The 60,948-nt window shown below is 42.1% G+C and overlaps 1 pseudogene; it reads left to right on the top strand.

Annotated features, from left to right (window-relative positions):
• Nucleotides 1-2,850: 2,850 nt before the first annotated feature.
• LOC106634480 (high mobility group protein B3-like) lies at nucleotides 2,851-4,265 on the top strand (annotated as a pseudogene).
• The last annotated feature ends 56,683 nt before the right edge of the window (nucleotides 4,266-60,948 follow it).

Raw genomic sequence — 60,948 nt, 5'->3', positions numbered from 1 at the left:
CTGAGGTCAGAATTCAAGACCAGCCTGGCCAACATGGTGAAACCTTGTCTCCACTAAAAATACAAAAATTAGCTGGGTATGGTAGCAGGTGCCTATAATCCCAGCTACTCCAGAGGCTGAGACAGGAGAATCGCTTGAACCTGGGAGGCAGAGGTTTCAGTGAGCCCAGATTGTGCCACGGCACTCTAGCTTGGGCAACAAAGCGAGACTCTGTCTCAAAAACAAAAACAAAAAAACAAACAAAAAAAAGTCCCAACTAGAGTTTTGAATTTTTTCAACTAGCATTTATGACCCTCTAACACAAAACTTTATGTAAATTTTTGCTTTTAGACATGTCATTTTCATTAATACCACTGTGATATAGACCTATTAACAGCAAAATGTGATGATGACAGTATTTAGAAAATAACTGTGGTGAGACAGCATTTCGTGGTTGACTTCATGATACTCCTTTCGTGTTGCATGGTTTGTCTCTGCCCACTCACGACCTCTCCAGAAAGCAGAACTTAGGAATCACAAGTATTAGAAAGGACAAGACATTTCTCATGATTTGCATTCTTTCCATTTTGTTCCATGCTGTCTTTCCTTCATTTATGATCTAATTCTTTAGACATTTCTCTCTGAATGGAACTGATTACACCTATAAATAAAGCATTGATAAAATGGCCTGAAGTTTTAAAAATATGATTTGACTTTTAAAATAAAACTGCTACCCTGCCAAGTGTCTCCTAGGTCCAATTATCATTTTGTTCTGTTTTGTTGCTTGACTTTTTTTTGCACCAGTAACCAAGGATATTCTTACGGCCTGCATCTAAGTTGCATAGGCTCAGAAAATATTCAAGATGAGGAGATGATATTGGCATGCATGAGAATGTTGAGTTCTGGTTACTATTGTTTTAACATTGGCTCACTGTGAGTCATCATACTGAGCAATTTCACAGAAAAGAAAAAGGTTTCTGAATAAATTTTCTGGGGGACACACAGGAGGTTACCTAGGAATTTAAGAGGAGACTAAAAATAGGAAAGAGGCAAAAGAGAACTCAGAGAAAAGTTTTATAAAATAAGGGCTGCGTGATCACATTTCTCTGAAACAAGGCTTAGAATGATGGGTGCTGGAAAAATCAAGTCTGTTCCAAAAATTAATATATCACAACATATAAAATATTGATAAAAATCCTTACTGGATAATGAAATTATTGCCAAGGAGCTAAAGATTAGAAGGGAAGATTTAACAGGATTTAGGAACTATACAAAGAATGGCAGAATTGTACCACATTAACAGAATGAAGAACCAAAAAGTTATGATTTTCTTTAATGATGCAGAAAAAGTATTTGACATATTCTATACCTTTTCATGATTAAAAAGATACTCAACAAACTAGGAATATAAGGAAACTACCTCAACATCATAAAGACAATATATGAAAAGCCCACAGCTAATGTCATACTCAGTGGTGAAAAACTGAAGCCTTTTTCCCCTAAGATCAGGAACAGGATAAGGATGACTACTCTTGCTACTTCTCTTCAGTAGTACTGGATGTCCTAGCCAGAGCAATTAGGCAAGAAAAATAAACTAAAAGCACCCAAATTAAAAAGGGAGAATTAAAATTATCTCTATTCACAGATGGCATCATGTTACACATAGAAAACCCTAAAGATAATACCAAAACTTATAACTTTTAGAACTAATAAACAAATTCAGCAGTTGCAGAAGGCAAAATCAACATACAAAAATCAGTTGCATTCCTATACACTAAATGAACAATCTGAAAAGGAAATTAAGTAAACAATTCCATTTACAATAGCATCAGAAAGAATAAAATACTTAGGAATAAATCTAAATAAAAAGGTGAAAAGTTTATACACTGGAAACTACAAAACATTAATGAAAGCAATCAAAGAAGACTTTCAAATAAATGAAATGACACCTCATGTCCGTGGATTGGAAGACTTAATATTGTTAAGATGTCTGTACTACCCAAAGAAATCTATATATTTGGTGGAATTTCCACCAAAATCCAAATGGCAATTTTTGCAGAAACAGAAAAAAAAAATTCTAAAATGAAATCTCAAGAAACCTCAAATAGCCAAAACAATTTTTAAAATGAAGAACAAAGTTGTTGTGTTCACATTTCCTGATTTCAAAACATATTACAAAGCTACAGTAATCAAAACAGTGTAGTAATGGCATAATGACAGACATATAAACCAAAATAATAATAATAATAATAATAATACTAGAATAAAGAGCCCAGAAATAAGCACTTGCCTATATGGTTAAATGATCTTCTGCAAGGATGCCAAGACCACTCAACAAGGAAAGGTCAATCTCTTAAACAAATGGTGCTGGGACAACTGGATGTCTACACACAAAACAAGTAAGTTGGACCCTTATCTTATATCTTATACAAAATTAACTCAAAATGGAGGAAAGACCTAAACATAAGATCCAAAGCTAATAAAACTCCTAGAAGAGAACATAGAGGAAAATCTTCATGGCATCAGACTTGGCAATGATTTCTTGGATATGATGCTAACATCACAGACAACAAAAGCAAAAATAGATAAATAGTATTTTATCCAAACTCAAACAAAAACTTTTATGCACCCAATAATACAATCAACAGAACAAAAACGTAACATACAGAATGAGAGAAAATATTTGCAAGTCATATATCTGATAATGGGTTAATACCCAGAATACATAAAGAACTCCTACAATTCAACAACAACAACAAAATTAAATAACCTGGTTAAAAATAGGCAAAGGAGAGGCTTTCGTGGAGGCAGCTAGCCTGAGGCTGGGGAGCACTGAGCTGCGCGTTGTGCCCTGCACTGCTCAGACTAGTGAGCAATATGGTCAGGATGGCTAAAGGTGACCCCAAGAAACCAAAGGACAAGATGTCTGTATATGCCTTTTTTGTGCAGACGTGCAGAGAAGAACATAAGAAGAAAAACCCAGAGGTCCCTGTCAATTTTGCAACATATTCCAAGAAGTGCTCTGAGAGGTGGAAGACAATGTCCGTGCAAGAGAAATCTAAATTTGATGAAATGGCAGAGGCGGATAAAGTGCGCTGATTGGGAAATGAAGGATTGTGGACCAGCTAAGGGAGGCAAGAAGAAGAAGAATCCTAATGCCTTCCAAAGGCCACAGTCTGGATTCTTCCTGTTCTGTTCAGAATTCCGCCCCAAGATCAAATCCACAAACCCTGGCATCTCTATTGGAGACATGGCAAAAAAGCTAGGTGAGATGTGGAATAACTTAAATGACAGTGAAAAGCAGGCTAGCTACATCACTAAGGCGGCAAAGCTGAAGGAGAAGTAGGAGAAGGATGTTGCTGACTATAAGTTGAAAGGAAAGTTTGATGGAGCAAAGGGTCCTGCTAAAGTTGCCCAGAAAAAGGTGAAAAAGGAAGATGAAGAAGACAAGGAGGAAGAGGAGGAGGAGGAAGAGGAGGAGGAGGAAGAATAAAGAAACTGTTTATCTGTCTCCTTGTGAATACCTTAGAGTACGGGAGCATCGTAATTGACACATCTCTTATTTGAGAAGTACCTGTTGCCCTCGTTAGGTTTAATTACAAAATTTGATCACAATCATATTGTAGTTTCTCAAAGTGCTCTAGAAATTGTCAGTGGTTTATGTCAAGTGGCCATGGGTGTCTGGAGCACCCTGAAACTGTATCAAAGTTGTACATATTTCCAAACATTTTTTAAATGAAAAGGCACTCTCGTGATCTCACTCTGTGCACTTTGCTGTTGGGGTGACAAGGCATTTAAAGATGTTTCTGGCATTTTTTTTTATTTATAAGGTGGGGTTAACAATATGGTTATTGGCTAGAAAACCTGAGTTATCAACTGTATGTATCTACAGTTTGTGAAAAGAACAAAACAACCAAGACAAACTCTCGATGCTCCTTGCTCGGCATTGAGGCTGTGGGGAAGATGCCTTCTGGAGGGGCTGTAGCTCAGGGTGTGCACTGCGAGGCTGGACCTGTTGAGTCTGCAGTGGACATCCATTTAGCTTCAGGTTGTCTTGTTTCTGTATATAGTGACATAGCATTCTGCTGCCATCTTAGCTGTGGACAAGGGGGGTCAACTGGTATGAGAAGTTTTACTTTGTTTTTGTTCTTAGTTGAGTGCATTAGTTTTTAAACTGTTTTTAAACAAACTGTAGAACTCTTCATTGTCAGCAAAGTGAAGAGCTACTGCATCAATGAAAGTTCAAGAACCTTCTGTACTTAAACACGATTTGTAACATTCTGGGTTTTTTTAGCATGTTTAGAATGCTGACATGTTTTTGAAGTTAAATAAACAATATTACATTAAAAAAAAAAGCAAAGGACTTGAACACACATTTCTGCAAAGATGATATACAAATGGCCAGAAAGCATACAAAAAGATGTTCAACATCGCTAATCATCAGAAAGATGTTCACCAAAACCACAATGAGATGTCACTTCACACCCATTAGGATGGCCACTACCAAAAAAAATGGAGGAGGAGAATAACAAGTATTGGGGAGGATATGGGGAAATTAAAAACTGTGTACACTGTCAGTGGGAATGTCAAAAGATACAGCTGCTATGAAAAATAGTATGGAGGTTCCTCAAAAAAGTTAAAAATACAATGAAATATCACTTCACACATGTTAGTATAGTCACTACCAAACAAACGAACAAAGGAAAATAACAAATGCTGAGGAAGAATCCTTGGGCACTATTGGTGAGGTTATAAAATGGTGCAACTGCTATAAAAAAAAAAAACTACAGTAGTTCCTCAAAAAACTTAAAAATACAACCACCATATGACACAGCAATTCCACTTCTGGGTATATATCCAAAAGACTGAATTAAAAGCAGGATTTTAAGAGAGAGTTGCACACTCATGTTTATTGCACCATTATTCACAATAGCCAAGAGATGGAAGTATCCCAAATGTTCATCAAAAGATGAATGACTAAAGAAAATATGGCATATACATATAATGAAATATTATCCAGCCTTAAAAAGAAGGAAATCCTGGCACATGCTACAACATGGGTGAACCTTGAAGATATTATGCTAAGTAAAATAATCCAGTCACCAAACGACAAATATTATATGACTCTACTTCTATGAGGTGCCTAGAGTAGTCAGATTCACAGAGACAGAACATAGTACGGGGGTTCCCAGCGGGAGAGAGGTTGTTGTTGTTTAATAGGTGCAGAGTTTCAGGTTTGCAAGACGACAAAGTTCTGGAGAGCTGTCTCACAACAACGTGAATGTAATTAACAGTATGAAACTGTACGCTTAAAAATGACTAAGATGGTAAATTTTTTGTCATGTACTTTTTACCAAAATATTTTTTTTTAATTTTCGAATTTTGTTTTTATAAAAGATGAGTGGCAGTGGGAAGAAACCCAGAGCAAGTGAAAGTTCATTTGTGGCAGCAGGAAGGGGCCCAGAGGAACTAAGATTTTGAAGCAGTAAGAAAAAAGGAAAACTTGTGTCCAGCAATGAAGAAGCACCATGATGAAACAAAGTCCCAGGAAGACTGGACCTCCTGCTGGGGACTAGCAATGCTCGAAGTGTGCTGGATGGAGGAACTGCTAGAAATGGCATGGGGATGTTTTTGTCCAAAAGCCCAGTTTTCAATTTGAATAAATCAGTGAGACCATACACAAAAGCTGAGCCTTGGCTTCCCTCCATCCCTTCTCCCAGTTTGGAAGAAAAACAACCTGAGTGTGCACTAAAGTGCTATTTCAGATCCCAAAGCAATGGAAGAGGTCCTCTGATTGGTACCAATCCATGACAAAATTTGAGTCATTCATTCATTCAACAAACCTTTCATCCGTGCCAGGCACTGCCCTCAGTGCTGGTGTAGGGGTTGGTTGGAAGACTCTCTTCCCCCATGGGACTTGCATCTTAGAGGCACCCATCAGGTGGGCTCCATTCTGTCACACATTTCTGCTGTGCAGGTACACACTGGTTGAGTATCTCTCTCTCCTTGCTTTTCTGTACCTTTAAAGAACTGGAAAAGGCCAGGCACGGTGGCTCACGCCTGTAATCCCAGCACTTTGGGAGGCCGAGGTGGGCTGATCACAAGGTCAGGAGATTGAGACCAGCCTGGCCAACACAGTAAAATACAAAAATTAGCCAGGAGGCTAATTAGCTACTCAGGAGGCTGAGGCGGGAGAATCGCTTGAACCCAGGAGGTGGAGGTTGCAGTGAGCCGAGATCGTGCCACTGCACTCCAGCCTGGTGACATAGTGAGACCAAATTGAACCACATTGAACTGGAAAACTTCTTAAGACCTTGGGCTCATCCTTTAATGAGCATTCACTCTTGGCTATAAAAAGCCAGTGTTTGTACAGCTGTGGGCAAAGAAGTCCAAGTCTCAAATGACTGGGGATGCTGTGGACTTCTAAGCAGAGGCTTAGCCCATGAGAGAGAGGAGAAGGGCTGGAACTTCAGGCATCACTTAGGACTTGGTCAGCCAAGTATGAGTTGTAATCAAGAAACAGAGATCACACGAGCGCAAACAGAAGAGCCTGTCAGTAAAGAAAGACATGAAAGAAACAGCAAAAGAAAAAAAATCTTTCAGATTATTTGCAGCATCACCGTATCTCCTGTGGACCTGGTGAGCAGCTAGCTGGACCTGGGCAGATCACCATGGCAGGAAGCCTTGCCGTTGAGGAGAGCCAAAGAGTTTGTAGTGCTCTTGAGACTTTTAAAGTTAGACTTACAAAGCCTTCTCCATTTCTAGTCTACTAGTCATCAAATCACCTCAATGAAATGCAGGAAGAAAATATTAGAACTTCTATATATATTTTTAAAATCTCATCTTTTTGAGTTTTTACCTTTGGTATATTTTATAACATATATAATCTACTAATACAATAGAAAGGGTGCACAACTTATAAATATATAAATACATAAAATATATATGCACCTAGTTGCCAACCTAGTGAAAATGATGGACATTACGTACTTTCAAAAATTTTACTTATTTAGTTTTACTAGTTAGAGATACTAAATTTCACATTATAGCAATAAAGACTTGAAACAAATCCATATTTCAGAGCCATGGATTTAAGTATGCATATGTTGGGACTTTGTGATCAAAACATTTTAGTGATAAGGGTGAACAATCAGAAAAGTTTGGCAATCACAGCTCTAGGCAACTTATTCTTTCTCTAATCAGCTTTTGTACCTGTAAGACCAAGAGCAGCCAGCATTTTGAAATACCCATTGCCTTTTGTACCAGACCAGCAGGATGGAAAGAAGGTAGAGGTAAAATGGAGAGGGGGCAGGCAGGCAGGGGCATAGTTAGTGGGTGGAATTGGTTCTGAAGCAGCAGAAGCCGTGGACAAAGGCCCAGGAAGAACAGGAAAGGAAGTGTGATAATTTGCAAAGTGTTTCGTAGTAATTTTAGGGTTTGCTGCCAAATAGCAAATTTTATCAGACTTATCTGGTTTCCCTTGGCATCCACATCCTATGCTGTTCCATTCAGAAGATAAAGGGGTCCTACATGTGGAAAGGTTTTATCCTTAGGGAGAGAGAGATTATATCCTTACTTGCTTTATTAATTACCTGAATCTATCTTAAAAGGAAGCAGTAATTTCTCTAATAGCTGGGGTGTGGCTGCATCTTCAGGTGGATGTTAAGCTCTCCTAGGATGGTATGCTCACACACAGGCACTCACATGTGAACATGCATACAAACATGCACCTGCATGCATGCATATGTGCACATACATATGTGCAGGCACACACAGGTACACATGCACACATGCTCATATATGTGTACACAAACTTAAGTCCATGGCTCTGAAATATGGATTTGTTTCAAATCTCTATTGCTATAATGTAAAACGTAATATATTTAACTAGTAAAACTAAATAAGTCAAATGTTGAAAGTATGTAATGCTGGCCGGGGATGGTGGCTCACGCCTGTAATCCCAGCACTTTGGGAGGCTGAGGCAGGCAGATCACTTGAGGTCAGGAGTTCGAGACCAGCCTGGCCAACATGGTGAAACCCCATCTCTACTAAAAATACAAAAATTAACTGGGTGTAGTGGCACACACCTGTATTCCCAGCTACTCAGGAGGCTGAGGCAGGAGAATCACTGGAACCCGGGAGGTGGAGGTTGCATTGAGCCAAGATTGCACCACTGCACCCCAGCCTGGGCAACAGAATGGGACTCCATCTCAAAAAACAAAAAAAAATTGTAATGTCCATCATTTTCACTATGTTGAAAACTAGGTGTATTATTTTGCATCTTAATGGATCCAGGAAAAGTGTTTCTTAATAAAAGAGAAAGGCAAACATATTCACCAGCCTGATTAAGAACAAGGATAGTACTTATAATCTATATTAATGTTGAAAATTCTACCTCCTTTGCAATGGCTTCTTTGAGATCCATTGTATGGATATACCACTACTTGTTTTATCAAACCCACTGATAAACATTGAGATGGTTTCCAGGTTCTCACTGCAGCGAAAAACACCTTTATGTTAGTTTTCTGTAGGTTAAATGTCCAGAATGTGAAGCTGTGTGGTCAAAAGTCAAGTACATTTCAAAATGTGATCTCTACTGCCAGATTTCCCTCAAAAAATATTGAATCCAACAATGTTAAAAAAAAAAAAAAGCCCCTTTCTCCATATCCTTGCCCTCACTGGGGATTCTCAATTTTTTTTTTATCGTGTCAGTCAAGTCAACAACAATTAAAATGACATCATGTTTAAATTTACAGTACATTTGCATCAGTTATTTCCTAGATTGAATGTTTATAGTATCATGCTTACTGCTCATTTGCAGTAACTGCATTATTGCCAGTTTCCACATTTCCCCCTTAGTTTGCACTCTTCAGAGTCTCATTCACTGAAAAGAGGTTTTTACTGTTGAAGACATTAACTCTTTGCCTACAACAACATCAACCAAAAAATACTTTTCCCAGGTTCATTTTGTTCTCTTTTAAGTTTTACTTATAGTGCTTTTGCCATACAAAAGTTTTACATTTCAAGAAATTGTATCAAATTGTAGCCATGTTAACAAAATTTTTGCTTTTTATTGTCTTTTTTGTCAAACTTAAAAGCATCTCTTTATACAAGATTATTAAAATAGTCATCAGTATTTTGTTCTGGTATATTCACAGTTTCGTTTTTAAACATTCACGTATTTTATTCCTCTGAAATTTATTTTGAAGGAGTAGAGTAATCCATATCTTCTCAAATGGTCAGAAACATCACCTCTGTCCTATGTTCCTGTGCATTCCCCAGCCTTCCCGTCGTTTCTATGACCTGCCTGCCTCAGCACTGGCACCATATTCTTTCACTTTTATTTGTCCATGACATACTGTACTATCTCATACGGCAAATCTTCCCCAACCACTCTTTCTTCTTCAAAATTTGTGTAGCATTTCTATCATATGTACTCATCCAGCTGAAGCTTAAAATTATATCGTGATACAAAATAAATGTTTTTGAAACTTTAGAACTTCCACACTTTCATAATAAAGTTCCCCAAAAATATTATTTATGACAGGGATCAGCAAACTTTTTCTGTAAAGGCCCAGACAGTGAATATTTTAGTCTTTCTTTGAAGGCCGTTATGATTTGTGCCACAACTACCCAACTCAGCCGTTGAAGTGCAAAGGCAGCCATAAATAGCATGTAAGTTAATGAGCATGTCTATATCAAAAAAACTTTATCTACAAAAATAGGGAGAGGTTCAATGGCATATTACTCAGCCACAAAAAGAAAATAAAGTACTGATACATAATATTATGTTGGTGCAAAACCTGCAATTACTTTTTCACCAAGCTAGTACGGTGTGAATGGACCTCAAAAACATTACGTGGAGTGAAAGAGGCCAGATACAAAAGGCCACATGTTGTATAGTTCCATTTATATAAAATATATAGAATTGGTAAATACATACAGATAGAAAGCAGGTTAGTGATTGCCACTGGCTAGAGAGAGGGGAGAATAAGGAGTAATTACTTACTAGGTATTATACAAAATAGTTTTCTGGGAGAGGTGATGGTTACATATCATTGTGAATGTACTACTGACTTGTATACTTTAAAATGGTTAATTTTATGTTATATAAAATTCATTTCAATTAAAATAAAAAAGCAGAGGGCTGAATGTGGCCCATGGGCCTTACTTTGTCAACGTTGATTTATAGGATAAACAAAATAATAGAATTTAAAAAAGGAAAAGTTTCATAAAGAAGGAACTTGCATTTGCAACATAATCTTGATAATCATTTTTTTTTCTAATTTTTGTCCCATGGAAAATGAAGCCTACCCAAAAAGGAGTTGACAGGAAGTTCCAGGGGAGAGTAGAGGTAGACACAGTTAAATACAAGCACCAGGGTGGATTTGTTAGGATAGGATAGGATAGGCTGAGTAACAAATAATCCCCCATGCTTTGGTGGCTCAGCACAACAGAAAGTTAGTTCTTGTTCATCTAAGAGTCGTGTAGAGGTATTCAAGTTGGTAGGGCAGTTCTCCACCATGTGGTCATTCAGGAACCCAAATCCTTCCATTTGATAACTACACCATTCTCTAGGACTAGGCTATTTCTTCACAAACTTTAATGTGCATCTTTTTTAAATGAAGATAATGACTCAGTAGGTCTGGGTGGGACCTGAGAGGGCGCATCTCTAACACACTCCTGGGTGATGTGGATGCCTCTGGTCTGGGGACCATACCTGAAGTAACAAGATGACAAAGACATTATTGCCAGCTGCATTCTAACAGCAGCAAAGATAGCAGGAGGACATACCGGCTCTTCTATAAGGCTCATCCTTGAAATGCATGCTGCATTTACCTTTACATTCTGTTGGCCAATCTGCATGATGCCACCTAATAACAAAGCAGGCTGAGCAACATACCCGACAACAGTTCTTTAGCGTGGAAAGAGAAAACTAACTATGGTAAACAGTTAGCAGTCTCTACTCTACACATTGTAAATACATTAAAAGATAATAGGCCGGCCGCAGTGGTTCATGCCTGTAATCCCAGCACTTTGGGAGGCCCAAGCAGGTGGATCACCTGAGGTCAGGAACTGGAGACCAGCCTGACCAATATGGTGAAACCCTGCCTCTACTAAAAATACAAAAATTAGCCGGGCATGGTGGTGCACGCCTATAATCCCAGCTACTCAGGAGGCTGAGGCGGGATAATCGCTTGAACCCGGGAGGTGGGGGTTGCCGGGAGCCGAAATTGTGCCACTGCACTCCAGCCTGGGCCACAGAGGGAGACCCTGTCTCAAAAAAAAAAAAAAAAAGATAATAATGCTGAGATTTAACCAGATTAGCTAGTGCTTCCTATCAAAATACAATGGGTTTTTTGAGTTACAGGATCTTAGAGAAGTGCCAATCAGACCCCTGGCTGTATCAAAAGAACTGAAAATTACATGGTGGAGGAGACGCAAACTACAACGAACTAAGGGCTTTAAAATATTTTGTTTTGTTTTGTTTTTTTCAAAGAAAAATTGGTTTAGGCAATAACTTAAACAAAAGAGGGTAAATTGATCCACCAGTAAAGGCTTTTAAAATGTGTACATTAAAAGAAAGATCTCAAAACAAAAATGATGAGTAAATAGTAACTGAGTCTCAGAGAGGAAACTGAATAAAAATTTATCCAAGGTTTTTCTGGGCAGAGCCCAAGGGATACCAGTCAGACAGCCAAATTGGCAGGGCAAATGTATCCTGGGAGGGCATGAGTTTTCACCTGTGATAAAAGAAATGCATGTTGGACTCAAAAAGATCCCCTGCTTGACAAGGATACCAAGAGCACACGATGGGAAAGGACAGTCTCTTCAACAAGTGGTGATGGGGAAACTGGATATCCACATGCAACAGAATGAAGTTGGGCCCTTACTTTAGACTATATACAAAAATTAACTCAAAATGGATTAAAGATCAAAATGTACCACCTAAAATTCTAAAACTCCCTGGAAGAAAACAGGGAGAAAGCTTCATGACATTGAACTGAATAATGATTTCTTGGGTATGACACCAACAGCACAGAAAACGAAAGCAAAAATAAAACAAATGGGACTATATCGAACTCAAAAACTTCTATGCATCAAAGGAAACAGTCTACAGAGCAAAAATGAAACACACAGAATTGGCCAGGCACGGTGGCTTACGCCTGTAATCCCAGCACTTTGGGAGACACAGGTGGGCAGATTACAAGGTCAGGAGATCGAGACCATCCTGGCTAACACGGTGAAACCCCATCTCTACTAAAAAATACAAAAAATTAGCCTGGCCTGGTGGCAGGCACCTGTAGTCCCAGCTGCTCGGGAGGCTGAGGCAGGAGAATGGCATGAACCTGGGAGGCAGAGCTTGCAGTGAGCCGAGATTGCGCCACTGCACTCCAGCCTGGGTGACAGAGCGAGATTCCATCTCAAAATAATAATAATAATAATAATAATAATAAAAGAAACATACAGAATGGGAGGAAATATTTGCAAGTAATATATCTGATAAGGAGTTAATATCCAGAATATATAAAGAACTCCTACAAATCAATAATAACAAAAATAAACTCAATTTTAAAATGAGCAAAGGGCTTGAGTAGACATTTCTCCAAAGATTATATACAAATGGCCAATAAGCATATTAAAAGATTTTCAACATCACTACTCATCAGAAAAATGCAAATCAAAACCAGAATACCACCTCACAGCCATTAGGATGGCCACTATTAAAAAAAAACAAAACAAAAAACAGAAAATAAATGTTGGCAAGAATACGAAGAAATTGGTACCCTTGTGCACTGCTGGTAGGATTGCAAAATGGTGCAGTATGGAGGTTCCTCAAAAAATTAAAAATAGAATTACCATATGATCCAGCAATCTCACTTCTTGGTACATATGCAAAAGAATTGAAAGCAGAATGTCAAAGAGATATTTGCACTCCCATGTTCATTGTAGCATTATTCACAACAGCCAAGGGTGGAAGTAACCCAACTGTCCATCAAAAGATGAATGGATAAACACAATGTGGTATATCTGTACAGTGGAATTTTATGTAGCTTTAAAAAGGAAATAAATTCTGACTCATGCTATGTGGATGAAACTTGAAGTCATTATGCAAGTAAAATAAGCAAATCACAAAAAGGATAGATATTGTATGATTCCACTTATATGAGGTACCTATGAGAAATCAAATTCAGAGGCAGAAAATAGTACAGTGGTTGCCAATGAGGAGTTGTAGCTCAATGAGTATAGAGTGTCAATTTTGCAAAATGAAAACGTTCTAGAGATCTGTTGCATAACAATGTGAATATACTTAACACCACTGAACTCTACACTTACAAATAGTTAAGATGGCAAATTTTATGTTATGTGTTTCTTTACAACAATTGAAAAGAAGAAAGAGGTTGGGGGTGGTGGCTCACTACAATCCCAGCACTTTGGGAGGCCAAGGCAGAAGGATCACTCAAGGCCACAAATTTGAGACCAGCCTGGGGAAAATAGTAAGACCCCATCTCTACAAAAAAGAAATAAATTATCTGGGCGTGGTGACATGCGCCTGTAGTCTCAGCTACTCCAGAGGATGAGGTGGGAAGATTGCTTGAGCCCAGGAGTTGAAGGCTGCAATGAGCTATGATTGCATTCCATCTGAGTGACTCAAAGTGAAACCCTGACTCAAAAAAAAAAAAAAGAAAGAAAGAAAAAGAAAAAGAAAAAGAAGAAACTCTTCAGGTCTTGGTGGATGAAAAATCTCTCCTAAATCTCGATCATGAATATAAAGTGGACAAAAGAACTTAGGCAGGTACTAGAGCCAGATCTGTGTCCTTGAAAAGGAAAGGCCACAACCCACATTCACTGCTGTGTTGCCTGAGGCCAGAACTGGGGTCTAACGCAGAGATAGAACAAGTCAACCAAGGTCCCCTGTCAATGAAAGGACTGAAGAGCAGGGCACAAGGTAGTGGGAAAGAATCTTCAGGAGAAAAGAAAGTACAGCAGGGGATTACAAAGAAGAAAACTTCTCTCACCTCTCTGGGGAGCAGCAATGGTGATGGGTTCTCAGCTCCCTACCCCTGCCCACCCTAATCACCAGGGGAGCTCCTGAAACTGCTGCCCAGGCCACAACCCAGAGCAAATCAATTAGCCTCTCTGCCAGTGGGGCCCAGGCTTCAGTATTTGTTAAGGCTGCCTGGTGATTATTATGTTCAGTTACAGTTGCAACCCACCGTGCTGAGGATGGAGATGGATTTATTTTGATGGGAATAAAACATAAGCATCATGTCAGGGTCCCTCACTTGCATGGGTCCCAGGAGTGCTAGCGATTGCCAGGGGTTGGGGCAGCCAGCGTGTGAGCAGGATGTGTCTTTACACATGTGGCTCAGGCCAACTGCTCACTGAGAGCTCTGGAGCAAGGCCTTGGTCTTTGGGGCTCCAGTAACATGGTGTCAACTTTCATTTCATTTTTTATAAATATTCTTTCTCATCTAATTCTGTATTTGGAGTTTTGTATTCTTCTTCATAAAGAAGACCCTCAAAACTATCAGGTTCATGCCTCACAAAACCTGGCTCTCCCTTGGGCAAAAGAGCTATCATTTTGAGCTCTGTGAGGGGCTGGGGGTTACAAGAAACTCATGAGGCATGATGCCTCCAGAGAGGGCTAACCCTCATACAGTGAAGTAAAACTCAAGCTTTCATTCACCCTACACATCACAGTGTCCACAAGACCTCCACAATCTTGCTCTCTTGGGATAAGTAAGCTAGGTTGAAAGGGCTTTTCTTTCCTTGGTCCTGTGATGTACTAAGAACAGCACCTCTCCTAGGTCAAAGTGGGTGTCAACAGGAGAAGAAGAGGGCTGGCATCCATGCAGATGTCCCTCCTGCTCACTGCTGGGAGAACTTGCTGGGGTCCACCCCTGAGAAGGGCTCTGTGAAGGCTGTGGCAGGAGCCCCCAAGCAGCCCTTGGGATGATTTAGAGAAACAAGGGTGAAAAGCATCCTGTCCTTAGTAGCAGCAAAGAAGAGAAATGGGTTTCATGGTTCATATTGAAAGTTACTCCCAAATAAAACTCAGGCTCCAGGCCTATGGTGGCTTCTGAAACTTTGCTGTTTGATGGGATCACCAGGGATTTTTTAAAAAATCCCAATGCCAGGCTCCCACCTTGACATTCTGACTTCATTGGTATACGGTGTGAGCTGGGCATCAGGATTTTTTAAGCTGCCTGGATGATTCTAATGTGCAGCCAAGTTAGGAAATCAGTGGTATGCAAACAAGGTGATGAGCATCCCGACTTCTTCCTTGGGCCAGACAAGTCCATGGAAACAATTCCAGTGGCTCTTAGCCCTGACTGCACATGGGAGTCACCTGGGGAACAGTCAACATGACCAATGCCTGTCCCGGCCCCAGGTATAGCCTGGACACAGGGATTTTTGAAGCTTCCCAGGTGAACCAAAGGGCAGCTAAGCTGAGTGCCCTGCACAAAACACTATTCCCAAACATTCCTAAAACACAAATCTGCTGGAGCTCTTTTAAAAGAGAGAGAAAGGGCTGAAGGGATTGATTCCTAGTGTTCATCCCAGACCTACTGACTCAGGGAAGAGGCCTGGTAATCAGGGAACTTCACAAGGCCCAAATTATTCTTATCAGTAAAGATTGGGAAGCCCTGTACTAAAAATAGTCTACGCTCAAAAAGCAAACATTTCCATTAGTGTGTACGTGTCTGTGAGACAGAAAGAGAGAGAGAAGAGAGCGAGAAAGAACTGCCTCTGTGCTCACACTTGGTAGGGGCCAGGGATTACAACAGACACATAAGGCAAGATGCCTCCAAAGAGGGCTGGCCCTCATACAGCAAAATAAAAACTCAAGCTCTCATTCACCCTACACACTGCAGCATCCACAGGGCCTTCGCCTTCTTGCTCTCCTGTGGCCCAGCTAGGTTGGAAGGGCTTTTCCGACTGCAGAGCTCAGAGCGTGTAATTGACTTGCATTCACTCCCTTAGTTAGTGGGCCAGCCAGAATCACACCCCTGTATTTCACCTCCAGGACCAGTGCTCCCTCCACAAAACTGTGATGTTTCAAGCCACAGTCACTGTATGGGACCTGGGCTCCCCTAAAATATTTTGCCATAGTTGAAATGAACATCAAAGAGAAACCTGATGTTCTCTTTGGGGAGAACAAGCATGCATATACAAAGGCTTGAGAGCTGGGGGCTCTTGGTGATGGTCTGAAGTCAGCCTCAGGGCAGAGATGCAGTGGACCCACCATTCTCCCCACCAGCCACTCCCCAGCAGCACTCTGACTGCTGTCCTCCCAACAGCACAGGGCCCAGTGAGGCAAGGGGCCAGTTCAGTAGCCAGAAGCTTCTGATCCAATCAAAAATAAAACAGAAGGCTGCGGATGGCATCTGACCACGGGATCAGTACTCCTGGCTCACCCCTCTCTCAGAACGCACTCTTGCATTCATTTATGCAAACACAGGGTAACTGTGCACTCTGAGCTGGGCTGTGCTGGGGGACCCTCAGTAAGCAAAACAGGCCAATCATGGGGCTTCACTTAGCTTATAGTCTGAAGCCCGGTTTCTCCAGCCTTGCTACACTACCTGAGAGCTGTTGGAAAGGCAGGATCCAGGCCCCACGCCATACTTACTGAACCAGAATCTGCATTTTAACACAGCTCCAGGAGATCTGAATGCACATTAAAGTTAGGGAGCAGTGATTTCAATGCCCGTTTCAATGGGTGAGAATCAGAGCATGAACTCCGAGGAAATGCCATATGAGTTCCCTTCCCTCGGCTTTCAGTGGGAGTGGGTATTGAAGAAAATAACTCTTCAGCTGTTAGGTCTCAAAAAGATCTGAGAGTTCACCTAGTTCAACTTTGTCCTTTTACAGATGACTAAGTCAAAACCCAGAAAGATAATATGGTTTCTAAGGGGAAAAGGTGGGATCGGAACCAAGGATTTTATTCCCAAATTCAATGCTCCCATCACATGCAAAGGCTCCTGCAGACCATCCAAATCTCGGGAAGGCTGAGGATGGTCAGGTAGTAGTGTCTGTGAGAACAAGGAAGACGAGAATGAACGAGGGAAGATGGGGAGTTGCACCGCTGCAGATCCTGAGGGATCCCTCAAAAATGGAGGTGGGCTGGGGGCAGGTCTGCTCTGCAGCCCGTTTTCAAGTTGGCTTTTTCACTCTCAACGTTGGTCCTGATTTTTATTTTTATTTATTTATTTATTTATTTATTTATTTATTTATTTATTTATTTTTTGAGATGGAGTCTCGCTCTGTCCCCCAGGCTGGAGTGCAGTGGCGCAATCTCCACTGCAACCTCTGACTGCCGGGTTCAAGTGATTTTCCTGCCTCAGCCTCCCGAGTAGCTGGGACTATTAGCATGTACCACCATGCCTGGCTAATTTTTGTATTTTGAGTAGAGACAGGGTTTCACCCTGTTGGTCAGGCTGATCTCAAACTACTGACTTTAAGTGATCCACCCACCTCGGCCTCCCAAAGTGCTGGGATTACAGGCATGAGCCTTCGCACCCAGCTCCAGATTTTAAAAATACTGATTCCCCTTGGCTTCCCATCATGAATGTGCTCTGACATGAAGGAGGGCTTTCCAGCCCCTGAAACCCACAGCGGCACAGCAAGATGACCACTGAGTATCATTCTGCCTGCATTCCTCCAGCTGGGCTGGACCCAAGAGGCCAAGATATACTTTCTAAGGTTCACCCCATGCCTTCAAAATGCTTGGTTAGATCGTTCGAAGCTAAGCAATATCCACTCATTCAGAATGTGTATAAATTATAGCCCAATGTGTTAAGACAAGCTTCCCCACCAAAAGCGCCCCTTTAAGTCTAAGCAATTGAACAGATTGTCAAGGAAGCTGACAACTCTGTTCCTCCTCCTCTCTACTCATTTTAAGTATTCTGCACGGCACTGCTTTAAAACTCAAACTTAAATCAACTTGAAAGATTCTTCCCCAAGAACCAGCACATTTTGTCAAAAACCAGATAGATTTAAAAGGAACACACACGCCCACTATCCCTCAAGTAGTACCAGAGCACAGTTGTCTGAGTCTCGGAGTGAGAGACGGGCAGATGGGGGCCAGGGGTGTGTGATAGGCCGGTCACTTCCTTTTCTTCCCACTCCAATAATAAATAATCAATTTCATAAAGTTGATAGAAAGAGGCAAGAGTAGAAAGTACGCGTGGTACATTTATAAGATGGATTTTTCCTGGGCTGCTTAAGTACAGTGTCTTGATTTTTCTCAGTTGTATTAAACGTATGAGAGAACACCTGTTTCATGTTACCCACCCACAACTCGGCTGTGTGATTAGATGGAGCACACACTACCAAGAACAAAAAATATTTGTGGGAAAGAATGGCTTGACAAGTTAACAAAATTTTTTATGTTCTTTCCAATTCAGAGAGAGAGAGAGAGAGAAAGGAGCTGAATTGCCAGAGGATAGAAACACTTTGTTTCTACTTGAACTCTCATAAAAGGCTTCTGAATGAGGTTTTTGACATTGGAACGGAGGATATTTTTATGATGGATTTTTTAACCTTTTCCTCAAAAGCTGAGATTTTGCAATCACAACCCACTGTTTCCCAATGATGATGACTTAAGGAGAAGTAGCATTTCTCAGCCCCACAACCTGATGTTTCCACTGAAGCCAAAGGGGTTAAGGATTTGTTACTTGATCTAATGGCAATGACTTTCCAATAGACATGCACAGAATCATTGATCAATGTGCCCTCTCCTTGTTTGCACTGGAACACTGTTCAATTTACACCAATTAAAGAATGCTTGGTTTGGGTATTGAAGAATAATTAAGAGAGGCAAATCCCCAAGGGCTTCTAAAAATGACATCTGACTAGAATGGTGATTATGGCATGAAGGCGGCATTAGTTTTAAATAGTTTGACTGATATACAAAATCATTACAACGTCTCTCCAGGAAGAGTGACATTAGGTCAATGTATGTACTTGCCTGGTCACCCTAAACAAATTTGACAAGTCTAATTTTAAGTAATTGCTCAGAGTTTAGTGGCAGCCTCTGTCCCCACAAGGGCAGCTGTCCAGACCACATCATGTAATTGAGACGTGTCTTTAAACTATGTGTGTCACTCCAACGTGCGAATGTGCTCTCACAAAAATGTTAAGGGTTAGTGACACTCCAGTGAATCATTTTCCAGTCGAGCTTCAACTTTACTGTAGCTTTTTGAACTTTACTATAGCTATATGAAAACTTTACTGTAGCTATTTGTTAACTTATCAACAAATTCTACCTCATCCCCCTATAGGAAAGATTGGGTTTTCTAGCTAGATCGAGCTCTAGAGTTCATCCAGGAACCATTTCAAGGTGTGATCCCTGGACCAGCAGCCTGGGCAGTACCTGGGCACTGGGTAGAAAGGCAATTTCCCTGGCCCCACCCCAGGCCTGCTGAATCAGCAGTTCTGCAGATGAGGTCCCACAGTGATGCTTTAACAAGTGCTCCCAGTAACTCTGAAGCCCACAGATTCACTATCTGGGTGATTAAATGGATGCCCAAAAGTTTAGGTAATTTGCCTGAACCATGCAGCTCACTTGAGAGTGGAGGCTGGGGCTGATCATATCGTGTTCAAAATGTTTAATTCCTGAACCTTGGTCCAACTTTTATCTGAAATGTTCATCTTAGATTTGTATTGCAATAAAACTCCAGCCAACTAAGTAAGACTGATTTTTATTATTCAGTTAAAGTCTTGAAAATGTTTTGCTCATCTGTTTCTTATTTAACTCCCTGGGTATCCCTGAGAAGGTGTGCAGCATCCAGACTGGTGGATGGCTGGTTGTTGTCTTTCTCCTGGTCATCAGAGGCTGAGCCTGCGTGCAGGTGTAGTCATTGGATTAGTTGTAAGAGGAAGTATCTCCAGAGCCAGCGATTTGATGACCAGTGTGAGAGCCTCAAGAGGCCCCCTCTTCAGTCCTTGGAGATCTCTATGCATATGTAGAGAGTGGTCCTCCCTTGCTCCAAGGGGCTCCTGCACGACACTGATGAGCAGGGCCCCTGCTGCCCCTTACTGGACATAGAGTGAGAGTGACAGACTTTGGTATATGAAGCCACTGATATTTGGGGAATGTTTGTTACCACTTTACAACCTGGCACATCACAGGATCCTTTGGGACCTCTAGACCATCCCTTTGCACCATTAAAAGTATGCAATGGGTAGGACAGAAGGTAGGTGGGAAAAAAAACACTTCCCTATGTAGAATACAACTGAAGAGAATGGTATTTCCAAGAGGACAGAAGAAAGTGAACTAAATTTGAGTTACTAACCAAAAGACTTCTAATTTAATTTTCTTTTTTTCATCATCACTGTATCTTTTGCCACCTACCCCAGCCTGACATTCCTTGAGCCACATAGAGCCCGTATTTACCTAACTACAAGTGAGTGAATCAAATCAAAACTGAAAAATAAGAGTGGTCTCATTTGCAGGCTGCACAAGTTCGCTGTTTCCAGTGCCCTGCCAAGCAGCTCAGCCATACAACTGAAGTGTATGAAAAAGGCTTCTTTCCTACTTGCCCAGGCTCCCAACAGATGGAGAAAGCCTATCTTAGATGCCTGTGCCCCTCCCTCTCCCTACTCTCCTTTTCTTCCTGAGCACCCTCACCACCCAGGTGAGCCTGTGGACCCAGCACAGCCCCTCTCGCCCCCTTTCCTCTCCATCTCTCTCCCTCCGTCCCTCTCTCGGCAGTGATGCTGAGTCGTTCAGCCATTTCATCCCTGGGCTCTCTGTGCAGGGCGAGGGGTAAAATGTGCCTCTGAATGGGGAGGAGTAGACAGAGTGGATTAATGGCAGCAGCAGAAGAGTGATACAGCCGAGCAGAACAAAACGAGGGCGACCCGGACAAAACAAAGCGCCACAATAGATCATTTCTGAAAAGTCATCCGGGCAGCTTTGAAACCCAGGGTTGTGTGTTCCAGCGCAGTGTCACATCCACCGGCTTTCAAGAGACATGAATGGAAATGGAACAGTAACTCTTTTTCATGCCTCTTTTCAGGGGTCTTGTCAGCAGAGAAGGATTTACCATTCAATTCCCATACTTTTATGTGGGAAATTAGGAATTTGCCCCTTGAAAAGAAATTGCCTTTTAAACTCATAAATTGTGGCGATTTTATAGATTTACCAAAACTTCTTCCTCCTTTTCCTCTTTCCACTTATATTTCATTTTTAAAAATACTCATAAACACCAATATGCACATACATATACACAATTCCTATCTTCTCCACTTTTCTCAGGAATCTTCTATTCAGAAAATCTTCAGCCAAAGAGCGATTTCATCTTTCTGCTTGATAAAGTACTTGGTTTCTGTCCTTAATGATTTCATTTTACCACATTTCATCATACATCCAACTTCTTTTCAGAATGAAGAGACATACACTAGAAATTATTTATCACTGTGTATCGGAAAGATTGGCATGTGTTGGGCTAAGGTGGTGAAAAGGTCAGAGGCAAAATAAAATAGGACCCTCATTCATTTACTGGTCAGCAGGAGTTAACTAAGTAGTCACTGGTGAAACTTCCTCTGACTAGCCCTGAATACATCCTACTTTTGAATTGTCTAATAAAAATAATCAGGTTTTACTAGAAGAGAGCTGGATAAAACGTCCCCAGCTGGAATGGACGGGCCCGTAGTTTCCCCGTGGACAGCACATATCTGGCCTCTTCCTTCTCAGAAGCGCACAGTGTTTTGCCATGTTAATCTCATTAACCTTCCCTATCAGTTTCAACGGGACAGAAATGAAGACTTGAGAACGTAGAGTTCCTGGCCGGAGGAGTCAAGCTTTGGCTCGGAGCCAGTACATTTGATCTGACTCCCCAGGCCTCTTCCAAGGGCTTTTTTTGGAACAGAGGAAGAAAGCACAAACAAGGGAACCTTGCCATAGGAAACCCAGCCATGTGTGATTCCTCGCTGCCCTCTTCCCTCCTCCTGCCCCCAGGAGAGTCCCCATTGCCCTAGAAGGGAGCAGAGCGCAGCTGAGCTGACGGCGGGCCATTCTCCAAGGGCGGTCAAGCATGCCCATATCCCCCGGCCCATTCCCTCCGAGAAGCCTTTGAGGCAGGCAAGAGATAGAAAGGAGGGACAGGGCAGGGGGAGGGAAGAGAAAAGAAGGTTTTCCTCCTCAGCAGGTCTGTAAGGCGAGACTGGGGCACGCTAACCATTTCCTGATGTGCAAACGCAGAAACTTGGACTTCTTTTCTTGTTAGATTTCTTAGATATGCAAAAACCTAACCCAACAAAAGCAAGTCTCGAAATAGATTTAACTTGGATCGGTTCAGACACTGGTGTCACTTCTCTGACCAAAAAAAAAAAAAAAGATAAAAAATCAATTTCCTATTTCTAACGGCAATATTTAAAACCTCAGAAAGAAAACCCCAATACTAACTGTATCAAACTCCGCAAATCTGGGAACAGTGTCATTTCCTTCCCTGTCAATAGTTACGTCAAAAAGAGTCAGGATGTTGCTCTTTAAGAAGCAAATCCCCATTAGGAATTAGTATTTGAAGGAATGGTGGTTCTCAAACACGGACCTCACTTGCTTCAATAACAGAGGCAGCTTTAATGATCTGGGAAGGTTTACTTTACAATTAAAATATTTAACTATATTTCATTTAAATGTATATTTAAACTATAATTAAGTATATATTCAAATTACATTTAAATATTTAATTTAATATTAAAATATTTTCAATTCCTTCTTTGCTATCTCTAAATGAAGAGTAGAAATTCCAAAGACCAGGCTGCTCACAAGCTTTCTAAAGCCCCATGGCAACAACTCTTACTTGCCCCAGAAAGAGCAGTGCCCAGTGCCTCTGGGGAGATGTCCTTTTCAACAGCCTCAGCCACAACCAAAAACTACAAATGCTGACAAGATGACAGCACCGCTAACCTCTAAACCAGCGATTCCCAGCCTGTTTGGAATTAGGGCAGCATATTGCTTAAGAAACTCTCTTCCTACTTAACTCTTCAGAAAAACTGGCTTACACTTATTTTTTAAAACTTAAATTGCTTTCAAATATTATTATGTGATTAGAAAAATGTTTTCTGTGATTTTTCTTAAAACCTGTTCCAGCCTCCACTGCCAAGACCAGTATGGCCTGTGACAACTATATAAACTTAATTTTTCCTTGTCCTTCCTCCATCAAGCAGTGAAAGTTATCCTAAAATAATTAAGTGAATTATCCCACCTCCCACCTCCATTGCTGGCTTAAAACTCTTCCACCAGGGAGCTTCCTGATGCATTGAGGGTAACACTAAGACCTGGCTCCCATCTACATTGCCAGTCCTCTGTGGTGCTTCTCTCCCCTCTTCATTCTTGTGTTCAGTTCCTTGGGCTCAACTTCTTTGCTCCAGGACCTTTGCACATGCTCCCCTCTGCTTGGACTGGTGTACTCCCATTCCTGGCATCCCTGGCTTCTTCTCTTCCATTAGGGCTCAACTAAAACACCACCTCTTCACAGGGGCTTGCCCTGACTGTGCTGTCTAAAGTAGCCTTCTCTCCCCCATTCATATCTATCCCAGCTCAAGTTTTTGTCCTTTGCAACACATATTCCAGTCTATAGATGTTTTAGTTTTATGTGTGTCTACTTGTTTCTGTCTGCCTCTTCTTACTAGAATGTAGGCTCCACGAGAGAGGAACATGGCTTTTCTGTTTACCATCACCAGCAACTTGCATATTGCCTGGTACAGAGTCGATGCACCATAAATATTTGTGGGAGAAAGGAAAGAAGACAAAATATTGACTTGAAGTCAATGTTCTACTTTCCAGCCTGGATCTATTCTGCATTATTCAGGGTCAAACCTAAGCTTTTATATTAAACAGACCCCAAAATAGAGTAGCTCATAAGGTGGAATTGATTTTTCTTTTTTCTTTTCTTTTTTTTTTATTTTTTATTTTTTTTTAGATGGAGTCTTGCTCTGTTGCCCAGGCTGGAGTGCAATAGCACGATTTTGGCTCACTGCAACCTCCGCCTTCCAGGTTCAAGCAATTCTCCTGCCTCAGCCTCCAAAATAGCTGGGATTACAGGTGCCTGCTACCATGCCCAGCTAATTTTTGTATTTTTAGTAGAGATGAGGTTTCACCATGCTAGCCAGGGGGGTCTTGAACTCCTGACCTCAAGTGACCCACCCACCTCAGCCTCCCAAAGTGCTGGGATTACAGGGTGAGCCACCGTGCCCAGCCCGAATTGATTTTTCTTTCACATATATTGTGGAGTTGTTTGTTTTAGGCTGGGAGGACGTTCTGTCACACATAATAATTAAGAGATCTAGATTATTTCTCTTGCTCCTCTATCCTGCAGGGCAGTACTCATCTGCTTGGTAGAATGGGATTACCAGCACATCAGGTGCCCACCTATTGGAGGGGAGAAAGAGAGCACGTCCAAGAAGAGTGATTTCCATTCAAGATGGGAAACAGGAGTTGCACATATCGCCTATGCCCACATTACAAAAGCAATAATTTAGTCTGCAAGGGAGGCTGGGAAGTATAGTCTCTAGCCGAATGGCTTCATACCCTGGAAGAAAGGAAAGATGTATTTGGAAGGATGGATTTGGAGGAAACTAGCCATCTGCCACATGTTCCTAGACTTCTCTCTGGGTATAAAACATTCTGTGACCTGCCGTGGAGTAGTGGAGCCTGTGCATAGACTCTGTCCTTAACTAGACAGGGAAGACCTCCACCCAGGATCCCTCTACCACACTGCAGAGCTCATGGGAGCCAGAAAGGCAGCATAACTTAAGGGTGGCAAATGGCTGCAGCCACATTGAATACTGAGACTCCAACTACTCCACCTTTCCCTACCTATCTTAGCTCTAAGCTTAGAAAATATCCAGATGCATTTTTGTCTTAGCACCTAAATTCTCCCAGTCAGTTCTTCACTTGCAGCGTAAGAAGAACATGCAAAATGCAATTGCCCAGAGTGCCAGTGATTTTCATTTGTAAGGAAGAAAATAGATAGGCAGACCTCTTCCCTATCCCCAAAACAATCCCAGCTCAGTGGTTTCCTTCCAGGTGATCTTCAGCAGATTACTGAACGTCCTTAAGACTCAGTTTGCTCACTTCCAAAATGGGAGCCAAAATACATTTGTCATATGGTTATTAAAATGTAAAGTCATGAATGCATGTAAAGTTCTTTGTTTTTTAAAAAGAAATGCACGGCCAGGCTTGGTGACTCATGCCTGTAATCCCAGCACTTTGGGAGGCCAAGGCAGGAGAATTGCTTGAGGACAAGAGTTCAAGACCAGCCTCAGCAACATAATGAGACCCCATCTCTACAAAAAATAAAAATAAAAAAATTAGTTGGGTGTGGTGGCTTGAAACTGTGGTCCTAGCTACTTAGGCAGGAGGCTGAGGTGGGAAGATCACTTGAGGCCAGGAGTCTGAGACTGCAGTGAGCTATGATCGCTCTGCTGCACTCCAGGCTGGGTGTTAGAGTGAGACCCTGTCTCTAAATAAATAAATAAGTAAATAGAAATACCTGACAGATACATATTTTCTTACAACTAGTGGCTTTTCTTTTGCCAATTTCCAGCCAGGTAAACTATCTCTCTTCCTCAAACTAATCAAATTCTTCCGCACTATATTAAATTCCCCTGTTGCCTAAAGTCTTCTCGGAAGTAGTCCAATAGTCCTTGTCTGTCTCTCTTTTCTCAATTCCTTTCCCATGAGTGTTCACATGTTTATGCAATGTCTTGGGCTATCCTCTGATTGTGTCATAAGTATTTATCTCATTGCCAAGACTGCACGCTTTGTGAAAGTAGTAGGAATCATGTTGGTGGGTCTGGTAGCTCCTAGCATCTAACACAATGGGCGCTACATCATAACCATGCAACAGACACCCTGTTGAGTTATTGAAATGGAGACATCAGCAAATTAAAGTTAAGTCTATATGATCCTAGAGAAACAAATTAATTCAGCAGATTATTCCCAAATATTGGTTGATTCGAGATTTCTTTTTTTAAATAGTTAAATCTGCTGCTTATCTGAACTGAATGACTAACTTACTATCCCTGTGTAGAAGAAGCTGAAAATGTTGCCTAAAATTATGTTACACACGGGGACTTCTGGTAACTCATGATACTGCCTTCTGGGTGGTGTTTATTCTATGCCACAAACACCTGAATTACTGAAATTGAAATCCATCCAGGTTCTCTGTTTGGGGTTCCAGCACTTTGTGGACTGGCACATGTGTCTGACAAAAATCCGGGGAATGCTTGGCCTTTCATTCCTCTGAGAATTATGCCATTTTCCAAGAAAAGCTAAATAGCTCATTCATGTTTCACCCTCTGTTCTTCCAGGCTGGTTTCCTGAGGATATTTTTTAGCCAGACTGGTGTGTTTTCTTTTTTTCTTTTTTTTTTTTTAAATAGGCTGCTATACATTGAGAATTTTCAACTTAAACTGATACTGAATGATTCTTAAGTGCATAGTTAAATGACAAATATTATTCTTATTTCTTCGATTACAGATGAAAACAATATACACATTCGTGGTGTCCACTCAGTGACATGTGTTGACAAATTCCCCCAGAGTATAACTCAAATGCAAGTGAAATTTCTCAGTACTGCTTCCGAGGGGAGCTAACTAATAAGTACCATCAGGTAACGAAACTGTTATTTTTTCTTTCTGCGTCACTTTTATCATAAAGAGAAGTGAGGAATTTCACATTTCAAGGGCTTTTTGCTCAGGAAATTCTAGTTTGGCCTTAACACAGATTGATGTCTCTAGGGGGGAAGTAATGGAGTAACCTGAAAAACTTGAACAGAGGAGCAAAACTCCTTGACCGGATGGCATCCATCTGGGGCTTCCAGAAGGAAACTGATAAGTCTATATACCACCCGCAAACACGGAGCAAGCTCCGGACCATCTGAATCCTCGTTTCAAAAAGAGGAGACGCATGAACTGCAGAGCTCTGAGCCCAGGTTCACTCCCCAAAGCTAAGCAATAAGCTTAAATGCAGACAAGGAAAATACTGGGTTTGGCTTACCTAGCTGGTTCAGGCCAGTGTGAACTGGACAGGGGAAAGAGCCCAAGAATTTCTAAAAGTTACTTAGAAAACAAAAAGGCACGAGTCAACTGAGATGGCCTGGTGATACACAAATATGTGTCTCCCAAAGTTAAAGGGAAAGGCCCCCCACTTCTTTGAAATGATGAAACCAATGAAGGCTTCAGAGAAGAGGACACTTGAACTGGGTCTTTACTCACAGCCAAATAAGAGCACGAGGTGGACTAGGAATGTACAGGTGGCCCCGTGAGCACAGAGCAAGTGCTGGGCTGACAGGGGCAGCAGAGAGAGCTGGGTGGGAAGGGTCTCGGGAAACATGTTAATGTGCTGGGACACCACCTTGTATAGACTGCTGTGAGTTTGTTGAACTGGGCTGTGGATAAATAGGTCTTTATCTCCCCTCACACTACATGAGGAGCTGAGGATTCACCAAGCATCACAGAACATGGTTGCTGCCTTCAGGGCGCAGGCAATGGAGGTTCCCTTGCTTTAGAACGTACAATGATGGTGAATTGTGTGGCTTATCAGCAAGTAATTGAACCACAGGACAGCAATGCAACCTGATGCTAGATGACACTTAGTCCAATCGTGGCAGGTAAGAACAAGTAATATTACTGCTGAACTGGGGGAGGGGGGACGAAATGACATCTTTCCATCGCATTTATCATGGTCTAAGCTACTGTGGCAGTCAGCATCCCTGTGGGAAACAGACGGCTAATTCATATGGTAAACTGGGGTGACACTAATGAAGGATCTGTTTACAGAGGTGGAGTGAGGGTTAAGAACACCAAAACGATGGTGAGCAGTTATGACTCCTAAGCTTGAAGTACCACTGTTAAGGGCCAATTCCCTCAATTGTGGAGATGGAAAGGAACTGGCCCTTCCCAGTGGCACTTCTCCACAATTGGAGAGGGCTGACTTCCTCCACAGGGAAGGGCTGATTCCCACCTTTGGGGAGGGCAAATTTCCACCATTAGGAAATGCTGATTCCCACCATTAAGGAAAACTGACTCTGACCACAAAGGAGGGTTGATTCCCTAAATTGTGGAAGACTCATTCCCTCCATTGGGGAGACCTGATTCCCTCCACTGGCGAGAGCTGATTCCCACAACTGGGGAGAGCTGATTCCCACCATTAGGGAGAGCTGATTCCCACCATTAGGGAGGACTGATTCCCACCATTAGGGAGGACTGATTCCCACCACTGGGGAGGGTAAATACCCACCATTAGGGAGAGCTGATTCCCAGTACTGGGGAGAACTGATTCCTACCATAAGGGAGAGCTGATTCCCAACACTGGGGAGGACTAAGTCCCACTATTAAGGAAGACCGATTCCCATCATTGCAGAGGACTTATTCCCAATTCTGGAGAGGGCTGATTCCCACCATTAGGGAGGGCTGACTCTCAACATTGGGGAGGACTGATATGCAACATTTGGGGAGAGCTAATTCCCAACATTAGGGAGGGCTGATTCCCAACACTGGGCAAGGCTGATGCCCACCGTTAGGGAGGACTGATTCCCAACACTGGGGAGCTCTGATTCTCAATATTGGAGTGGGCTGAGTCCCTCCCAAAAAGAAGGCAATTGTGTTACCCTCAGGCCATCAGGAGGGACAGAGGCATCGGCACGCTGAGCTCACTGTTGTACTCTTCAGTCTCAGGTTACTGACCCAGGTGGATTCTGAAAGGCAAGGAAACCATTGATGCCCTCTTTAATGACCTATGCCCCACAGGTTCTCTACAAAGCAGGGAAGAAAAGGGTATCGAGGAGGTATGGGGAGGCAAATGGAAAACGGCCCACACACAAGCTGTGTACTTTACTTTTAGATGTTCATTGACTACCTTCCCCTATTAGAAAATGAGATTCTGGAGGACAGCGATTTAGCCAGTTTCATTCCCGGCTGTGTCCCAAGTATCTGCAAGCCGTGAGCATGCAAAGGATATTCATTGAAAGACTGAAGAGGAGCAAAGAAGAAAACTGTTTGCCCAATATTTAACAGGAATTAAGTAATAAGAGACTAGCAGTATTTTTTATAATGAAAATATTTCTGAATGGAATGTTTCCCTATAGTATACTGGGTCTTATTTTGGCCATTCTGCCCAAAGCAATATAGCCAAGATATATAAGAAGGAAAATATAATGGGGTACCAAATTTGCTGAAAAGATTATGTTTATGCTTTGCTTGGAGTGAAGAAATGTTGAGACTGAAGTATTTAAAATTGCCTCTTAAAAAAATACAAGACATACATCTTTCTCCCAACTTTTCAGACCTGTGGTCTAAGAATGAGGGATGGTTGCCAGGATTACTAAAGAAACTGTGTTCAACGGGAGAAAGATGTCAGGTTGTGGGATTTTCTGCCAGGAGAGGTTTTAGAGACCAACACTGTCTGGATTTGATGACAGGTAATGACATTAACTAATTACAAAACTAATCACATTTGGAGCAGTGGAAGCTGAGATCATGATAAGTGTAATCAAATCCCTGACTTCAGGGCTTTGGGAATCGGAGGATAAGCTTTCTTCTATTGCAAAGCTTGACCAGATGACTTTCAGGGCTGTTGTTCTGAATATTTTGGAAGCTGCAGATACCAATGGAAGTCTGAACAAGGGCGCTGAATTGCAGCATTCCGTGGCCTGACTGGCAGTCAGCGAGGGGACTGCACTATAGGGACTCTGTGTGGGTCCCTACTGGCTGAAGATGAGTCCTGCCCACTCCGTTGTCAGGAGTTCCATCAAGGTACATTCCTGGCCCCATTTTTTCACCCTAAAAGCCTGAAGACCTGTACCTCCACACCCATCTCTCTGGTTGAGTTGCCTTGAATTAACTACAATCCGCGAGAGGCTCCGTTTCTTCCTCTACAAGTAGAGAGAAAAATATCTTTCCCATTTGCCTCAACACATGGATGTAAGAATCCGGTGAAATGTAGTTTACTTTCCATACTATAAACCTCTCTAAATAGAAAACTTATTGTGAGTCTTAAGCCAAAGTAAAGGCCCAAGCGCCTACATTACGAGTCCCTCAATCACCAATAAGGTAGGAAACTATTCCAGTTAAGAAGCTGGCTACCTTCTAAAGGTCAGTTCCTCTGCCATGTTGTCCCCTCTTCCTTCTTGTTGACTCTGGCCTCCTGGGAGGAGAGGGATGAGGTCCAGCTCCTTCAAAGCCTTTCCAGCCCTTTAAGGAGACAATAGGGCATGGAGCTGTGCTGTGGAAATGCCCTGGTCATTCTTCCCATCTACTCACATTCCTTCAGCCCCTGGTGTAAAACTTGAAAGGAAATAAAATCCTAAATGTAAACACTATCTTTCAGTCACTTGGAAAATTATCTACCTCTCCTTTCTCTCTCTTACCAATTCACTCACCCTCAATTAAAGCTGTCCTTTGAGTTCAGTCTCACTCTTCAGAAACCAAGCAATCACTTAAGAAAAACATTAAGAGATCCAGATTTCAATTAACTTTGCCATTGATTTTTGTGTAATTCTGGAGGAGGCATTATTCTTTTGGCAAAGTGGGGGCAAAGAACTCAAAGATTAACGAAGGTTCTAATGACAGCAGTGGGCAAGGACTGAGACATTTGCAATCCTGTCCCCCAGGCCCTGCTGAAAAGCAGGAGGAAAACTAGGAGGAAATGGCCTGGAAGTGAGGCCTGTGAATAGCCCACGACAATGTCTGCTATTCAGGTGGAAAGCCTTCCGTGGTCAGTGGATACAGTGTTTTCTTTCTCTCTCTCTCTCTCTCTCTCTCTTTTGTTTTTGTTTTTTGAGATGGAGTTTTGCTTTTGTTGCCCAGGCTGGAGTGCAATGGCACAATCTAGGCTCACTGCAACTTCTGCCTCCCAGATACAAGCGATTCTCCTGTCTCAGTGTCCCAAGTAGCTTGGATTACAGGCATGCGCCACCAAGCCCAGCTAACTTTTTGTATTTAGTAGAGACGGGGTTTCACCATGTTAGTCAGGCTGGTTGTGAACTCCTGACTTCAGGTGATCCACCCGCCTCAGCCTCTGAAAGTGCTGGGATTACAGGCATGCGCCACCGTGCCCAGTTGAATACAGTGTTTTCTTGTACTTTTTCATTTTAATGTAATTTGTGTATTTGGTGATTCACATAATTGTGCCTGGGTTTTTTTTTTTAAGTGATCAATAAAATACATATATCCAACCTTGCCTTTTTAAAAGCTGCAATTATTTCATAATTTTGAATATATATTGATCATAACCAGGAACCAGTAGGTTAGCACAAAAGAGCACGCATGTACACACACATACACACCACATAAATACAATAGAGGAAACCACTGATACAGATATAATTTTTAATGTGTTATGTCACTGGATGTCTATCAGAGGAAAAATTCTCTGTGAAAATAGATTTAAAACAACAGGCAGTTTAATCAGATAAGTACACAGCATTCATCTTTGTCTGCTAGCAATATGATTGCAGCATAATGAATGAAGGGTGGGAGCTCATCAGAATATGTCTCTTCTGAGCAATAAAGTGAAACCAACTGTCATGGAGCATCCTTTCCTGTGATGGGAGCTGGAGCAGGATCTGCTGCTGTGATCATCATCATCATCATCAATAGCTAAACTATTAGACTTGAACAAAGAAAATAAATGATGCAATTTGGGATTTTAGGTTAAAAGGTTTATTCCAACTTTACACAATGCCCTAATGGGGAATTTAGCGTTGCGACCCAACTCGCCAACTTTTGGAAGCCCCCGCTAGGGTAGAGCAAGGGTTCCGTTCTGTGGGGAGTCAGTGAAGAGAAACTACCTTTCAAGGAAGTGTCAAGGGAGTGAACTGGAGCAAACATCCTCCTCTCAAACCAAATGCAAAGAGTGAGGCTATTCAATTACAAGGCAGCCTAGGTAAAGCTGTAGAATGCACTTGTTGCTTGCTGCTTTTGTGCAAAAAAAAAAATGTTAGATTTGTGTCTGGCTCTGCAGCTCAGTCAGAGTAAGGCTGATGGCCGCTGTCTCACAGGGAACAAGAGGGTTGGTGAGGGAACCTGAGGGCGCCAGCACACCCAGTGGCCCGTGTGAATGCCCATGCATTTGTTGACTGCCTGCTATGAGCCAGCCCTGTTGAGGGCTTTACCCCTGACATGACCTTGTGACCCTGTGAGGCAGGTCCCGTTATTCCCTCCATTTTCCAGACAACGCAGAGAGACATGAAATGGGTTATTGGGTTTTAAAGACACATTCAAAGCCACACAGCCAGTACTGAGAGTACCAGGTAACCATTATGTAGCTGCTCAAAGGAATTGAATTATTTGAATGAAAAATCAGAGAAGTAGTGGGCTGAAGAGAAGACAGGAAATGATTTGGCTTAGTTGTAATCATCTCCAAAATAAAAACTGATTTGCCCAGCTCCCACTCCATCTCAGCAGTGTTCAGCAACATTTCCATGGGTGCCACCGACAGACAAGTGTCCTCTCCCTGCCCTGCCTTCCAGAATCCCTTTCTACCACCACACCTCCAGAAGCTACCTGCATGGTAAAACCAGTCCCAGGACTGACACATGCCTCATAGATTGCTGAGAGAATGGGGGCCAGGAATGGAGGTCAGCCAAGACCCTGGAACTGTGAACCCAGCAGCTACACCCCATCACCCAGTCCTCAGGCACTGGTTCTCCCAAACTGCGTTGGACACCCTCTTGTTCCACCCATGTGGCCCTTGCCCTGGTGTCTGGAGATCAAGGACAAGGCTCTTTCTCTCTTGAGACCCCACCATCATGACCATCACTTCCCTGCAGACTTGCCTACTGCCCTGGGTGTGTGCTCTCAAGTGCTTAGCTGGGCTCTGAGGCCTCTTTGCTCCCCTAAGGACTGGGGCTGTTACAAAACAAAACAATGTCTTGGGTAAGGCTTGCCTATGGATGACTATAGCAGAAACCCCAACAACAATGGCTTGACCAATAACATTTATTACAGGACATAAAAATATCTGATACAGTGATCAAAGACACAAGTAAGAAGCCAGGCTCTTTCCATCTTTCAATCAGGTCAACTGTGCCCTGACCGTTGCCTGCCTCGGGAGCAAGAAGGAGCTGGACCTGGAAGAGCAGCCATGATGGACTGTGGCCTGCGGCTCATGGGGTGTACTATTGTAGGCATCTGAGCACCCCAATTTGTAGGGCAGTTGGGAAAGGGAGCTTTTGGCTTTCCAGCCTCCACAGCAGGAGGCTAGTTAGAGTGGGGATATCTAAATGCCAGTTAGAATGGGGATTGCAGAGGGGATTGAGGGAGTCAACCCAAAGAATCTGTCACACTCAGGAGAAGAGTCGTTTTCCGCATCGTTTCCCTCCCTGAAGCCCCGAGCAGGCAGTGGCCAGTTGCTTGAATGAGGAAGAGATGAAAAGAAATACTGAGTGGTAAAAAGGCAGATAATGCTCATACAATATTATCCCACCTCATAGGTTGAAGAACACTGTCTGGGTAGGCGGCCCAGAGAGAGCTCACAAGCTGTGTGTGGGTCCACCACAGAACCAGACTGGGAGTAAGACACCAAGACCCCCAATTCCAACCCCTGCCACTCACTCATGGGCAGCATGACCTACACCAAGGGCCTGTATTTTTCCATTCCGACCCTGGCTTGGCCTAAGAGACCCAACAGGCACTTGGTGAATACGTGCCAAGCCAATGAAGCTCCCATGTTTGTGAATGGAAGAGGCTGGGCCAGAACACTGCAGGGCCTTGCTTCCCTGACATAAATGACTCCAGGAGGCCTAGTCGCCGAGCAGAACCACAGAGGACCAGCCATTCTGTAAAAACTGTGTGCTACTCAGCTCCTTAAGGGGCTCCAGAAGGGTCAGTTCCAGGCTTGGTTCAACTACAGAGATCCAAGGTGCCCTCCAACCCCTTGAGCTCCACGTTCATTCTGGCTGCTACCTGGTGTGGCAGAAAGTCTGACCTGCTGAGCCCGTCTCTTTATGTGTAAAATGAAGACAATAATGCCTACCTCACAGGGCTGTGTGAAGATGAGAGATGATGGATGCCTGCCCAGCCAGGCCTTTTAAGCCTGCAGTATTGGCTCTTCTCACAGAAGACCCTGGGGACTTGGACTGGACCAAGAACAGGATCCAAATCAGTGCTGACTGCTAGAGATGTGAAAGGGAACGTTCGTTCACACCTGGGTAAATCTACCTCCAGAAGCTGCTCCGGAAGTTGGTTTTTTATGGGGAAGGGTTGGGGGTAGGCAGGGTTGGCTGAGAATGCTCCCCAGGCTGGCATGGCTGATTGGTACCAAACTGTGGGAATCACCTACTGATCTCAATTCAGCCTGTGGATGTTGATGTGCCCTGATGTGCCTTGGAATTTTCATCTTTTACCTACAATGATAGCATTTGCAAATAGATTGACCCTTTTAGGCCCTTTGAGTACCTTTAAGACTATGTGCTTCTATATAGGCATCTATACCAAAGTATAAAAGAGCATTTTTAATCAACACTCAGCGTAGAGCAACTAAAAATGATGTGTTTGCCAAAAATAAATAAAATAAAATAAAATAAAGTCCATCTCTGGCAACATTCTTGAAGTCAAAGTCCTGTGTGTTTGAGCAGACCATACCTGAAGTTTTGGTGTATTCTGTGAGCTGCCTTGTAAGGTGAGAGGAAGGCAAACTACAGCTTGTCCAGAGGAGGGGGCTGGTGTGGCCACCAGCCACAAAAAGAAAATTCCTCCACAAAGCCAAGTTGAAAAAAATAGGACTGTTTTGCCTGGAAAAAAAAAAACAGATAAAGACAATCTTCAAATATTTGGAGAGAGCTTCCATGTATAAGAATGAGCCTTATTTTATGTACATCAAGAAGGAAAGCTACACCTGTAATCCCAGCACTATGGGAGGCCAACGTGGGCAGATCACTTGAGGTCAGGAGTTCGTGACCAGCCTGGCAAACATGGTGAAACCCCGTCTCTACTAAAAATACAAAAATTAGCTGGTCATGGTGGTGTGCGCCTGTAATCCCAGCTACTAGGGAGGCTGAGGCTGGAGAATCACTTGAGCCTGGGAAGCGGAGGTTGCAGTGAGCTGAGATCACATCACTGCACTCCAGCCTGGGCAACAGAGCAAGACTCTATCTCAAAAAAAAAAGAAGGAAAACTAGTGCCAATCATAGAGCTACAAGAAGACAGGTTTTTACTCCAGTGGGAGACGGAAGTGCAGCCCTGAGGGGCAGCAGGATCCACAAGCTAGCAGTATTCACGACCTTAGGATGAGAGCCTCTTGAAGGCATCATATCCCACTGCCTTGTGGAGTTGTGGTGCCAACTAAGGAGACCATTGTCTCAGACCCCTCTGCCAGCTACCTCTCAGGTGCCAACTCAGCCACACTGCCCAGGGTCATTGACTAATTGTTCACCAGAGCTGCCTTGCAATAGACTGTAGAGCACAAGATCCAGCGGAGCCTCTCCTTGGGTACCTTGCCTGGCTTCTCTTCTCCCACCCTGGGGCTTCTCTGTTTCCCCTGAAGCATGAGATATCCCAGCAAAATTCAGTGCACAACCATGCTCAGCCCAGAGGTAAGAGGAGGAAATAAAGGAGGATTAATAACCCATGGCAAAAGCCACTTACCAATCAATCAGAGGCTGAAGCTGGCAAACAAATTCTTTTCCCTTCCTCACTCTCCCTCCACCCAATCAGTCTGTCCTGAGACTTAGTCACTCATGCTCTGGGAGGATGGTCCCTGTATTAGTTTCCTGTAGCTGCTGTAACAAATTACCACTAACTTGGTGGTTAAAAACAATAGAAATGTATTATCTTATGGTTCTGGAGGCTAGAAGTGTGAAATCAGTATCACTGGGCTCACAGCAAGGCATTGGCGGGGGGTGTGCTCCCTCCAGAGGTTCTAGGGGAGAATTCCTTCCTTGCCTACTCTGGCCTCTGGTGGCTGTGGCTTGGCTTATGACCATATCACTCAGATCTCTGTCTCCTTGATCACACTACCCTCTCCTCTTCTGTGTATGAAACCTGCCTTTGCGTCCTTCTTGCAAGGACATTTGTGTTGGGCTGCACCATTCACCCAGAAAACTCAGGGTAATTTTGCATCTCAAGATCCTAAATGGCATCTGCAAAGTCTTTGCCATATAAGGTAACATTCACAGGTTCCAGGGATTAGGATGTGGATATTTCTTTGGGAGCCAATGTTTAGCTTACCACAGCCCCAGGTGATGGAGCAGTCAGCTACGTGTCATTTGATGACAGCTACGTGTCATCACATACATCAATAATACACCCTTGTATTTGCTCCTTGCATTTCAGCCACACTACCTTTTCTTCCAAACTCCTACTACTCTGGGATGAAACTCTCCACGGAAGAGGCAGCACGTGAGATTTTCCTCAAGCTCTACTTTCTGGGAAACCCAGGGTAATATACTTAAGCCATTAAGAACACTGCACACAGTAATGATAGTCACAATAATAGTGGTAATACAGTATAGTTTTCAAAGAGGTTTAACTTTCTTCCACAGTATTGCTTAATCATTAAAAAACAGACTTACACACTGAGAGAATGGAGGCCTTCTATTGCAGTGGAATTTTACACTTTGTTGAAAAATCTATTTCCCCTCTACAAAACATTGCCAACATGGTGACAATTTTTTCAGTAGAATACCTGCTAAATGAATAGAATTAGAAAAAGAAGTGTATTCCACAGCAAATGGAAGAAAATTCACTCTGTTAGAGGAAAGTTAAATAAATTAATGTTGACAACTTCCTTACTGACAAAATGTCTTATCTGTAGCAACATTAAGTCCTTCTATGAGTATGCCTTTTGTATGATGAAACAAATTATGTTCCTTAAAACAGCAGTGTCCTGGGTCCTAGGAATATCTGAGAAGTAGCATACTGCATGGATGAATCACAGAATTGATACTATCACCTCCAAATTCAGTCGGCAAGGCTGTGACTGCCTTTTGTGGGGGAAACGAGGAGAGTAAAGCAGAACTTTCTACTGCACCTCTCAGAGGTCTTTGCAGGTGACAACTGTATAATGGAAGATTCTGGAAGGTTTTTTTTCATTAGGCAGCTTCATTGGCACCTTTGTTTTAGAGAATCATATGACTTTTAGGTTCACCAATAAATCTGATGAGAACAAGTGATATGGTTTAGCTATGTCCCCACCATAGCCCATTGTAGTTCCCATAATCCCCACATTTCATAGGAGGGACACATGGTGGGAGGCAACTGAATCATGGGAGCAGTTACTCTCATGCTGTTCTCATGATAGTGAGCGAGTTCTCATGAGATCTGATGGTTTTATAAGGGGCTTTTCCAGCCTTTGCTTAGCACTTGTCTCTCCTGCCACCATGTGAAGAAGGACATGCCTGCTTCACTTTCCACCATGATTGTGAGTTTCCTGAGGTCTCCCCAGCCATGCAGAACTGTGAGTCAATTAAAACTCTTTTCTTTATAAATTACCAAGTCTCGAGTATCTCTTCATAGCAGCGTAAGAACGAACTCATACAACAAGTATCCAGTGACACTGAATGAAAGGAAAATATTGGCAAACTTCCCCTACTAAAAGGGCAAATATCAAAATCAGAAACTTTTAAGTACTTCTCTTACTATGACAAGGCAAATCCAATATTTTGGCCGAAGCTGCTTCCTCTAGGCATCATCTCATCTCAAAAATTACAAGACACATAATTGAATAAATATAATCTGAATGAAGAGCTGTATTGAACAGCATGGTAAAATAAGCCTATATCTGGCACACCCATGTTTAATATATGTCACTTAGCTGGGTAATTCATATTTGAAATTTCTTTGATATGGATTCACTTGGACTTTATGTACAAAATCTTAGCTTTCGCATCTCCCAAGCCTGGATCATTTTCGTCTTTTAGTTGCTAGTACAATCTGCTATCAACATTTCAGTATCGCTCATTCTCTTTCCTTTCATGGTACGTGCACTCAAGAGACATGCATATGCACACAATGTAAAACAAGATGTCAGGCAACATTTTGTAGAACAATAGGATTACTCTCCCTCTCCAAGTTCATATACTTTCTCTTTCTCCATAGCACAAATAAAAGCCAACTCCTTGGACAGCACAGAATAAAACAGAAGAAGAATCTATGGACTTCTGGAGGATTCCAGCCACAGGAGTCTAAGAACAAAACTGAAGAGTTACAACTCATCTTTAAACAGTCATCACTCCCTGGAAAATTTCAGCTCTTTTTCTAGCTCATACAGGGCTCTTAAATTATGTTAAACAGCAGATGAATGAGTGAACCAATGAACTAAAGGACTGAACATTTCCAAAACTACAGAAAGACACATGATGTAAAGAAGCATTATGGTATACCGGAAAGAGTAGTGACTTAAAGCCAGGAGAAGTAACTGCCAGCTGTTCTACTGGCTTACTATATGATCTTGGGCATGCTACCTAAATCTCATTTCCTCGCATGCCAAATAGGGATGATAATTTATTCTAAAGTTTTATAGATAGCATCTATACCACAAATATAGTACCTATATGGTTTAGAAAACAATTGGATTCACATTCTCTCACTTGATCCTCCCAACCACCAAATGGTGGGAAAGGATGTTCATCATTTGTCCTGGAAGCAGAAGTCCACAATGTTGACCATAATGCCTCGATGTAGTTAATAAAGGTGCACTCCAAGCTAGGGGTCCCAGATATGTGTACACCTTCTTCTCCAGAGAGCAGGCAGAGAAAAAGATGGCTATAATCAGTGATTTACCCCTGAGACAATGGCAGAATCTTATCTCTAACCATGACTTCTTACCTTAAATCATTCTTGCTGCTTGCCATCCATATACCTGCTCTGAATACTCATAAAATTAACTCACAGCCAAAGGCCCTGAGCATTTCTTCAAATTAGTACTACATAAAAATACCTACAAATTTATTTATCAGTATGGAGTAGGTATCGAGTAAATGAACAATGAACTGGATGGAGAACATCAGGAATTGGCAAACTTTTCCCGTCAAGAGCCAGAGAGTAAATATCTTAGGCTTTGTCGGCCATATGGTCTCTTCCACAACTGCTCCATGTTGTGGCGCGAAAGCAGCCATAGATAATACAGAAACAAATAAGTGTGTCTGTGAGCCAATAAAACTTTATTTACAAAAGCAGGCGACAAGTCAGACCTAGCCTGATTGGGCCTTGTTTTCCAACCCTTAGACTGCATCCACTTTGAGAAAAGTCTTGTCAAAAGCATCATTTTAGCGCTTTCTTTTAGAGGCAGGGTCCTGACAACTCCTGATTAACACACACATCCAGGCACTTTGTCTCTCTTCCTCCGTTGTCCTTTGATAAACACCAACTGGCAGAGGGGACATGGAGCATTTTTCCTTCAATTGCAGTGATTCTGAAAGACAAAGCCGGGGCAGAGATTAAAACCAGACCCGAGGTCTTTGTGCCATGCTCGGCATATCAAGTGCCCCTCTTCAAATTGTCCTGAGCTAGCGGTATACCTTAATAAAGAAAATAGAACTATTCTTTCACTTAATAGTCTTTTAGTGAGGGTATGGGGGCCAGGTTTACGAAAGCCCTTATAAAATACTGGCTGAAAGGAAATAATGCTCCTTGGCACCACAGAATCTTTTTCATGTGAAGCTACATGATCACTTTTCATTTTGTTTCTCAAGCACTCCATGGCACCCATCCATGTATTAGGCTAATAACTGCATGAATCTAGTTAAAAGGAGCCAAGCAATTATTTTAATTAGAAGAGAACAAAAATAATGCTCCTGGCTTCTGTTTTAAGGGGCAAGAAGGAAGTAGTCAGGGTTCAAAAAGCTCCCACAAAATATTTTTGTGAAAGGAAAAATAATTAAGGCCAAATTTAGAATGTACTTGCAATAAATGGGCCAAATAAAATGAATGGCATCACTGTGCAGCTAGAACCCATTCATAGATAAGAGCCCCCAGAAAGTCCGTTTCTACGTGATACCATTTTGAGGGTATAGCCAATTTTACAAAGTGAAAGTGAATGTCTAGCAGAGATTTAATGATCCTTGTGAATCTCTCACATGATTTCCTAAAGAGAGTCTGTGTAAACTCTTTTATTAATAAGAGACGGGGGAAGGATATTGGTCAATTTGCTTTTTGGGCAGGATTTTTTTTTTCATTTACATTCTTAAATTGCTCAAATTTGTTTCTCTGGAAAAATCTATCTTCACAGCAAATCCTTGTTGCTAATCCATTCTATAAAAAGCGGATTCCACCATAAGAGGATTTTAATCAGCTAGACTGAACTCAGTTGTACAGGAAGAGATTGTATCTACAGATCTTCCTGAGCCTTTGCCTTCCTGCCTCCTTCCTGCCTCCCTTCTGGTCATGGCATTTTGACCATTTTATTCCATCTCAGGCTTCCATAAAGAAATGAAATGAAACTCAAAATAGTCAACTAGTCACCATTCTTCCTTCTGTTTGGATCTATCATTGTTTATTGTGCACCTGTTATCTACCAGCAAACAGGAAGTTATGGTTGTACATAGGTGACTAAAGCCCAGACCTTGCCTGCAAAGAGCTTACAGTCCAGTCTGACAGACAGACACATGGGCAGAAAGGAGAGCCAAGCAGCCCAGCTGGGTGGAGGGCAAGGTTACCTAGCCTGAGCTGGCTGTTAAAGAATGGATTATCCAGAAGGATATGGATAGTCTATTCCAGGGAGAAAGGTCAGCACAGGCAAAGGCACAGGCACAGAGAACCACAGGGAGCACACATAGTTGGAACCAGAAGATAGAGCTGCAGGAATGTAAAGCCAAAGACTAGAGTGAGACAGGAGAGCAGACTGAAGAGGTGAGCAAGAGCCAGGTGCTATGGTCTGAATGCTGGTATCCTTCCAAAACTCAGGTTGGAACCAAATACCTGACAGGATCGTATTAAGAGGTAGGGCCTTTGGGAAGTGATTCAGTCATTGGGGCTCCACCATAATGAGTAGGACTGGTGCCCTTATAAAAGAAGATCCAGGGGGCTTCCTTGCCCCTTCCACCATGTAAGAATGCAGCAACAAGGTGCCATCTATGAAGCCCTACCAGACACCAAATCTGCTGACGCCTGGATCTTGGACTCCCCATCCTCCAGAACTACCAGCGATATATTTCTATTGTTTATAAATTACTCAGTCTAAGATATTTTGTTAAGCAACCTGAATGGACTAAGACACCAGATCATGCAAGAACCTGCACCACATTGATAAACCTGGACTTCATCTTGCAGAGCAATACAGAAATCACCTGGTTTTCAGCAAAGGACTAATGTGGTTAGCTTTCTATTTCAGAGTCAGCATCTGCATAGCTGAGAAGAAGATAAATGGAGAATAGTATCCCATAGACGCCATTGCCCAGGCAAGAGGTGACAAGGCCTTGAACTGGGACAATACTAAGTAGGAAAAGAGAGCTGGGATGAGGAATGATATGCATGCTACTAAAGGATATTTTAAAACTAAAAATTAAAAAGTCTTTGGAGCAGTGACAGATAAGGTCAAAAGTCAGAGATTAAATTGGCCTAGAAGATTCTTGGCAGGGATCAGATATTTTATCTGAACACTTGTCATATGTCCAAAAAGGTTTCTCAACTGATGAGCCTTGATTATGGGTTCCAGGATTGAGATGCAGTAACAAATTTCAGCCTTGGGCACATGAACATACTGCTGAGTGCCATATGGAAACTCCTAGAAGATAGTCTAATTCCTATTTACTTTCCCATGCAAAACTCACACAAAACCAGCTTCCTGCTAAAAATCTAAGTTAAAATACACAGAAACATAGAAAGACAGAAAACTGTAGTGAGTCCTTCTCAGGATAAACTACATATATGTTTAATTACTATGTGATATTAGACTCATTTATGTTTTAATTTCTAAAAGACTATATACTTCTCAACTTGTTTTATGAGCCAGTGGAACGTTGATAACACATTTGAGAAAGACATTACAATAAAAGAAAGTTACAGGTAAATTTCATTCATAAACATTTCTATAAAAATTATTTTTGAAAATATGACCAAAGTACATGCAGCAATATGTAAGACAAATATTACATCACACCCAAGTTGAGTTTAATCCAGAAATGCAAGATTGGTTTAACATTCAAAAACCCATTGAATAACTCACCATGCTAACAGAATAACGGAAAAAAGTAATATGATCATTCTATAAAGAAGTGGGTGCTTAATTTATGACAAAAGTGTCCCTGCAGAGAATTGGAGAAAGGAAGTCTTTTCCATTCATCATGAAGGGTAAGTAGATATCATGGAGTAAAGAACCAAACTTGATCCCAACCTCATACCACATACAAAAATCAATGCCATGTGGATTGTAGATCCAATTGTGAAAGGTGAAACAACACAACTTACAAAAGATAATATGAAAGGATATTATTATGGCCTTGAAATAAGCAAAGCTCTTCTAAATAGGACACAGAAAGCATTAACCACAAAGGAAAATAGACTATATTAACAGTAACATTAAAATCAGCTGGGCACAGTGACTCATGCTTGTAATCCTAGCACTTTGGGAGGCTGAGTTAGGAGGATCACTTGAGTCCAGGAGCTCAAAACCAGCCTGGGCAAGATGGCAAAACCCTGTATCTACAACAACAACAACAGAAATACAAAAATTAGATAGGCATGGTGGCACATGCCTGTAGTCCCAGCTACTAAGGAGGCTGAGGTGAGAGAATCACTTGAGCCCTGGGGGTTGAGGCTGCAATGAGCCATGATCAAGCCACTGCACTCCAGCCTGAGCAACAGTGCAAGACTCCTATCTCAAAAAGCAAAACAAAACAAAAGAAAAAGTTAATATTTTCTATTCATCCAAAGACACCACAAAGAGAATGAAAAGTCAAGCTCAGGGTGGTACATATTTTTAACATATATAACCAAAAAGCTATATGCAGAATATATATCTCCTACAAATCAATAAGATGAAAAGTCCAATAGAAAAATGGACTTAATATGACCACTTACAAAAGGGAATATCCAAATAGCCACTATACATGAAAAAGATGCTCAGTGTACTAATAATCCAAGAAAATGGAATTAAAACCACAATGAGACTCTATACATACCACCAGAATGACCAAAATCAAGAAGACTGAGAATGCCAAGTGCTAGCAGGGATGTAGAGCATCACCCACTGCTGGTAAGAGTGGAAACTGACACAATCTCTTTGGAAAACTGTTTGGCATTATTTATTAAAGTTGAGCATAGTCATGTTCTACAATTTGGTAACTTCCCCTTTAGTCTATATATAGACTAAACATAATGCATATACACAAGCATCGAAGACATGCACAAGAAAGTTTCCAGCTGCACTCTCTGAAAATAGCCTAAAACTCAAAACAATTCAAATGTTCATCAAGGATAAAATGGATAAACTACCGGGCATGGTGGTGCACTCCTGTAATCCTAGCACTTTGGGAGGCCAAAGCGGGCAGATCACTTGAGTCCAGGAGTTTGAAACCAGCCTGGGCAACATGGTGAAACCCTGTCTCTACAAAAAAAAAAAAATACAAAAATACAAAAATTAGCCGGGCATGGTGGCATGGGCCTGTAGTCCCAGCTACTCTGGGCCCGAGGATCACTTGAGCCCAGGAGGTCAAGGCTACAGTGAGCCAAGATCATGCCACTGCACTCCAGCCTAGGTGACAGAGGGAGACCCTGTCTCAAAAGAAAAAAAAAAAAAGATAAATTGTGCTATATTACTGATACAAGGATGCAAGGGAAGAAAATATAACAAAGAAAACATACTATTAGTATACCCAACTACATAGACACCAAAATAATGTTGAGAGAATGAAGACAGACAAAAGAACACCTATCCAGGTTTAATGTTCTTATCACAATAAAGAAGAAATTTAAAAAAGAATACCTACCATATGATTCCATTTACATGAAGTTCAAAAAAGCAAAACAAATGTATGGTGTCAGAAGTCAGGCCAGTGGTTACCTTTGAGGGAAAGGGGCCTTCAGGAGCATTGTTCACATTCTCCTTCTTGTCCTGGGAGGCAGTTAGAGGATGTGGTCACTCCAGAATAATTTATTGAGTCACATACTTCTGCTATTTGCAGTTTTCCATATGTGGAACCCCAATAAAGCTTCCATTTAAAAGTTTCAAATGTTGATTTCCATTTTCCTTGAAATAAATAAAGGGAATAAGAAAATATTATAGAATATCTTCATTAAAATCAATCAATTTTAATTTGCTAACCAAGCTGGCTCTTACCTGTGTTCACGTTGCTCCCCTGATGTCAGCTACAGAGCAGGAAACAGGAAAAACCACGCATATGATTTTCGGGCAGCTGGAGGAAGAGGAAGAGAATGCCTTCCCTGTGAGGGAGAATGAATGAAACTGGGACCCTCTGCAATTTAGCTAAGAGGTGAGTAATGCATAGAGAGGAAAAAGAAAAAAAGAGAGATAGAGAGCTGAAGGTCCAATGTATAAAATAATGACAAAAATAACGGGCCTGCTGGAGGCTCATATATTTCCAGCCTTATATAAAACGGGATTAAAACGTAACAAATTTAGACTGGCTACGAGAAATGCTTTTTTATGAAATGTATAATTAACCTGTAGCCACTGGTTTAGTAAAATCCAACTCCTCCCATCATCCAAAAAAAATAGCTATTTATAGCAGCCAAACCAACAACATTGACAAGTATTGTATTACAAAGACTCCCCTGCTTCCAGGCAAAAACTGATCACCAGCTGGGGTCAGAAAGAAAATTTTCCCTTTGATGTAGTATTTCATGGCTCTGTTATCTAATATTGAACAACTCTCCCGGGCTCAGTAGCATTTGCACCTCCATTCACGGCACCTGGCTCTGGGATCCAGGATGGAATATTGAAATAGGCTATTGTTTTAATCCCCGGATGGCAACACCTGTATGCCTGTATTTAGGCAACACTTTGTGTTTCCAAAAAGTAAACACAATGAATATAATCAAAATTGTTCCTAACACTACTGTTTTTATATCAACAATCTATAAATATATGGAAGAACTCAATATACGTGAGAAATAAACAGAAGGCATGCCTACATTGAGGTAATTCAAAAGATGGCTCTATAATTTACCAGCTTGAATTTCAATTGTTGCATTTTTAGGTATGAAACATTATGAAAAAAAGAGATATTATTCATCAAAGTGATTGTCCTGTGCACTTGTATACCTTATATAATTTATTTTTTTCGGGGCTTTTTACTTCAAAGAAATCACTAGCTAATGACATTTCAGACTTTAGAAATTTTTTCTGATAGCACATTGGAATTCCCCCAGGGACAGAATTGTGAATAAGTGGATTTTTTTAAAGATCATTAACAGATATTACAAACCAATTCAAACTGAGCATTTTCTTTGCAAATTACCTTTAACTTTTAAAGCCAATGGAAAAAAAAAAAAAAAAGACAGTGAGTGATTTAATTTACTTAACCTGTCTACAAATTGCAGCTTTGCGCTCCATCGGCGATTGCATTTTCAACCAAAAAGAAAAAAAGAAAAAAGGTCTCTAACTATCTCTAATAGAGATATTTTTCTAAATTATCATACCCGATGAGTGATACTTCAAAAGAAAGTAATGTTTATTTTTTTTTCATTTAGCAAGTTGCCCTGGAATTGAGAATGTTTATTCTATTGCTATGTTTAAAGTAAAAACACAGCCCTACACTGTCTATATCTGTTGCTTAATTAAAACTCTCCAGCAATTAGCAGGTTTATCATCTCCAGAGCAAATGGATGGTGGTGGTGGAGCTTTGGTGGTGGATTGTGAGTTTTTTGAGGGGAGGGGAGTGCTCTTTTATTTAATGATCAAACCACAGTTTCTGGGCTAAAGAGCTAATATTTGGGGTGAGAAGCACCTTTATTCCTTGCATACATCAGGCCTGATTCTTATTGGCATCAACACCCCGTTGTGTATGTTTTCCATTCAAAGAGTTCCCATGGACTTCAAAGGGAGTTGCCTGCAAAGATGGGATATGTGGGAGTCCTGACAGGCCCCAGAACAGGCCCAGAGCTGGAAGAAACCATGCCAAGAGTACCTCACATTGGAGCCCCCCCAAAAACCATGTCACAAAATTAAAGGGTCTCCCCTGCCTATGCCATCCCACAGCACACGTGGGAAACATCCTCAGGCTTGCCAAGCACTGCTCTGACTCTGCAGGGTACTAACATATACATATTTGATGAGTAGAGCTCCATTTATAAGAAAGTATGTTAATAAGAATATTCTTTGAGAATGGTGTCCACTGCAGACTTCAAAAGGGTCATTGTTTGAGGTACCAGAGGTTTCCTTTTTCCCCTTTTAAAGTGCAAAGTCAACTTACTACACACCAAACAAAATAATTGCACATCCCTTTGGATGTCCTATCAACAACAAATGGGTAGGAGTCTATTCTGAAGAATGTTCTATTTTTGGAGTGATTAATTGAATTATTAAGAGTAAAGGGGCAGAGAAACTAATATTTCTTGAGTGTTTCTTATGTGCCAGGTATTTTAATTCCTCTCTTTTAATCCTCACCAATATATTATGAGGTAGATGGTATTATCCCCCATTTAAAAGGTGATAAAAATGGGCTTTAGTGAGATCATGAAAACTATCCACTCCAAAGTCCCATGACAGCAAGTGAAAAGCATGTGGAACCCAGCCCTCCCCATCTCCAAATCCCATGTTTGTCTCTTTACATCACACTAACTCCCCATTGTCTGCTGATTTCAAATGTCAAGTTCACATCTTACGGCAACTGCCATTTTTCTAAATGGCTGGAACTCACAGACTGTGGGTTCTTTCCATTCAAGCTCAGACAAGAGTTACTGTATTCCAAATGCTGATGATTAAGTTGCAAAAGCATCGTTTTGCTCCGAAGAATTACCAGTGGAATCCTGTCAGGAAACATAGAATGGAAGCTGGTTGAAGATCTACACTAGCTATTCTGAATGTCACACGTGTCCCCAAATGCTGACACACCTAAATGAGTCTCACGTCATAAGCGGTGATCCTAGTGATCACAGTAGACTCCCTTGGAAACAGGTCTAAGGGGGAGGCTGGGCCAGGGCTTCAGGATGGCAGAGGACCAAGATGCTCATTGGTAGACAGGTAGCATATCCAGAATCATTACAACCACATATATTTAAGTGTAGGGACGGGGGAGACAGCCAGAACTTCCATTGATCTTTTTGGTCCCTGCCCCAACTGCAGGACTTCGGAGTCCTAATGAAGTTTAGGATGTGGACACCCAGTGGGCACAGAGTGTGATTAGAGAGGTGGAGTCTCCCATTCACCTGATGAGCAGACAGCAACCAAGGGCTTGACCTGTGTGGAAGTGGTAAGAGGAGTGGGGATGGTCTGTCAGGGCCACCCCTAAGCTCCTTCCTGCTCACCACAGACTCCTCCAGCAAAGGCCTCTGAGGCCACAGGTAGCAGCCCAAGCAATTCTGAATGTGGCCACCCTTTGCCTTGGGCTCACAGAAAGCTCACCAGAACACAGGCACATGTTCCAGAGACCTTGCCAAGTCTTTTCCATTCTCCCAGGCTCCGCATCCTTATTTTCAAAGTGGAGACAATATGAATATCTGCTCAGTCTAGTGTGTCTGGTGATGACAAAGGGGACGGATTGGTTCGTGAAAGCACTTCATGAGGTCCAGGCAGTGGGAGGGCATCTCAAGCTGCTTCCCTCTAGCTGCAGGCACGTGGCTAAACACCAGACCCCATTCTCCCCACTGTAGCTTGGTCTTGCAGTGAAAACAAATCTAAATGGAAGTGACTTTTTATATAATAGAAATCGAAACCAAAGTTTAAAAATAAAATAAAATGGAATGTTTCTGAGCATGCAACATCCATCTACTGTATTTGTTTTTTGCCCATTCAGCACATTTGTATTCGGCGCTGAGTGGAGGCAGAGGCGCTCCATCACTGGATTTCTGAGCACACTACTGAGCCTTTGCACTTGGGAGAAAGTCCAGCTCCTGAACAGGAAGCCATCCTCTCACACCCCACCCTCACCCAGCAGCCCAGCTCATGGCTCTGCAGATGAACAGGACACGCGCCAGGCCCACCTCCTGGGCCTCCTTCATCCCGCTACTCACTGTCAGCCTCTCTGCTTCATCCTCGACTTGCCTGAAATGTCCTCTGCTCAGAAAGACCTGTCAGAGAGCACCTCCGGTCCAAAGCGGTCCTAGCCCTGATCTTCACCCTCATGCCTAGTGGGTTTCCTGCGGAGCCATCATTGCCACGTGTGGCGATACTCTGTTGGTCTGGGATCTCCTGTACCATCTGTCTCCCCAGCTTGACTGTGACCTTCACAAGAGCAGAGGTCACCTCAGCCTTGTTTCTGCACGTCAAGCCCCGGCACAGTGCCTGGCCCATGAAGGACACAGGAAACAGGGTTTTGCCTCAAAGCAGCTCACCTAATATAAAGCAACACAAAACCCCACGCAGTCAGGGCTTTGTTTCACCTGCTGCAATGGCAGCCCTTGAACTGAAGGAGAAGAAAAGTTTTTCTCTCCTCTACCAAGCTCAAATTCTTTTTTTTTTTTTTTTTTTTTTGGACAGAGTCTCACTCTGTCACCCAGACTGGAGTACAGTGGCACGATCTTGGCTCATTGCAACCTCTGCCTCCTGGGTTCAAATGATTCTCCTGCCTCAGCCTCCAAAGGAGCTGGGATTACAGGCACAAACCGCCAAGCTCAGCTGATTTTTGTATTTTTAGTAGAGGTAGGGTTTCGCCATGTTGGCCAGGCTGGTCTCAAACTCCTGACCTCAGGTGATCCATCGGCCTCAGCCTCCCAAAGTGCTGGGATTACAGGCGTGAGCCACTGCGCCTGGTCCCAAGCTCAAATTATTTCCCCTGCAATTAATCTGTGCCTCCTCCCTGCGAGGTGGCCACCCTCACCTGATCTGGCAGGAAGACCTGTATTTGCTCCCAGCCCACAGAAATGTCCCACCCGTTGGTCAGGGTCCTTCCTGTCAAGGAGGTACGGCTTCCCCTTGTCACCTAAGTGTCCCCTTATCTAAATGTAAGATGGTGATAAGCCTGGTGCCCTGAGAGGTGACTGTCAGGTGGTCCCCCTAGGACTCCCCTGCCAGAGTTAGCCTGGGCTCCAGTGATGGCCCAGAAATTTAGCTCCCATTACCTCGTGAATTCCCCACCCTGTGTGCTGCAGAGTGGATGATGGCAAGCAACACTCACAGCATAGTTTATATTCGTTTAATTTTTCTTTATTTTCAAACTAGAGAATATGTACTTACTGTAACAAGCAAAACAATACTTAAAAAGGTGAATAAAAGCAAATATAATTATTTCTTCCTATCCCACTTCATTACCACTATCTCAAGAACACCAAGGGCATGCATGCATATGCCTATATCCATGTATAATATATAAAGAATAAGCCAGGCACAGTGGCTCATGCCTGCAATCCCAGCACTTTGGGAGGCCAAGGCGGGCGGATCACCTGAAGTCAGGAGTTTGACACCATCCTGGCCAACATGGTGAAACCCTGTCTCTACTAAAAATATAAAAATTATCTGGGCGTGGTGGTGCGCGTGCCAGTAATCCCAGCTACTCCGGAGGCTGAGAAGGAAAATCGCTTGAATCTGGGAGGCAGAGGTTGCAGTGAGTCGAGATCATGCCCTTGCACTCCAGCCTGGGTGACAGAGCGAGACTCCACCTCAAAAAAATTAAAAAGTAAAATAAAATATATCTCTAATATATAGCATATATATTATATATACTACACATACCTTATATATCATTTTACATAAGTGGGATCATATACATGCTGGGGGAATTTTAGTGCCGTATTTTGTCTTTCTTTAATTATCTATTTTGCATGCCTTTTGCAGGTGTGGTTCCTCCAGGGACTCATTGGAAAGCGCGGACGTCCTGTGGCCATGGGACCACACCTGTCTTCAGTGGCACTGTTTCCCTGTTTGTTCTTGAACACGCCTGCTGCCTTGGTTACACTGGCCTACTGGTGAGTCTTCAGAGAAGTGGCACTGCTGTTTTTTTCTTTTCTCCGTTGGTGGTTTTGGGACATCTGAGATGTCGCCTACTCCCACTCAGTCTCTTTTATTTTCTGCAGTTCCTCTGGCCTGTCTTGTTCCCTGCTCTTTCTAATTGGCTCTCATTTCCAGCTGCCAGCCCCTGCATTGCTTCTGACCTTGTCTATTTCCAGAGACCTTCCCAAAGTCACAAATCTCTTGACAAAAGGCTCCTTTCCCTTTCTGTATAGATGCCTCTCCCTATCCCTCCTCAAACAAATCTTACCCAAGCCATCACCCAGTACTCAGCTCATTTGTCAGTAGAGACCATTCTTCCTGACCCTTCCCCTACCAGGTCACACATTTGATCAATACATTTGTGTATTGCTTTGTAGATTTCAAACACATTCAAATAGATTACTTCAACAAATTCTTACAACAGCCCTATGAAACAGAAAGGGGTAAGTATATTGCCTCCCCAAATATATAGGTCTTAAAGGACATTAACTGACAATTTGCAAAGAAGACATTAAAATGACCAGACTTTTTAAAAACTCAGTTTCACTATTAGTGAAAGAAATACAAAGTATAAGAACACTGATATACTTTTTGCCTCTGAAATTAGCAAATATTTAAAAGAATGATAATACTCACTGTTCGGCAAAGGAGGATAGTGGTGGTACACTAGATTTTTGCAAATAGGAGTGAAAATTGGTGGCACCTCTTTGATTAATACCTTGCCAACACATATTAAATTAGAAAACCATGGAGCCAGGCAATTCCTCTTATAGAAATTTATCCCAAGGAAATAAACAAAGCTATGTAGAACATTTTAGCTACAAGTATATTTTAATATGCAACTGATTAAGTTGAAGTCCAGTGATGCAATGAAATGCTCTAAAAAATGTTTTAATGATAACGTGGAAGAATATATAATATGTAAAGTATTTTGATATAATGAATAAAAACATTATACAATGATACATACTGTCAAGAGTTCCATATATATATGACAGATATATATATATATATATGGGTATCTATATTAAGCACTCCAAAACAGCAAGGACGGTTATCTCTAAGAGATGGTGTTACAGGTGATTTTTATTTTCTAAATTTTGTTCTTCTCTACTTTCTAAATTATTTTCAATAATCACGTATGCTTTTGTAAAAAGAAAAACAAGAAAATTGTAACATTAAAAAAATTATCCTTGTTTAAATGGAACCAGTTCTACATTTGGTTCTTTAATCCACTCACTCATTCATTCAACAAATTTTTTTTAACTCCTACTATACACAAAGCACTCTGCTAGATGAAAGGGATATAGTAATCAAAATTTAAAAAAAATTTTTACAAAAAGAACTGGTGTCTGCCCTGGAGAAGGGGTTCTTGGTAACTGGGAGAAAGCCAGTGGAGCTCATTAGACATTACTGTTCCCTAAATGCAAGAAATGGCCTCAGAGGACATCAGTGCATCCAGTCATGCTTGAGTGAGACTTGGCATTGGAACTGGACCTGAGAAAGTGGTTTCTGAGAGAGGGCTGGGAGTGGAAAATGGAGAGAATACATGAGAACGAGAATCACCCTCACTCTGAGTGCTCCCAGCTACTGGGTCTCCTGGCGGCTTGAGACAAATGGTTGGAGTGGCCTGGCAATGGCAGAAATGGTCCCATGGGTTGCATAACTTCAGATGTTAATCAGAAGGCCCAAAATGATTCCTATTTTAGATAAGTGACTAGCAAAAATTCAACAAAATTCTACTAAAGTGTCCCTCTGAGTCTGCATTTTGAATAAGCATTCAGCCTCCTACTGTTATTAGTTGGCACTCCCCTTTAACTGGTAGGATTGGAACCTCCCACACACGTCAATCAATTTTCCCAGCAAGGAAGCCACCCCCAGGAAGTGTGGCACTTGGCACAGTCTGCAAGAAGTCCTTACAGCCTCTAGGGTACCATTTTGTTACCCCATAGGATCGTTGTCATATTCCAAATTAACTCAAGTCATCTGCTTTGAGTTGTTTTTCCCATAAATGGTGAAAAATTTTGTTGATTCTTTCCCAAAAGGCCATTTGTGACCAGTGGCCATTTGGAGACCTGACTGGGGCTTGGAGGGGGACCACAATGAACGAAGCAGCCCTCTTGGGGACTGAACCCATGACCTCATTAGCACAAGGTTCTAATCAACAGAGCCACCAGGCACATACCTCATTTAAGACACTGAGGCAGTAATTTGCTAAATGTTAATTCTTAGATTAACTACAGATGAGTAGAGTTCCTAGGGGGAAAAAATGAGAGAGATTTGTTCATTCTTGAAAGGAAATTTAGGTCATCAGTTTTTGATCCCTTTGGTTAGTTTTATGGTATAGTTCCAGAATCCTAAGATGATGTCCATCAGGGTCTATGCCCCATGATTTTTTTTAAATCAATATCTTGGTCAGGAGACTTTCAAAGAAAATGCAAATCGTGTCACTTCTGCACTCTTAAAACACCACACGATGATTTTCGATGGATACCTCTACAGTTTCTATTTCTCATGCACAACACAGGTGGCAAAATAAAGAAATGAGATTCATATCTGAGTCAGAGATGGTCCTCCCAGAGCAGGAAGGGCTGGACCCCATTACCACCACCCCTCAAAATCCTAAGTCCTGTGGATGAAAGGTCCCCCTTCATGTGGAAGGGGAGCCCCAACCTCCAGACCTTTCTCAAGGCATGCAGGAACCCAACCCACTCGCCTTCTTACCTTATCCCCCAGGCAGTCCCTGAGGAGCCAGTTTTACAAACAGCAAATATGGTTTGGAACAAAGTTTTGACACTGACTTGGTATCTTGTGCTCATATTACGTTTGTATGAATATTCCACCGACTTTTCAACTCCAAAGAAAAGTTTCCGCTCCAAGGCTACATTCAACATTCAGACTATTTCAACTTCAGTTGCTCCCACCCCAACAGCGATCTTTGAAACTGATATGGCCCTGAAAGAAGCCAGAATAACTTTGTAAAAATGTTAATAATAATGGGCTAGGTTCCCAGTCTTTGTAATCTTGTGGAAGAACCTCTGTGAGAAAGCACCCTGGGAATTGAATTGAGTGTGTGCCCACACTAGCTTTTCCATGGAAAGCCTGCTTGAAATGCAGGGTTGTTTTGCAGGAGCATTTCTACCAAGTGGAGCAGAATGGGAATGTAGCCTTGCATTTGTCACCTTTCGTCCCAGGAGCTTTAAGACCACAATGAAATACCCAGGCTGCTGCCTGTTGATGGAGAGGTCCCCTACATTTGGCGGCAAGACCCAGCCACACATGTCAGGAGTATACCATTCTGCCACTGCCGGTTAGGGTCCTGTGGGAAAGCTAGGTATCCTCTCTGAGCTGTCAATTTTCTCACCTGCAAAATGATGGTAATTGTAGTTACTACAAAATAGGGTTGCTGTCTCCACACAAAATAATGGACATGAAATCCTTTAGCTTATTGCCTGGAACATAGCACTTACAAAGCACTCATTAAAACTTAACTATTTCTGTTGCTACTTTCTGACTCCTGAGAAAAACATAGCCATCTCAGTGTAATGGGTTACATTCCAAATATCCCTTTCATTATAAATCCAAAATGAAAATTAAATAGGTACCACAAAGAATTTTCTAACCGTAAGCTGAACACAAGCAAGCTTTAATAGTATGCGCTGATAGGAGTAGCTAAGAGGGAGCAACCTAAAATGAAAATAGATAGCTAGCCCTCATTTCTAAATAATACCTCTAAAAATGTTTTCTTATGAAATGCATTGTAAAATGGCATAAGGAACTTTCCAAACTCGCATGACCAAAATATATGATCTTAAAATCACAATGCTCTACAACACAACAAATTTTTAGCCAACCTAGATTCGCAGGAATTTCAAATTCTGAATGGATTAAAAAAAAAACTCCACTAATTCAAATAATCAAACCAAGTACATTTTTGTCTAAAAATACAATCTGAGGCAACTCCATTTTATAACCAAGAAACACTCATAGCATTTAGTAAGCTACAATGTTGCAACTTCTATTCAAGTTGAAGTTGACAGTTAGGAGCTAGATAAATAGAAACTAAACTTCTGAATAGTTACCTATCTTGTAGTTACGGGCTCAATTACTACTTCAATCTCCAGCAGGGACAGCTATTAGTTTGATAAAATGAATATTTTTAATTTCCTCTATGCATTTCCTCAAACCATGCCAATGCACTTATCTATGGCTCACTTAAAGAGTTTGGTTAAGCAGCCTCCACTTACTTAAAAGACAATGTTTGATTTTCCCGTGAAATGGAGAAATGGACGTGAGTGCTCGTTGTTTTAATGCACTGAGCCCTTAATCACTTCCAGTTCTGATTCATCAGAAAAGTTGTCCTCTTGAGGGTTTGGGGGGCTTTTTTGGTCACTAAATATTGTCTTTCATTTTGAGATATTTATTCCTTGCCAGAAAATGATACTGTATTTTCCCCTAATGATGAAGGATGAAAGATGGAGCAAATTCCATTTGGTGATTATTGAACCACAGAGAAGTAAACTGACTCAGAAAACAAATCCCCAAAAGAAAAATAAATGTATTATGTGAGGTAGGAGCATGGGATTCTTGGCAAATATTCAATTGGAGCCAGGATTGGTAATTTAATAGCATCCTTGTCTCATTAATATTTGAAGGGGGAAGGGTAAAGCTCTCGGGCTTTTAGCCATGAGCCAGAATCTCCCTATTCTTCACCTCTCCACCGCTACCCCTGCCTGCATGGATGTTAAAGATGCAAATGCCTGGGATGCCTTGCTAAGAGTTGTTAAAAATGCACAGGCCATAAGCAGGAGTCCAAGATGCCATCGCTCCTCACATAAGCCAAAGGAAATAACACAACCTTAACTTCTGCAGCTCAATGGGCAACGCGAATAACCTACAAGCCTACTCTGAACACTATTCCCAGAGGCCTGGAGCATCAGACCCAAATCAGAGCAGACAGAGGAGTTCATGAAGTGACATCTCCCAAAGATGATTCTGCCAAATCATGCCAATTTGGTAAATGCGTCACTCTACTTTCAACTGGTCCTTCTAGCTTCCCCTTGCTGATTGGCAGAGTTTGGCAGGGGAAAAAAAAAAAAGCCCTTCCTTTGGAAATCCTGGCCACATCTGTGCACTACAAAGGGACACCCCCAAGTGGTATAGATAGGAAAGGGCTTAGAAGTCAGCACTGTAGTAACACACAGCCCCTTTCTAGGACTGCATGTTATGAAGTGTAGCATTTTTGAGCTTTGGTTCTCTTTCAAGTTAAAGGAGGAGAGAAGGATATTGAAAAACGAAAAAGACGCTGGGCGCGGTGGCTCACGCCTGTAATCCCTGCACTTTGGGAGGCTGAGGTGGGCGGATGATGAGGTCAAGAGTTCTAGAGCAGCCTGTCCAATATGGTGAAACCCTGTCTCTACTAAAAATACAAAAAAAAAAAAAAATTAGCCGGGTGTGGTAGCACGAGCCTGTAGTCCCAGCTACTCGGGAGGCTGAGGCAGAAGAATCACTTGAACCTGGGAGGTGGAGGTTGCAGTGAGATGAGATCATGCCACTGCACTCCAGCCTGGGCAACAGAGCAAGACTCCGTCTCAAAAAAAAATCAAAGATGAAAAAGACAAAGAAGGAGAAAGACAAGTTTAGTCCAAACCCAGTCCCCAAGACAGCTCCGAATTGCCAAATTTCTGCCATAAACCTTTTTAATTCTTGGATTATGAAATGTGTAGAAAAAACAAATTTAATTGCTAACAATCTTACCTAATTTTATGGTCTCCATGGGTGTCTGAAAAGAAACATTATATGGGTCACACAACTGTGTGATAGATGGTGGTATTAGTGGTGATGGTGATGGTGATGGTGGCAGTAGTGGGGGTAGCAGTGACAGTGGTGATATGCTGGTAGTGGTGGTGATTGTGGTGGTGGTGCTGGTGGTGGTGGTGATGGTAGTAATGGTGGTGGTGGTGATGGTGGTGGTGGTGATTGATGGTGGTGATGGTGGTGGTGGTGGTGGTGGTAGTGATGGTGGTGATGGTGGTGGTGGTGGTGGTGGTGATGGTGGTGGTGATGGTGGTGATGGTGGTGGTGGTGATGGTGGTGGTGATGGTGGTGGTGGTACTGGTGGTGGTGGTGATGGTGGTGGTGATGATGGTGGTGGTGGTGATGGTGGTGGTGGTGGTGGTGGTGGTGATGGTGGTGACAGTGGTAGTGGTGGTGGTGGTGGTGACAGTGGTGGTGGTGGTGACGGTGGTGATGGTGGTGGTGGTGGTGATGGTGGTGGTGCTGGTGGTGGTGGTGCTGGTGGTGGTGGTGGTGGTGATGGTGCTGGTGGTGGTGATGGTGGTGATGGTGGTGGTGGTGATGGGGTGGTGATGGTGGTGATGGGGTGGTGATGGTGGTGGTGGTGATGGTGGTGCTGGTGATGGTGGTGGTGATGATGGTGGTGGTGATGGTGGTGGTGATGATGGTGATGGTGGTGATGGTGGTGGTGACAGTGGTGGTGACAGTGATGATGATAGTGGTGATAATGGTAGTGGTGATGATGGTGGTGGTGGGGATAATGGTGATGGTCATGATCGTGACAGTGGTGGCAACGGTGGTGGTGGTGAAGGTGGCGGTGATGGTGGTGGTGGTGATGGTGGTGGTGGTGGTGATGGTGGTGGTGGTGATGGTGGTGGTGACAGTGATGATGACAGTGATAACGGTGGTGGGGATAATGGTGGTAATGGCAGTCATGGTGGTGATGGTCATGATGGTGACAGTGGTGGCGATGGTGGTGATGGTGGTGGTGGTGACGGTGGTGGTGGTGATCATGGTGGTGACACTGACAATGATGGTGGTGGCAATGGTAGTGGTGATGTTGGTGGTGGTGATGGGGATAATGGTGGTGATGGCAGTCATGGTGGTGATGGTTGTGATGGTGACAGTGGTGGTGATGGTGAAGGTGATGATGATGTTGATAGTGGTGGTGATGTTGGTAATGATGGTGATGGTAATGGCGATTGCACTCAAATCCCAAAATATGAATTAAAGACTTTAACTGGTATGTTAGATACTTGAGAAATCTACTATACCTGTCTTCTCTAAGTCTTAATTCCTATCCCTCAAATGTTGATTAATCTGATTACAATGATATTGTTCTTTGATTAAAACCTGAAAGCACATTTGAAAGAAAGTAAAAGAAGTGAAGTTAAAGCAACTGCTTGAGGGATGGATGTATTTCTTTCCATGGGTGAGTTTTTAATTCTTTATTATTATTTTCATCACAGTCCTTGTCACAGAAAGGATTTCAAAGTATCAATAGTCCTTTAGGCTGCTGTATTATAAAATTCCAAGGATATAGGAATTTCAATTCATGGAGACTATTGTGAATTTAGATGACAACACTTTTTTCTACCAATGTAGAAATGTCTGGGGCAGAAAAATTCACACTTGCAGCACTAATTATTATAAACACAGAGAAACCCCTTCCCTGTGCAGTTATGTCTAACAGATGATGGGACATAGGACAGCTTCCCAACTGCTTTGCATTAGGCATGGTCAAGTGACTTTCTTTGGCCAATAAAATGTGAGTAGAAGGGACAGGTGTCACTGCTGGACAGAGGCTTTAGGAGCCAGGGTGTGCCTCACCATGTTGCCTTCCTCCTGTTATGATGAATGTGGAAGCAGGTGGAGAGGGGACCTCTATCACCCTAGGTTTCTAAGTGTCTATGACAGGCAAACCCCCTCCCAACCCATAATGGACATGCAGTGAGAGCAAAAAATAAACTCCTGTTGTTTTAAGCCACTGCGATTTGGGTGGTTCTTTTCTACCACATCATAACCTACCCTATCCTAATAGATAGAGATAGCAAACAGCCAAAACAAGGAAGTTTGAAGTCAACTGTGGTCACACTGGGGCAAAAGGAATCTACATATCTCCCCTAGTAAACCAAACCCTCAAGGCTTCTTGTTACCCAATCACAAATTCCAAGACATTTAATCGTTCTGCAGTGAAGGTCAATTCTGGACAAAAAGTGCCTAGGAAAAAGGTATTCCATGACCTGCAAGGAACTGAAAGTCACTCACCCACACAAGCTCTGCAATGATTTGGAGATCTCTTTTGGCCAAGTTCTATTTCAGACAATAAACCACCTTCTTACCATTATCCAGGCAGACAGCACAGATCTCCTTATCATTTTCAGAACTGTTCATTTCAAAGCTGCACTGCTGAAGGTATTAGCCTCCTTAAAGAACTCTACTTTTAAGAAAACCAAATCTCATAAAAGTTAGTATATTTCCACATTCAAAGTGGGGCAGCAAATGTGAAAAGCCCATCTGTGCCCACCCTCCCCTCCACCCCACAAACTCTACCACCACCCAGAGCTGTAGCTGGGCATGAAAAATCTAACACATGCAAAGTACAGAGGCTCTTTGAAAATTTGGCCCAGTGTGTCTTATATGTGAGTTGCAGCCTTACAGAGTCTTGCCAAAAACAACAAAGGGGAAAGAAAAGGAAAGGTTTTCTTTTCTCCGGACTTGGGAATGAAACATAAAACTCCTCTTTTCTGCAAGGCTGAATGGCTCCAGTTTTCCACACTCAGGATGAGCTCTTACTGGCCATTACCTTCATAATATCCCAGTGGCTTTTTAGTGGGCATTTCTGTCCTCCCAAATGAATGGCGTGGCAGCAGTGGCCCAAAGAGATGCCCCAGCTCCCTACTGAGAAGCTGTGGCCCTCACACATCCTCAGGGTTCTTGTGAAGATAAAATGAAATGGATGATATGAGTGTGCTTTAAGTGTTACGTTCATGGTATTATTTCTACCATTCCTTGCTTCTGCTGCATCTACTGCGTCTACTGGGTCTAACTTGTACAGTTTTAGCTTTTCTGGGGTCTCTACCCAGGTAAGAACATAGAGGATTAACAGTCACTGGCTCTAAGTGCAAAATTCCGCAAAACCCTATGAGGTGAGCACTAGTGAGTCCAGGAATGCAGAGAGGTGCAGAGAATTAAGTGGTTTACCCAGGGTGACACAAACAGTGGTAAGTGGAGAGCCCCTGTTTGATCACTGTCTGAGTGCCCAGAGACACACACGATGCCAACACACACGATGCCAACCTCCCATCTAAGCAGTCTTACTGCTCCCAGACATGTGTGTTCCAAAAAGAATGGCTGTGAAGGTGCCACCTATTTGGTTGCTGAGAATGTACTAAGCTCCCAGGTTCAGTTGGTGAGGCAGGACTCTCAAGCTAGATTTTCTTAGATGTGACCAAATCCTACCTTACAAAGAAAGAGCAAAATAAGCAAGTGAGGAAGAACAGATGACCTCTGCTTAGGAAGACAAGGCAAGACTGAGCAACTGTGGAAGAGAAATTCAGGATCAACTCCAATTAGTAAAATAATGAAAACTGTATAAAAAAAAGTGTTGTTCATCAACATTGGTTCGAAATTTCCAGTAGCTTCCTATAGAAATCTCTATAGGAAGAGCACAAAGTACGATAGTCACAGAAGCAAAGAGAACAGGGAGACACTAGGGCAACATGGACAAAGGACAATCAGTAGAAACTTACGAAATAGGGAGAAGGGGACCGGGAGCGGTGGCTCACACCTGTAATCCTAGCACTTTGGGAGGCCGAGGAGGGCAGATCACAAGGTCAGGAGTTCGAGATCAGCCTGGCCAACATGGTGAAACCCTGTCTCTACTAAAAATAATTAATTAATTTTAAAAAATTAGCTGGGCATGGGGCATGTGCCTTTAATCCCAGCTACTCTGCAGGCTAAGGCAGGAGAATTGCTTGAACCTGGGAAGTGGAGGTTTCAGTGAGCCAAGATCGTGCCACTGCACTCCAGCCTGGGTGACAGAGCAAGACTCCGACTCGAAAAAAATAAAGAAAGAAAGAAATATGGAGAAGGAAAGTAGATGTGACGTCGAGAAGAAATTCCAGCAGTATCACTGGAAGGAAGGGAATCAAAGAGTGAAGCAAAGAAGAAAAAGCATGGAAATGGGAGATTAGTTTTAAATGCGAAGAGGAAAAAAGGACAAAAGGGAAGAAAATCCAAGAAGCAAAAAGCAATAAACCAAAACTGAGAGACTGGAAGGAGGCAACATTATTTCTGCAAAAAGTAAATAAATATTATCTCCTTAGAAAACAAGTTGAAATTGGCATCAGAGGCACCAGAAGAACCATCAAGGACCAGCTCATCTGACTCAGGTTACGAACGCTGATAAATTTATGAGCTACTTAAAAAAGTGTAACCAAAATAAAAGAAAGGAAAGCCTTTCATTATTCAAAACACATGTAGGTTTCTAAAACATATTTTTGTTGTAAGCCTCCAGATTTTTACTGAAGTCTTTTTCTCCATTTATTTTCCTACTTTATATTCCAAAAAAAAGTTACATATTCATCTCAAATAATTACAAAAGATGTTCTGTGACATCTTTGCAAATGGCCTCACAAGAAATTCTTCATTTCGGGGGCTACGTCCATATTCCTTTACAGCAATCTTTGATTTTGATCTATCTACTCGAACGATCCAATTCATTTTTTAAAATTTAGAACTACTTAATTCGTTTACTGAGTTAACTGGTTCACCAACTTAACTGGAATTTATAGCTGAATATATCATTCATTTCAGTCCAAATGGGCCAGCCATTTAAGCATACAGACACATAATGTGCTTTCTTCAATATTAATTAATTTGCACTGCTTCCTCACAGCGGATTATTGGCAAAATGGCTTTTCTTAAGATCTGGATCTACAATATGAACATTCATTATTGCACTCACCAACCCATAAATTCCCAAAGTTAGAGGGATAATTTTGTAGCTCATGTATTTTCTTATGGAGAATTATACCTTTAAGAGAACATTTCCTGAACTCCTTCAGTAATTATTTCCATCAGCAAAATCTTCCTATTGATAATATGATGAAAACAGGAAATTTGAGACAGTGTATAGTACCCTTAGAACAACTAGTGAAAAAAAAGGA

Source organism: Pan paniscus, chromosome 12 (assembly GCF_029289425.2).
Source record: "Pan paniscus chromosome 12, NHGRI_mPanPan1-v2.0_pri, whole genome shotgun sequence".
Lineage (NCBI taxonomy): Eukaryota > Metazoa > Chordata > Mammalia > Primates > Hominidae > Pan > Pan paniscus.
The sequence above is the reverse complement of the archived record's forward strand: the minus strand, read 5'-3'. Positions and strand labels throughout refer to the sequence as shown.